Source organism: Mytilus californianus, unplaced genomic scaffold (assembly GCF_021869535.1).
Source record: "Mytilus californianus isolate M0D057914Y unplaced genomic scaffold, xbMytCali1.0.p SCAF_6, whole genome shotgun sequence".
NCBI classification, from domain to species: domain Eukaryota; kingdom Metazoa; phylum Mollusca; class Bivalvia; order Mytilida; family Mytilidae; genus Mytilus; species Mytilus californianus.
In genome coordinates this window covers 78,649,764-78,719,310 of record NW_026262712.1, presented here as the reverse complement: position 1 = coordinate 78,719,310, position 69,547 = coordinate 78,649,764, and the positions used below count along the sequence as shown (strand labels likewise).

General features: G+C 32.0%; 1 protein-coding gene across 1 annotated transcript; it reads left to right on the top strand.

The window, feature by feature from the left end:
• Window positions 1-22,318: 22,318 nt before the first annotated feature.
• LOC127705302 (ethanolamine kinase 1-like) lies at window positions 22,319-50,833 on the top strand. Its single transcript, XM_052209622.1, has 8 exons — window positions 22,319-22,441; window positions 26,655-26,914; window positions 33,925-34,065; window positions 35,301-35,443; window positions 37,655-37,738; window positions 38,268-38,428; window positions 40,283-40,356; window positions 42,756-50,833. The coding sequence occupies exons 1-8, from the start codon at window positions 22,322-22,324 to the stop codon at window positions 42,814-42,816; spliced, it is 1,044 nt and encodes a 347-aa protein (XP_052065582.1). The 5' UTR covers window positions 22,319-22,321; the 3' UTR covers window positions 42,817-50,833.
• Window positions 50,834-69,547: the final 18,714 nt, after the last annotated feature.

The following is a 69,547-nucleotide window of genomic DNA, read 5'->3' as shown; positions in this document are numbered from 1 at the left end:
GTGGAGAGAACTTTGTTAAAAGAACAAAAGAAGACAGCAAAACTTATAGAAACTGTTGAGCGTTTAACATTCATGTGCAACATATACCAAAAGAACAGAAGCACTAACCATTCTGATTTTTTCCGCACTAAAATGCTTCAACAATTTGAATCTGATGCCATTTTTGGACACTCCAATCTTAGAAACCAAAGCAAAGAGGGCGACAAACTCAGTAATGTTGAAGCGGGAGAAAACATAATGATTGTTAACAATCATAAGCGAGAAGAAAATGATGATACGGGTAAATAGAAATAAGGTTCTGCCTTTTTATATTCTTTACATTGACGTTTTTTTCTTCTTCACATGTATGGCATTGAACTTGAAGTATTTTATGACAACATCAACCAAAGCTTTAATTTTGAGAGAAATTTTGAGTAGTAAAGAATATGTACATCAACCAGGTTGTGTCAACACTCGAATAATTCAATTTTTACATTTTATGTAAGCTGAAGGGGATTGTTTTAGATAATATATTGTACAAATGGATAATATGCAGCCATAATGCAGGTCCTTTTATAACTGGTTATACAGTATGTGTTCGGCTTCTTATTGAATGCCGTATAATGACCATTAGTTGCTCAAATCCACCGTCATTTGGACTTTGGTTGATAGTTGTCTTTTGCCAATCATACCACATCTTCTCATTTTTAGATAAGTATAATAAGTTAATTCCTCCATCGAAATCAGCGAAGTAAGTCATATGATGAGATATTTTCTTGCATCTTTCCTATTGATCATCGAACAGTTACGAGAGTAAACTAAACCACTACAAAAACGGTTTAAGTTTTTGAACAATAATTTTTATTTTTTATTTCAGTGTATTTGCAACAACGTTTCTAAAAGTATTTGGCTTTTTTATTATTGTTTAGTGGTAAGGCTTTCTCTTCATTTAAGGAAAAAATGCAACCTATGAAACATTACTTAAAACACATTTGATCTAAATTGACCAGATCTGGTTTACTGATTTATATTCTGGAACAAAATGATAGTTTTTAATCATATCTCATTCTTGAGCAAAAGAGAGAGAATAAATCCCATTATTTTGATATCTTTTCCACTTAATTTGGGACTAGCACTTAAACCAAAACAGTCCTTTTATGTATTGTATTATTCTAAAGTGAGACTGAATGACCATGAAAGGGATTAATTTTAATGTAACAATGGAATTTTCAAAGCAATATGTGACAATACTTGATGGTTAATATGGAAACAGGTGTCGTCTTCACTAAAAATGTTAAATACGTTTATTGTATTAATCCAAAAAGTACAAACGATGTATGTGAACGTGAATACATTATATGTCTGATAAGTAATCTTAAAGCCATATCAAAAAGATGAAACTTATCACTTGAGCTTGGACAATAATAAAAATCTGATTGAAATACCCATACCAAATTAAACTGTATTTGTGAATTCAAATGGCAAAATCCGAAATTTAGATAAAGTTTGTTATGAAAGTGGTGAACAAATATTTAATCATTCAAATCACGAAAAGGTTTTCTGTTGTAGAAAAACTTATACTTGGAGCTGCGGCATCATCTACAGAATCAACCGTAGCTTTTTACGCCTTTCTGACTCATAACGAAAAAAATATTGGGCCGCATCATAGTCTTATCTTTGATCATGTGGAAACTAATATGGGTAGTAGCTACAATCGATATACTGGAGCGTTCTTAGTGCCTATCACAGGCGTATACCTTCTAACATATACCGTATTTATGGAAACTCACAGCTATGGCTCTTTCGAAATCGCTGTCAACAATGTAGCCCGCGGAACCGTATTTGTTGATAACAACACAGATGCTCAAAATGCTTACACTGGGTCAACAGGCGTTGCCATTTTAGTGTTAAACCAGGGTGATGTTTGTATTGTACGTACTCATTCAAATTATCCAAATGTCAGAGGATCAGTTCGTAGTGACTATCTAATGCGTACTTCATTTGGTGGAGCGAAAATTGGGTCCACATAGTCTACTGCTTTACTCATAGATTTCCGAAGCAATAACAAGATAAATTGAAAGTGATTCTTTATTTGCCCAAATATGGAGTGTTGTTCAATGAATTACACGGCAATCATTGTCCAGATGTTCTTGATACCAAATTGCGCACCTTATAATTGATGTTAACGACCAAAATAGTTAGTACAGTAAATTTAAGCATAATAAACTAAAGGCCCAAGAACTGACATTTTTATTTTCACATGTGGATATAATCCAAGATGCATAAATTAATAACTCGTAACATGCGTCGATATATTTTGTTAAGCTTTGTTTCACTTGCAAATAATAAAATATCAAGTCTGTGGGATTCCTATGTTTAAGGTATATATACTTCACACCCTATTACCAGTTTATCGGTGAGGCAGATACAATATCCTATGTTTAAGGTATATATACTTCACACCCTATTACCAGTTTATCGGTGAGGCGGATACAATATCCTTTGTTTAAGGTATATATACTTCACACCCTATTACCAGTTTATCAATGAGGCGGATACAATAGGTAACACAGATCAAAATCTACAATAGACGCTTAGGGAACTACCATTTGATTTTTAAGGGGGGAGAGGGGCTAGAATGAAAAAAAGGCAGGACAGGAGTTTTGAGTTCAAAAAAAAGGGCAGGATGAGCAACTTGGAAAAAAAAGGCAGGACGACAATTTATGCAAAAAAGGTCAGAATAAACAAATAAAAAGAAAAGCAGGACCGAATAGAGTGAAAAATAAAAAGGCAGGACAGAGATTATTACTTAAAACAAATGCTTTTTTCATCCTAGCCCCCTCCCCCCCCTAAAAATCAAATGGCAGCTTCCTTACAATTCTATTGTATTGCAATGTCATTCGGGAACGCAGACACAATTAATTATGCTGTACACGATTGCAGCAGACCTTATTATTATATCTGCCGTACCGATGGCAAGTAATTGCTTTTACATTGTACATGAATGAACCCTTGTGAGGTAAACGTAAAAAAACTCATACCTGGCTTATTTCTTTTAACGCCAGACGCGAAATGGACATTCATCCACTGTTTAGGCCCACTGACTGGTGTCTTTTTTCCTTCTTTTCTTGTGCTTATGGGCTGTTTGTTTCAGCTGACATTTACTTCTATTAAACATTGTTTGAGAATAAAAGTCGCCCGTTCGTCATATAAAGTTATAAAGATTTTTCTAAAAATTGTTACTCCAAAGTCTAGAATAAGACAACAATTTTATCACATTTTGAATTATCAAAACGCAATTTATTCATTTATTAAGAATACTGAAAACTTGGAAACATTTAGAGAAAATATATTGTTTAAATAGTTCCATAGCAGAAACATATATTAATACTTAGATATAAGAAGATGTGGTATGAGACAACTTTCCATCCAAGTAAACCATTATAGGTCAAAGTACGGCCTTCAACACGGAGCCTTGGCTCACACCGAACAGCAAGCTATAAAGGGCCCTAAAAATGACTAATGAAAAACCATTCAAACAGGAAAACGGTCTAATCTATATAAAAAACGAGAAACGAGAAACACTTATGAACCACATCAACAAACGAGAACCCCTGAACATCAGGTTCCTGGCTTAGGACAGGAGCAAACAAATGCAGCGGGTTTAAACGTTTTAATAGGCGCCAACCTTCACCTTACCCGAAACAATAGTGTAACAAACATCACAACATAGAAAGACACATTATAAAATATCAATTGAAATGGCTTAACTCAATCAAAAGACGTATTAACAAAAACAAGTGAACATACACTGAACGAATAAATTTGATTTTTGACACAATGTAAATATGAAATTAATATAACAAGGGGGTTAGCTTTAAAACAATATCAGAAAGGCAACCATAACCTTGGACAAAATGCCGCCAAATAAAATAACATACACAGGTAAATAAAAATAATTTTGTTGTAAGGTATACATGGAGTACGGAAATAATTTTTACAAAATAAAAAATTTAGTATCGCTTTGTTATGATTGATCTCGTATATATGTTAGTTTAATTGCATTTTGTTGATTGATAATATTCATTACTGTGGAATTTATAAAACGAATACCAATGTGAACGCTGGTTTATTTTTTTTTTTTTTTTCATTATCAACGGTCTAATGAGTGAAAAGCGATTAGCTACTCGGTCTCGTGCGAAAAGTCGATTGTTTTCGAGTTGTCAGATTATGTACATGACTGTGTTGCTTGTGTTAAGTGTGTGCTAAGGTGGAATTTAAACGAAAGAAGACGACCGCATTATCATATGCTTAGGAGAAATTATAGAACGTTTATTGCCAAAATGCAATCAAACTTCTTTTGGTATTTTTTCAATAAAGCACCATATAAATGTGGTTTTTAAAAAAAGATATTTACAAGTAAAAAATTAAGTTTACTGGAAACTAGACAAACAGATAAACAACTGAAAAAAACCTAAAGTCGACCATACAACCATCCTAGCTCTGATTCATATTCAGCAAATATTCATGGCAGTATGAAAGATAAAGCTAAATAAAAACTGACAGGTGTAATGTACAGACAAATACACAAGAGGGACCATGTCAATGTAGATAATATGTTTACCTAGAAGTATTTATCAACACATTGTAATACACAGAAAACAAAAATATGCGACCCCCCCCCCCCCCCCTTCCCAAAAAAAAATCGAATAGGATAGCTGTAATGAAAAAAACGTTTCTTTAGAGGTGAATACAAAAAATTGATTACAGGAAGTCCAAAATAATATTGGACAGTACAACATATCACACCAACCTCAAATACCGACCGGCATGTAAACAAAGACAAAAATAAGTAGCCCGACTTGATTTATGTCATGTAGTATGTAATAATTATGTAAGGCGCTTTTGTTAGCGTGCGACTGCATTATCGAGATTTTAATCAGAATCTAACTGCTATTATATGAACAAAATGTATATATTATAAACATTTGTGATGTTATTTAGGATTAGTTGTTGGTGAACCACCTCCAATCATGCATGACCTCTGCTGTTAGTAAAATAGATAATAATATGACAAGATAAGAAATTGGTCTTTTTCATGGCTTTAAATATTTAAGTATAGGCCTATAATGTGAAAACCACATGAAAATGGAAATGTTGCTTCTCCGTAATTAGCATCTTTACAGCTTCTGAACTGGAATGGTGTATATATGAAAGCGTCCAATCTATGTCCAGCCTCAAATATGTGCCCCATCCTCAGATATGTGTCCCGTGACGTCATGCTAGTAAAATCTGTGGCGCTTTGTTTATTCAAATCGGTGTCATTTAATAAGGCAGCCACTTTTAGTAATTTGACGTAATTTGGGGTATAATTATAAGCATAACAACATTGGGACGTCACAAAAAAGGCGATTGTGTCTGATGACGTAACATCTTTTTGCAGATCGTTGGAAAAGAAGGATCAAGTCGTCTGCATATCGCCTAAAAATCATTAGAGAAACAGATTTTACAACCAAATCTCGTGCAATACGACATTTCTCCACTCTCGACATTTGAATGTTAACTATCTGAAACACTCGGCGAGCCTTGCGTTTTAAATTTGAAAATTTAACTGTCTCGAGTGAAAAAATATCGTTTCACACTCGATGCAGTGGTAGAATCTAGTTGTATTGATGTCTCAAAAATTCGACGTTTTGATAATTCTGACGTCAACACAAATATAGGGCATGACTTGTTGAAACGGATACAGATTTGAGAAAAGAAATGACATACTAGATTAGTGACGTCCATGACACAATATAGAATAGAACATATCCAGTAATCAACGCCACTTTGCTTATTTGAATATTATACTAAAGAAATCGGATACTGGTCACGGAAATTATATTGAAATGATAGGGAATTTTTGAAAAAAAATGTCTGTTTTAACTTTAATTTAAGTGATAGACTGGTTGCCGGGACAGAAAATAAATAAACACAACAATATACACCATTTAAACGAAACATAATGACAGTCTTTGCAAAAATCAAGGTTCCTGAGCTATTTTAAAAATCGAAGCGAGAGGCTTTTAACATTGCAGTATAAAATATAGGCTAAAATGGCTGAAACGTCAAATTTGCAAACTCCGTGTTGAAAATTGGCTAACAAGGTCATTACAAAAACAGGTTGCCGGGATGAAACTTGAAGCTGGAATGTCCAAAGAATAAGCAAGTCCAAACCTTGTATGTGTAGTCGTTGAACTCTAGGTTCCCACGTAAAGTTAAAATGCCCCTATTTCAAGAAGAATAAAATCACGAAAACACGAAAAATTCACAAAATTAGCGTCCATTGTTTTGATTTTGACCGCCTGACAACTTTACGGAAATATCAGAGTGATTATAAACAAGGACTCTGTGACGGGCAACTTATAATATCCGTGTTTTAAAGATTTTAATGTCTCTATTGTTGGCTGTTTTTGTAGTGATCAATGGGTGTATTTTCCCAATAGAATATTGACTATTTATATACTGAAGAGTTGAGTACATCTTTGAGTCATCAAGAATTTTATTGGTCCAGTAGCTTTGCACTTTATTGTTTATAAAATGGAAATCCTTTATAAACAATAAAGTGCAAAGCTACTGAACCAATAAAATTCTTGATGACTCAAAGATGTACTCAACTCTTCGGTATATAAATAGTCAATATTCTATTGGGAAAATACACCCATTGATCACTACAAAAACAGCCAACAATAGAGACATTGTAAGGATTCCTACAAGAACCAAAATTGCTACAGGAATATATATATTTCAATCGAATCGAGCATCATTCAATAAAAACAAAGTCAGTCCAACATGTAAACTTTGTAATAAGAGTCCTGAAATCTTGTCACATTTTTTACTAACATGTGAGTCACTTGAAACCGACAGGAAAAGACTGATGGAGATAATAATTGATATGGGAAGTGAACTTTTAGCAAAATCTTGCTTTGTAGAGGAAGTAGACTTAGTTCAGCTAATAGTTAATCCTTTCTACTATACTGTGGATAAATGTAACAATGAAATTGTTCAAAATATTACTGGACAACTAGAGAGTGTGTGTAGACAGCTTATTAACAATCTGCATATGAAGCGGTATGAACTGCTAACCAAACAACAAAAATGTGAAAAGAAAAACAATCTTTCATGAGGAGTAAATATAAAGTAAACTATATATGACATTAAGCTGATGATCAGGGTGGGAATCTCCACAGGTATCATCAGTTGATATCGAATCAAATAGACGGTTATCAACCAATAATAAATTTGGTTATTATATGGGTGCATACAGCTGGTGATCATTAAAAATATGTAAACAAAGACAAAAATGACGAATTTTGACGTTTTCTCGCATAAAAAATGGAAGGAAACAGTTGAGTTGTTTCTTATGGGTTCATAGGCAAAACATTACAAATGTGACCCTCTAAACTGTTTCAGTAAGCGTAACAAAAAAGTGCTCATTTTTAGAAAATCTAGAACTGAAAAAATAAAACAAAAATGCTCCTGGAGTCCGCTTTCTATACACAAATCCACACGACAAAATTATTTTGTGAAAAACCTGTCCAATTTATTAAAATTGTGCATTTTCTCAGTTTAGACATGTCCTGATTCTGTGCTGGTGGGTCCTGTCATTGTGCTGGTGGGTCCTGATACGGTGCTGGTGATATTGGGTAAACAGTTGGTTATATTTGAAACAAACGTTACAGAATCAATAAAATTGGGCAGATAATTGTATCCAATCGGATTTGTGACTCCTTTTTTAACTTTTGTACATCCATTTAGCTGTTTAATAAGCGTTTTCAAATAATCGTAACTTATATTACATAAAAGGGCAACATCTTCCGTCCAATATCAGATGAAAATATATCTAATTAGAATAGTTTTATTTAAGATATTAAATGCCCTTAAATTGATGATTCTCTACATAATAAAATCACTAAAACAGTTTTAAAAGGTGCTTAAGGTTAAGCGACATGTATATTATGACGACAATAAACGTTTGACTGGTTTATTTCAGTTAAGTATACGAGGTTAGATGATCTTACTACTGGTGCCTCCAATTTCTTCCTTAATATATATACACTGTCTCCAATACATTTCGACTGGATAAAAAAAACGACCTAGACTTGCTTTTCATACATGACTGATAAAAACTTACTAGAATGGAACAAGATGTGAACAATTGCAAGTCAAAGTATCACCTTCAACAACTTGAGGAGCAAAAACCATAACGAATACTAGCTATAAAAATCACGGTAAACGATTAAAAAATGAAGACCTTCGGCCAGATTTAAAATACAACTTTGAACAAAAAACAAACATGACAGATAGCAAGCATCTACAACCACTGGTTTTGGGCACTCGTTACAGGGCTTAACATGTTTGTTTGCGCCCCACACCCCACCCAACCCCTCCTCCTTTCCTCCTTCATTGGTACAGTGGTGTAACAACACAACACTTAGCACACAAAATAATAACATAAAGACACAAATTATTGAACCACGAGTACTCGCAGCTACTGAAAGCTAGTTCAACTAATAGATAAACCATGTTCTCTTAGATTAAAATCTCAATCTGTACACATCAAACAAATTTCGCAAAACTTAAGTTTACGTTTTAATTTTTGTTTTAGCAGAATTTAAAACTGTGCAGTGAATCTTGTGCTCACAACAGTTATTGTCATAAATATGTATACATCAGACATTATAAAGGCATGTGGAAGATACTAAGTAGTATTTTACAGTTCAATTTATTGATCATAAAGGGATGGAGATTGCATGGAGGTTAACATAGGATAAGAAGAAATTGATAGTAGTTTTGGCGAAAGACTTTAAACCTTCTTTGCATTAAATTCTGAAAGTTTTCTTGTTGCCGTAAATGGTAAAATCCTCAACAAAATCTCAATAATTTGTTGAAATGAATAAAGGTTTTAAATCAAATTTTCATGGACTTTGATCCACTTTTTAGCTCCCACCCTGACGAGCCATGTGAGCTGTCGGTATCCTATTGCACCTACCGCCCGTAAACTTTCACATTTCCATCTTTTTACCCAATTCATACGTGACAGGATTATTATCCTAGTAACCGGTGTTACCAATGTATCGAACATTTTAAGTTAAAAAATTCCACAATACTATATTCATTTTGTGTATCAATTTGTTTAGACAAAACAAAACTGCAAAAACTTCGAATACAATTAAGAGAGTATTTTTTTTAAATGTCATTATTTTCTGTCGATTTCTAGATCTATGCATAGTATTTATTTCAGATGACATGGATTTCACACCCTGGTGACCCTGCTTCCCTTCATATATTCATATTTATCGTCCTTCCCTACGCCTATATCACCCTGCTCAGTCGCTCCGTAATTCTCGTATCACGGCTTTGAGACGAGAGCAGGCATTATCAGCGACGTCACAATGTCTGAGGAGAAGTTATCAGCGACGTCACAATGTGAGAGGAGACGTTATCAAGCTTGCTTTCGTCAAGCGTTAAACTGTCTTAAGGAGGGTGAAAAGACCAGTTATAGAACGATAAACAGATAATCGGGTTTTCTTCGTATAGATATCGTAAAATATCTGCCGCTCGACACAATGTGAAGCCTTTTCTCTCGTTCGCTGCGCTCACTCGCCAAAAAGGTTCACATTGTGGCTCGCGGTTGATATTTTACGATATCAATGTGTAGAAACCCGATAATCTATACACATATATAAATAAATAAACTAAAGGCTGCTACTGGTATTTTTGCATTTAAAATGATTCATTGCAACAAGAATATTTGTATTGAATGGAATCTGTGTGGGTCAAAATCTTGTATTGCTGATAAATGTTGCTGGACAAAGTTTCGGCATCTGATCTGAATGTTCTGAAAAGTGCAAGGTAGATAGACATTGGCCTGTTGAATATTTTTACTTGGTAAGTTTTGCTCTAACCATGCTTGAACTTTTGCGATATAAACTAAAAACTCGAATATATTTTAACAAACAGTGGTCATGTTTGTTGATGAATATTGTTTTCCTAGATTCTCTCAGAAAATTCAGTTGGTAACATTTGGTCAAGCAATTTCAGAGAAGATTTATTTTAATTACGGACGCCGTCAATAGCTCACACGGTCCCTTGATACAGGTGAGCTCAGAGCGAAACGGGTGGATAATCAGTTGAAATTAAACCAAGTTTTGTAAAGTTTGTATATTTGGATTGTTTAAAACTGTTTTTATGGCTTTTAAAAGTTAAATGTAGGTGTATAATTTAAGATTTTTTGCATCTTATATACTTGTTTATACTCAATTGGTAGTATGAAGCTACAAGATATTGTAATTTTTGCACATTTAACAAAACAGCCGATTTCGGTAGGTGCAAATACTTCTGGATTTTTAAGATGCATAAGCATAAATTCGACTGAAAAAAAAACATGCACGAAAAGATAAAATATTGATCTCAAAAAGCATTAATTTGCATCTCTGCCCCCGGCAACAGTTTTTTTTTTTTTGGGGGGGGGGGGGGGAGGGGCGGTCTAAAAATGGGCAATTATCTTATCGTAAAGATACATTCGAGTACACATTTTACGTTCAAGGCGTGTTTGAGTTGTCTTTTCCTGAAAACGTATAAAATAAAAATAAAATGTTTGATATATCTGGCTTTAGATTCGATTTGTTCTTTATATTAAGGCTACATGTTAATATAATAATACTGAGAATTCACAGTACTTATCAAAAAATGAAATAAATGGATGAAGTGAAATACCTTTGTAACGAGTCATTACTACAGAGAAGGTGTGTTTGAAACACAAAAATTAAAAGCTTCGTGCTATTACAAATATTCAACTAAAAGTGTATTTCTAAGTCTGGTATTTTTTTTTTCGTTCACTCATTTTTCACTCATTTTCAATTAAAATTTAGGCATATTTTATTTTTATTCAGGAAATATATTTAAAAATAGAAAATTATGACACATCGTTCACTTACTCCCCCTTAATTCTTTATCAACTTTCATACAGACTTTACTTTTGGATCTTTAAAATGCATAACTTAAAAAATTCTTATTTTTGTGTGTGTTATCTAGGTTATCTAGTCTTCATTTTCTGACAAATTCTAGTCTGGCCTTCCATGAAATATTTAAATATTTGTTTAATGTTTTATTGAACTTTCGAAAATACCTCCTGACAACCGATCAGACAATAATTTTATGTTGATCAGAGGCTTAAAGGTGCAGCAAATGATGCTTAATAGCTAAAAGATACATTTTTCTTTTAAAGTACAACTTTTAAATCTTACGGGAACCTCCCTTCCCCTCTTGGAAAATGTTTTTATGGTAAAATTATCAACTGCAGTAATAAAATCATTCTTGATCATCTGCATCAAATTATTTTTTATCAACAATTTTAGAATTTCAAAACTATTCCAAGCTTTATAACTTTCACCGTGACCTCCCTCTTCCTTATTCCAAAAAAAAAAAACCGCAATATTATTGTCATCCTTTTAGTAAACACTAAATTGTTACAAAGAAATCTGATTTTAGCTGCTGAGGACACATGATTCTTACGAACAGAACAAGGCTGAGATTCATTTGGTTGAATAAAAAGAAAAGTATCTACAGTATCGTACAAATTTGTCAGAGAAACAATATCCAGGATGCTTTGGCTACTTTGAATGTATTATCTAAACTCATCCAAGAATGTTCAGACTCACCCTGATAGTTTGCCGTGATCAACTTAGGTTGTGCTTGATTTTCATATGATGAAGACATAATCTTTCAATCAGTTTCATTGAGGTCTGGAGCTGGCATGGGAGTAACTGTTTGTAGTCACATGTTAATTTATGTATCATTGTCATTTTGCTTAATTTCTTTCCCATTCAATACAAATATTCTTGTTGCAATGAATCATTTTAAATGCAAAAATACCAGTAGCAGCCTTTAGTTTATTTATTTATATATGTGTATAGATTATCGGGTTTCTACACATTGATATCGTAAAATATCAACCGCGAGCCACAATGTGAACCTTTTTGGCGAGTGAGCGCAGCCCCCCCCCCCCCCCCCCCCCCCCCCCCCCCCAAAAAAAAAAAAATAAATACGCCCCGTTTTTTATTCATCATGTTCATTTAATGCTAAATAATTCTGTTGAAAATATTTTTTTCTAATAGTAAAAAAGTGGACAAGATTATTGTTTTCAATCCAGATACGGCCAGAATTTTTGTTTAAGGCAAAAATCAGGGTCAGAATTTTTTCTCTAAAATATCTCAGACTGCCCCCTCAGATCAAATGGTCCGTACCTTAGACTTTAAATCTATATCTAGAGCTTACTGACTGGGGATCACTATTCAGCAATGTTATTAATGGGCTAGGGCGTGTGGGGTTAAACATGTTTTCGTAGGTGAATAATATTGCTGTGGAACTTTTTTTTTCATGAGAGTGTAATAGAGTATTACTTTCTTTTCTGTTGGGTGGAATTGTGAAATAGAAGTCAATACGTTCTTGCTCAATACTTTGTCGCTTTGAAGGCGTCATGCTTGTCATCCTCAACCTAAGCAATGTGTTACTGTAATTTGAATTTCAAAATGACTGAGTGACGTTTTTTTCGACGAACTGGTCAACGCCACCGTAGAGAATCACATGACTTTGACATAATCAATAATATATTACAGTAAATACGAGCGAAAAATATCTTTATAAGTAAAGAATTGTCGCATAAAATTAAATACACGGGAAATGGCAAAGTTCACGAAGTCTAGTCTGATTAATCATTTTACAAAAAAAAAATTAAAAAAAAAATGCAAGCAAAGGGGGGGGCGTACGCCTCTACGCCCCCCCTCTGGATCCGCCACTGGGAGCCTCTTGCCTTTGTTAGTCTTGTATGTTTTTTAATTTTAGTTCATTTATATGCTATGGAGTTTAGTGTGACGTCCATTTTCATTGAAGTGGTACACATTTTATTTAGGGACCAGCTGAAGCCCGCCTTCGGATGCGGGATTTTCTCGCTGTGTTGAAGGACCCATTGGTGTCCGTCGGCTGTTTTCTGCTCTTTGGTCGGGTTGTTGTCTCTGACACATTCCCCATTTCCATTCTCAATTTTATTAGAAAAAAGTCCTTTATTCTATATTTATGCTCTCCATTTTTATGCAAAACCTTTTACATTTTGATTTTTCAGGTCATTGTTGAAGGTCGTACGGTGACGTATAGTTGTTAACACCTAGCTCATTTGGTTTCTGATGGAAATTTGTCCATTGCATGGCAAACATACCAGATAATCTTTTTTATATAGGTATTGGATATTTTACACGGTATTTTGATGGTCATGGAAAAGGATCGTAATCCCGCAAATCGTATGCATATTTTCTTATCTCAAAAGGGGGCAAGAGGGGTTCAATTAACAGGTCAATATTTTTTTTTATTTTGCTCAAATCAGATTACTGTAACAGTAAATTTAAATATTGATAACCGATAACAGCATTTTAAATCATCTTAAATGAGAAAACAGTGAATTCAAAAATCAAAAAAACAGTAAACAGGGGTATTTTTTTCATAATAACAGTTCACAACAATGTCAATTTTAAGAAAACAGATAACAGCTAATTAGTCAATAACAGTTAACAGCACATATATCTTCAAAATAACAGTTAACAAAAGTTTAAAAATGCCAAAACACCTCAAAAGAAAGATCTTGCACCCCTCTCAAAAATCAAATAAAAAAAAACAGACTCAACTTGGCTCATATGAAATATCCACCAAATATATGCTAGGTATATTTCTATCAATTATACAAATTTTCTGCATCAATGATCTTGAATATTTGCCACTTTTAACTAAAATATAAAGGCACAGAACCAGGACATAGGTGCACAGAACCAGGACCGTTTTTCTAATCACCAGCACATCGTCAGGACAATTTCGTTTGGCGAATTTGCACGACTTTTTCAATAAAATATCGTTGTAACATTCCTCGCATGGTACTTAGGAAGTATCAGAGAAAAATTAAGCAACAGAACGGTTGTTTTATTGCCGTTCTGGTACAATGTAAACAAACCCACCAGCACAGAATCAGGACCCACCAGCACCAGTCAGGACCGAAATCACCAGCACAGAACGTTCTCTCGCAGGACAACCTTACCCACCGTGTACAATGCACTTTTAATCTAATGACGAAAGGAAGACTGATAAATTCAAATAAAAGTGTCATTTTTCTGCCTTCGTAATTCCATATGAATTAAACTAAATATTGCATAATTACTTCATAATACGTGCAGCTGTTCACCTACAATTTGTTTCTTTAATGGATTTATTTTAAGGTTTGCTATAGCAAACTAGACTTTAACTGCTAAACTCAAAGGTGCGTGGGGACATGACCCTGTGTTGAGCCCCAATAGTCCCTCAATAGTAATATACCAATATGCCATATTTTCACTCTGAATGTGCATGTTTACTATCAATGCGCTATTCGACTATAGAGCGCTTTGCTCTATAGTGGAGTGGCATATTTATAGTTAACATGTATATGCAAGGTTTAAATATGGCATCTTTGTATATTGTATATATATATATATATATATATATGGTACCAGAAGTCCATTAATAGACGTCTAGTAATGGACTTCTGGTGGTACAAATAACTGATATATGTTGGAAAATCTAGGATTTATGATAATGAAGGACAGGGACTATGGGGGTCTCAACACAGGGTCCTGTTACTCGCGAACCTATGGCCAAACTGCTACAAAAGAGCTAAAAGCTAGAATATATCAAATTGCCATTCTACAATATGGATAAGTTTAACCATATAAAATATCTTGTAGTGAACATTAAAATAGAGCGAAATTTTATGGAAGAAATGTGGGACAAAGTGTCATATCATGCGCCACTATGCATTCATATTTCGACCGAATAGCTTCTTGTTATAAGAAATGGATGAAAAAAATGAATATAGTTGAAACAGCGCCACTATGCATTCATATTTCGACCGAATAGCTTCTTGTTATAAGAAATGGATGAAAAAAAATGAATATAGTTGAAACATGTTAAGACCTGATGGTAACCTATTAATAAGACAAAGGTGCTGATTTTCAACAAGGCAGGCAGACATGTAAAACAGATATTCACATTTCAGAATATAAATCTGGAATGTGTTTCAAAATACAAATACCTAGGTTTATATTTAAGCTCATCTGGTTCATTCAGTTATGCTCAAAATGAACTATACAAAAAATCCCTGAAAGCTCATTTCAAATTAAGGAAAGATCTTTTATCACTTAATCCTGATGTAAAAACAAGTATTCATGTTTTTGACCACACTGTAAAACCTATTTTATTATATGGTAGCGAAATATGGGGATGTTAATTCTCTTTCCTCTAAATGTAAGAAGGAAGATATATCTTTTGAAAAATTATATTCAGGTTTACCCTGTGAGAAACTTCATATAAAATTTTGTAAATTTATACTTGGGGTACACAAGAAAACAACAAATGCTGCAGTGTTATCTGAACTTGGAAGATTTCCAATATATTTTAATATTATAAAAGGAATGTTATTGTACTGGTATAGATTAGAGAATTTAGGTAATAATTTTCCTCTATTAAAAAGAGGCATATACACAATCAAAGACACTACATCACAGGAATATAACATCATGGTATGGTTCAATAAATGTTGTTTTTAAAATACTTGGTATTGACTATACAAATGCCATAAATGCTCCATTTTTGTGAATCCTTATACAAATTTAAGAATATATACAAACCAAGCTATCAATATTGTTTATTAGCTGTTGGAAAAACAAATAGATAAATTTTCAGACAGTAAACTGAAAACCTACCTTTTATATAAAACAAATTTTGGTTTTGAAAAATATCTAACATTGATCAAGAATTTTGAACTTAGAAGAAGTTTTACTAAATTACGTGTATCTTCTCATAGATTACAAATAGAATTAGGTAGATATCAGGGTATTCCCCGAATTAACAGAATATGTAATAAATGTTCTTCCAATACTGTCGAAGATGAGGCTCATTTTCTATTTAATTGTAACAAATTTGAGGATGATAGAAATTGTATGTTAGCTAGTATTGCACAATACAATTCTTATTTTAATCATATGAGCAGTCAAAGCAAAATTATCTGGTTATTTAGTGTAGAAAATGTTGAGTTACTTAAAATAATATGTAATTTTATATACAAACATCTTCCTTAGTGAAGATTAGTTAAAGGAAATCTATGTGTGTATATACATTTGATTGGACATAGAAAATTATATTCATCTGAATATCACAAACATACTAGCCGATTAAAAAAAAAATAATTGTTAAGATATATTATTTATTCAAATGTTCTCTTATATCCTTGAGGCATCGTCCCCTGGTATCAACTGCATTCAAGTTACCTATGATGCTTCCTTGTTTGCTTTTGATACAGGTAGGAAAGAGACATTTACACACATTTTACATGCCTATGGCCCATAAGGTATCGCCCCCTGGTGTCAGCTGCCTTTAGGAAACCATAATGCTTTCCTATTTGCTGCTGACACAGGATGAGTCATGGACATGTTTAATTTCTACTTTCTTTTTGGCTAATTATTATATATTTAATTGATCCAACTTTTTGTGTACTATACATATGTGGATATCTATTTTTCTTTTTTTCTTTTTGGGCTGCTTGTTTGTTATCTATATCAACCACACTTGCAATAAAATGCATTAGTATTAAAAAAAAACAACATACTATAGATTCTTTATCTACGTATTCTTTAAGAACTTAAATAGTTCTCGTTTAACTTTTTTTTTTTATCTCATTGTTTGTATTGTATTATGAAAAATTATTGATGTTGTAATGTTTATGCCCTTTGGGGCCCATAATTGGAAATAAAATATCTTTAAAAAAAAAAAATATACTGTTGCGTACGTCTACGTCGTTTGATCTATAATGGAGTTATTTCACTGGCAATCATCACACGTCTTCTTATTTTGATATAAATATGTATGTGACATTTATTTTTCCTTCAGCACGTTGAGCTGTCCACTTTGTATTTCCAGCATCTCCCTCTTCTTGTTCTATCACTACAGCATTCCTGAGTGTTTGTCTATGTAAGCCCAAGCATATGGTTTCACTGTTTGTTGGTATCTGTATTCAGCAGAGTCATAACTGAATAGCTTGTTTTCTATTTTGCGGCGTCATTGAAAACTGATGAATGCTTAATGTGTGTGTTAGATACTCATGATAAAATGGTGTGCATTATCAACATAAAAGAATTGAAAATATTATTTTTTCAGATTTATCCTCGTCTCATGAGTTTCGTACTATTAAGAATGCATTGTGACGTCACAATTTCAATTGAAAAAAGCATGCATAGTACGAATTCATATGACGTACGAAAACATATGATCTGACCTTATATAAATAACTTGCACAATTCATAAAACACACACCACATATTAAAAAATAGCCATTGCCTTTAAGATACGTATATAAGATGACCCTGACGTTAAATTTTTATAAAATATATAAAATTCTGGACGAATAGACGAGGCCCCTCATGGGGTGTCCAAGTAATCACATAATCACAATATTTTTGCCAATATAATCACCGTATATATCATTAATTATTTTTTTAAACAAGATAATCAGTCCTAGATTATCAAATAATCAAATAAGGCCTTATGGTAACCTAGTATACTGCCCCGGGGGAGGGGTAACTTCCTATATTTTTAGTGGTACGAGTGTGCCGCAAAACAGGGTTGCTTTTTCATGCCCTGCTGGTTAGAACAGGGTCCCTTTTTCATGTCCTGCTGGTTAGAACAGGGTCGCTTTTTCATGACCTGCTGGTGAGAACAGGGTTTTTTTTTTAAACAAAGTATTTGTCTAGAACAGTTTCGCTTATTTAACTGTTTAAGATACAGTCTAGAACCCGGGTTTATAACAGCACCTATTTTATACGGTCTAGAACAGGGTATACATTTTCTGAGCGTGTCTAGAACAGGGTATGTTTTTCAATATTTCTGTTTAGAACAGGGTATGTTTGTTAATGTTTTCTGGTTAGAACAGGGTATGATTTGGCAAGTGCTGTCGGCACAGTTATACCCGAAAGGATAGTCAGTACCCCCCCCCCCCCCCCCCCCCCCCCCCCCGGGTATACTGTTACGTACGTCTACGTAATTTGATCTATAATGGATAGTTATGTCACTGGCAATCATCACACGTCTTCTTATTTTGATATACATATGTATGTGACATGGGAAGTAACTCGATCGTATCTATAATGATCGGAATTAATTTCTTTCATTGATCGGTAAAAATATATAAAACTCATTATAACAAATAAATTAAGGTATAGATTACAGTATCTGATAAAGGTGGCCACGTCTGATTTTCTAATTCAACTAATTATAAAATAGTACACGTAGAAAACAAAAGAGAATGACTACTGATTTAAATCTGTGACATATAGTCTACACAAGTCAGTGGCTTAATTGTGGATAAGTATGATATAGTTAAAGTCATTGTATTTCAGGACCTTCACAATTCGAGTGGATGATATCCTGATATCGAATTGTGGATGTCCTTAAATAATGTTGGACCTCCATCAAAACTTATGGGTACCCGGAAATTTAAATGTGGAGGTCCTGAAATATAAAATTTTGAAGCTCAATCAACATTAAGGATATCCTGAAACATTTAAGGACTCCCTGAAATAAAGCAATATTTTAACTGATTATTTGTAGAGGTCCTGAAATATTTCAGGGTATCCTGAAAACGAATTATGGAGGCCCAGTAAATATTTCAGGATATCCTGCAATCGAGTTAAAATAATCGTGGTCATCTATGACACAATAAAAAAAAACATAGTCAGAAGAAAGACGGACAGCATCAATCATAAATGTAATTGTAAAAGAAAGCTTCCACTTTGGACTTCCTTTAATTTACATTTATTTAACAACCTATGCAAACATTGCAATTATTAATTGCGAGCTCGAGTCTGGTGCTAATACCTCCTGTATATATATTCAGTACACGTTCATGTCTGTCTTATTTGTTTTTCTTAAATCGTTTTGTTATGAATTAGACCGTTGTTTTTCTCGTTTGAATTGTTTCAGATTTTTTCATGTTGGGGCCTTTTATAGCCGATTATACGGAATGGTTTTTTTTCTCATTGTTAAAGGCCGTTTTGACTCTGGTGGACAATTGTCTCATTGGCAATCATATCTTTTTATATCGTATATTATTGAATCGCACGGATATTTTTAGATGTTTTCAAACTTTTTATAGTAAATGCTGACATTTAATCAAAATCAAGAAATATGAAACCCGAAGGTTATGATATAAATATTTCTTTAATGTCTATGTTTGTTTATTAACATCCATTTATAGTTTATGATTTGGACCAGATAAGCGGTGTTTTGGTTTTTTTTTTTTGTAAATCCAGTTACTACAATCAAACAGTTCGATAACTACTAGCTTCGATAGTTAAATCTCTTATAAAGAAATTATGCAATACACTTCTAGGTAAATATTAATCTAAAATGAAATGATTTTTTTCTATTACAAAATTGGTTTCATTTGAGTTACAAGATCTTATATATTAAACATATATCATGAGAGCGTTTTACTTTACCTTTACAATTGTCCCATGTTTCCTCACAATAACAAGTAAGAAGTTAATACAACATCTGTTGCCATACATAATGATTGATCTCGTAAAAAATGAAAATATACAATCAAAAGTGATTAGTTTTAGCAGGTTTTTTTTTATGTTGTTTACCGTTCACGTATACTGTCTCATAAAGTTAAGTAAAAAATAAATTCTGTAATTTTCTAATAAAAATAAGATGTGGTTTGATTGTCAATGAGAGAACTTTCAAGACATAGAAGTCTATTCAGTCCATTCTTTTATTTTCTATCTTGAATAAAATTTTAATTAAGAAGCATTACTTGGCCTAGACTATAAACAGCCCTTGTAGTTCAAAGACACGGACCACATCATGGACAAAAGACTAAAAATGAACCGACAAACAGCAATCAATAATTGCCATGGGATTGTCAATTTGTTTTCGATTTATTAATTTGAATATCCCTTTGGTATCTTTCGCCTTTCTTCAATAAAACACTTCACAGAAAAATATCTTCTTTCTTTTATATTTCAAAGATTAACTAGATATAAGGGAATTAACTTACTATTAGGAGCCCCATGAGAGTAAGAAGTTCCCACTTCACTTATGGCACATGTTGTGTTTCTCATATTATAAAATTGAGAATGGAAATGGGGAATGTGTCAAAGAGACAACAACCCGACCATAGAGCAGACAACATGTATAGGTCAAGTGAAAGTCGCTTCGGTGATAACCAAGATAATTGGAACATATCCGTGGTCATCTGGACAAATATTTCAGAAAATTCAGGGGCAGGACTGTGGTAAATTTAAAGACAACTGGAACATATCCGTGGTCATCTAGAAAGATATTTAAAAAGTCAGGAGCGTGATTTCGGCTAATACGACTGGGACATATCCGTAGTCATATGTTACAGATATTCAATAAAAGTTAGTTGCGAGATTGTGGCTTTGACAACTGTACTATATATCCGTGGTCATCTGTGACAGATGTCCATAATGTCAAGGCGGTATTGTGGCTAAGATAACTGGAGCATACATGTTTCCGTGGTTATCTGTCACTAGTATCCCATAAAAGCTAATAGTCAATCAAATATATTAAACTATCTAAAAGAGGCGCCCCAGATTCTGCTTTGTTGGACAGTACCATTAAAGCATGGTACTTAGAGAGACTTTGGCCAAACATTCGTATTCAAAATTACAGGATAGGGGATATTTTATTATTTTTTTCAATGTTTTTGCCTTGCATCAATGTAGTCTGGGTGGTCATACAGAATACAGGATAATGGATAAAAACGAAGAGAAAAATGAGAAAGGTAGAGATAAAGTATAAAGAGAATAATGGAGTGATTTGTAAAATATAGGGAATAGAAAGTAATAGACAAAAAAAAAGAGGAAAACATTACTTATTAGGAATACATGCGTGAAAACATCTCCATCCCAGACCCTCATGCGTCCACATCATATCCTTTCTTTTCCTTTATGTCGTATCTCCCATACAGGGACCCGGTTAGCGGATATACATTTTTGTAAGGCGGTGGCTATTTTGCCGGCGCTGGCAAAATAGAAAATATGCTATTCTAATAAAAAATTGATGAATCCTGAATTTGTCTTTTGAATACTGTAAAATAGTTGTGCAGATACTGTAAAATTTTATGCTAATTAACATTATCGACATAAAAGGATTGAAATATTAATACAGACTACTGTATTTCAATTCAATATAAATAAACTACACAATACATGAAATACATGAAATACATGAAATACACACAATTTAAAAATGGTTTTACACTAGTAATTTGTTGGGCCCTTTATAGCTTGCTGTTCGGTGTGAGCCAAGGCCAAGGCTCCGTGTTGAAGACCGTACTTTGACCTATAATGGTTTACTTTTATAAATTTTGACTTGGATGGAGAGCTGTCTCATTGACACTCATACCACATCTTCTTATATCTATCTTAAACTAGTTTTGAAATATATATATATATATATATATAGCCTAGTTGCAACTTTTACACCTAAAAAGTCAATGTGATGTTTTAACTGTACTTATCTTCCATCTTTCTGATATTGCTTCAGCAGACTTGAAATAGATCTTCTTGTTTAACCTCTATACATTAATCGTAGCATATGCAAACATGGGAGAAGCATACACTGATGAAAACTGACATGAACAATATTGTTCATATCAGCATTTATTTTTCCTTCAGCACGTTGGCATGGTTGAGTTGCGCTATCAACTTTGTATTTCCAGCATCTCCCTCTTCTTGTACTACAGCAGTCCTGCGTGTTTACGGTCTGTGTAAACGCAAGCATATGGTTTAATTCACTGTTTGTTGGTATTTCAGTGTATTCAGCAGAGTCGTAAAATAGCTTGTTTTCTATTTTGCCGGCGCCAATAAAAATTGATGAATGCTAAATGTGTCTTTTAGATACTCAGGATAAAATGGTGTGCATTATCAACATAAAAGAATTGAAAATATTATTATTTCAGATTTACATAAATAACATGCACAATCCATAAAATACACACCACATATTAAAAAATAGCCATTGCCTTTAAGGTATTAAAGTATTAGATGACCTGAGACAAGGATTTGTATAGTAAGACTATACAAATCCTCGCCTGAGATCATCTAATACTGACGTCAAAAGGTATAAAATTCTGGACGAATAGATACTTTTATATTCGGATATTCATGTTTGAACCAATTTGACTTTGTGGTTTACAATCATGGCACGACAACATGAACAGCTGAATATCAGTCTTGATGAAAACAATATAGAAAAGAGTGCAACATCTATTTTAGATGTAATACGACCACAATGGAAAGCAGACAACATCAAATTTAAGGTTTGTAAGCAGTTGTCACCATTTATTTTGTCGCTTTTATGCAGCTAGTTTGCACTCATCTGAAGTTCGTTGACCTTTCTCTTTATCAGGTTTCGGGACACCGGCTCTCATATCATAGATATTTTTGGGGTTGAAAATGTGTGCCAGCCGACTAGTTTGCGTTCTTTATTGTGTATTTGATACTTAACACACAATTTAATTCTAATAACAGTCTTCTGGCACATGTTTCTAACACAAAAACATCTATGGTACAGCTGTAGGTTGTGACGACTCTCCATTGGGTTGATCTGATCATGTTCATGATGTTCTTGATATGGAACGTTGACACATCGGATGGACATTTGTACACCATACGTCCATCACAAAACGATCAGTCCAAATACCCCCTCCCTAACAATATCTGCGAATGATCTGACTTGGTCTGTTGAAGATCTATCTTGTTGAAAATGCATACCTGACAACTTTTGAAAATTCCCATAGGGTTTTTAGTGTGACAACAATTTCAAAGGTTACAATTTCTTGAGACGATTTTTGTGCACGATGTTTTGTATTCTGGATTAAGTATCATATATTTTTTTCAAATATGGTATACTGATGATGATGGAGCTTATATTTTTATTTGCATGATTCAGACTTCTTGTACTTATATTATTGTGTAGAAAAGATGAACATGTAACTAGAATACCAGGAAATATTAAAGTGACTGTTGACTTTTCCAATTTAAAAATATTGACAATAAACAGGATTTAGAAGAACATTTATCTGATTCCAATTATTGTGAAAAATAAAAGACAGTACACTGTACTTTAAATGATTTGATAATTTAATAACACAAATAACAACACTGTATGATCTGTTACAATAAGTGTTATGTCCATAAGCTAACTATTTATTATGTTTATGGTAGCGCTTTTTGCCAATCAGCCATGCATTTCTTCTTAAGCTACATGTATAAGAACCTGCTTGCAGATGAAAATTCATCTGCCATAATCATGATTTTTTTATAATTCTGACATACAGACTGAGGTATACAACTAAAAAGTACCAAACAATTCCAATTTTTGCTTGTTTGCAATTCCCAATAATCATGAGAAACAACAATTTCGATTGGCTCATCAAATTATCTTGATCATGAGAAACAAAGATTTTGATAGACTGACCACTACTTTCTCCCTTGGGAAAAGTTCAAAATCGGGAACAATCAGTGTTTTCGTGTAGAATTTCATAAAATCGTGTTTTAGACTTTTTTCACGATCATGATCGTTCAATCGTGACAAGGGGTCTAAATCGTGAGAGTTGGCAGGTATGACAATGTCCGGTGGTATTGAGTTCTAGTCCTTATTGGTATTCGGATAAAGCTGAATTTGAGTGAGTCTGGTTGGTTTGCAGTCTGAGGAAATGATGTTCATGCATGGATTTGGTGATTCTTCTAGGTTTTTTCAATTGCTCTGTTGGTCAGTCAGGGGTACTACTTGTACAATTAATCTTTATTTACTTGAAGAAGTAAAAAAAATATACTTATATAAGTTAATTATAATGTTTGAATAATCTCCCCTTAATTTTCTACAAAATTCACTTGTATAAGTAAATTTTTTATACAATCCCACAAAAATTCTCAAGTTTTGAAATGTAACAAATTCACCACAACTTCCACCATGCCCTACATGTGCGACTATCATACATCTTACAACATTCCCGACGCAATTGGAAGTAGTACCTCTTTCCGAGTGAAGCCTTTTGGAATGGTAAGGAATGTCCTGTGAGGTGTTGTCCATTTTGGAAAAGACACTGACAATTCATTATTAACTTTTACTTTCACTTTCATTTTTAACGTTGTCAAATCAATTATTGTGACGTTACGTCTTGTTAACCTTTGTAACCCCATATGCACCGCATTTTATGTACTTCAGTATTTGTTTTCTATGTTTAAATTGTCCTGAAGACACCACCGTAAGTGGAGAAACATGTAGACCATTATAAAGATTTTCCTTGCAGTATTAAACTACGATGTTGTTGTCTTTGTGTAGCATTATTTTCCTGAGGTTTTAAGACAACCGCAGCATACCTCCGGGTATCCATCCTGATTGCTCTCTACCAGCCTGTACCGTTACAAGGTGTTGGTTCACTTGATGCAACCTTAAAGAAACTGATTGGGCAAAGATCTTAAGTATTTGCCAAAGGCCTTCAAAAATTGCTCCTTGGGGGCTTGTAAATGAGCAGTGTTCTGAAGATAACAGACAAATGAGATTTTCATTGTCCATGAAATTACACTTAAATGATTAGTTAAGACATCTGCAAAGGACAGACAATTTAAAATTCAATTAGAGCAAAGAAGTCCTAAGAATTCAAGAAAAGAAGATAGGATGACTTTTTTCACTTATATAAGTAAAAAAATCTGAATGTCTAAGGGACATTAATAAGCCAATTTTTTTTTTTACCTATACAACATGTACAAGTAAATAAAATACACTTGTATAAGTATCCTACAAATTTACTTATATAAGTATATTAATATTACTTCTTCAAGTAAATAAAAATTACTTGTACAAGTAGTACCCCTGACTGTTGGTATATGAGCTTTATTGTTTAGTCCTATATGCAGAAGTACTAACCTTCTCTGTGTTCTTCTAGCAAACACAGTCATTGGCAAATAGTCTGGTATCTGATGTAATATTCATTAAGATATCGTTGATGTGTACAGGAAATAATATCGGACCCAAAACAGTGCCTTGCAGGACACTTGAGAGGACTGGTGTTGTTTTTGAATTGCAACCATTCATACTACACATTGTGTCCACTGTATTAAGAATGAGTCCATCCAATTTAATATGTTTGTTTTTACTATTATCAAGCCAGACAACTTCTTGCATGGCCTAAAATATGTAAAATATAGTTCCCATTTTGTAATTTTTTTATTTTTCAAGTGAGTACTCAAGTATTCCATGTATACTCAAGTTGTTCAGTAAAAATAATGAGTACTTGATTAGCAATTATTCACTGAGTTAATATCCCTACTAATTTTAGATAAAACAGGTGTGAATATTTTATTGAAAAATACATATGAAATATAATATAATCTAGAACTATCCATTATAAAATTGTCATTACAACTGTACTGGTATCAGTTATCTCAAAATAATGATAGGAGATTTAAACCCCTTGAATTTCAAAATTGTTAAGTGGTTTAACATACTTTTTACCCAATGTATTAGTTTAAAAAAATATTTAAAAATTCTTTTCAGTTAATTTAAGACATAACTGTTTTTTAATTATGCCCCCTGACTGATTATTCAACATTACTGTGTCAACATATTGTAGTTGTATCATGCTGGACTGACTGTAACACTATTTTATAATCCTGATAGATTCTCAGCTAATTAATCAAAATTCTATCTGCTGAATTACACATATTTAATTTTCATTATTGATCTAACTGTGGATTACCAGTATTTTTTTATAAAATTTTAGTAGAATATATGCCATCTATTATATTTATTGTCGATTTTTAAAAAGTTTTCCCTGTTTTTATAAAGCAGCTGCAGACTTTACAGAAAGAATTATTGTGTGATCAGGTACATTGTATAACATTTACCTCTTGAATCTCATTTTCATAAACACTTGCGATGACTTGATTATGAATAAAAGGAGATGTGAGATATGCTTCAGTGTTACAGCTTGTAAAGGCAAAAGACACTTGCAGATGTGGTCGTGGTAGTAGGTGCTACAATGTAAATGGCTATTGCATTTTGAGATGAAACAAGTTTAATTCTTCTTTTAATATTATTTTCTGCATCAGAAAAATGCACATTTTTAAGAAAGTTTTAACTCAAGTCAAAGTAAAGATTCCAACAAGTTTTGAAACATTTCAATTATGTGCAACTTTTGGTGTCCGTATGGGCTTGATGGAGAAAAAATATCAACTCGTGGTGTTCTTATATTGCGCAATACTTTTTTCCAAATTTCTACATTATTTATTTTTTAGTTACATATATAGGGTCAGGTGTAGCTACTGGCAATTTCTCTGCCTAAAACGTAGACGTATATTTTACATGCTTTACAAATGAAAATATCAACACAGTACAAACATTTTACTCCTTTAAACTTTTACACTTCTGTGGCTTCAAGCTATTTGTGAAATATAAAAAAAAAATGAAATAATTTGATTGACCTTGTAAATCACCTTTATAGAATAACTGTGTTCATGTAATTTCAGCATTTCACTGAAGGTATAACTAACAAATTGATTGGATGTTATGAAGCAGACAAGGGATTTGGAAGCGATGTGGTGCTAATAAGAATATATGGTGCTAATACAGATCTGATTATAGATAGAGATACAGAGAAAAATAATATTATATTTCTGTCAGAGCATGGGCTGTGTCCACCTCTTTATGCTGTGTTTAATAATGGTGTGGCTTATGGATTCTCTCCAGGAGAAACATTAGACCCAGAATCAGTTAGAAGATACAGGGTGTGAGTAGTCGGAGACTTTGTACATGTTGTATGTTTTAAAGCTTTCACAATTCCCACTATATCACTTTTTTTTTAATCATTTGAACTTCCAATATATGTCCAAAACATGCATGCAACATATATATATCTATTTTCCGAAATTATGAAAAACATATATGCAGTAAACAGGTATAATAATTATCAGTCAGGGGTACTACTTGTACAAGTAATTTTTACATCACGCTGACCGTGATGGCAATCGCCTAGATTTCCATTACGTAACTTTTTGGGTTTTTTTTGGGTTTGTAATCGATCTATAAACATGATAAATACGCGGATATTAACGAGTGCAAAATAACATTCCTTATCGTTTGTTATAAATACATCTCTTCAATGAATACTGATAACAATATTTTTGTTTAGAACATAAATTGATAATATGAAAATGTTTTGTAGTTAGATATATATATATAAGTAAAAAATCATCGATATGGTAAAGCATGCGGAAGAATATCTCAAGAACATTTTGCAACAATCCCGGCAAGGACTGGTAACTCTGCATGGAAGATTGTTTTTGCGGGAAAATATGAATGCCTACTCATATCCAATCTTTTAGAAAAATCAAATTTTTACAGAAGAGTGTCCACCTTGCACTGCACTCTTATTAGAATAGTAGAATAGAATGATATACAAATGGATGAAAATTATATATACATATAACTGTTATATTAATATAATATATAACAACAAACTAGTGTATACTGATTTGTATCACTACAATATAATAGTTATTACGGTGAGGTTGAATTTCCTGTCATTTATTCATCATCCACGCACAAAATTGTCTCAGAAAAAAAATACATCTCTGTACATTAACCTCAGTTTCAGGTATAGAGATGTGATTTTTTTCTGTGACAAGTGCTTTTGACAATCCACAAGAACTTGCGGTCATCCGATGTTCAGTACTTCAGTACTTTGATTATTTACTTGAAGAAGTAATATTAATATACTTATATAAGTAAATTTGTAGGATACTTATACAAGTGTATTTTATTTACTTGTATAGGTAAAAAAAATGGGCTTAGTTATGTCCCTTAGACATTCAGACTTTTTTACTTATATAAGTGAAAAAGTCATCCTATCTTCTTTTCTTAAATTCTTAGGACTTCTTTGCTCTAATAGAATTTTAAATTGTCTGTCCTTTGCAGATGTCTTAACTAATCATTTAAGTGTAATTTCATGGACAATGAAAATCTCATTTGTCTGTTATCTTCAGAACACTGCTCATTTACAAGCCCCAAGGAGCAATTTTTGAAGGCCTTGCGCAAATACTTAAAGATCTTTGCGCAATCAGTTTCTTTGTTGAATTAATGAGATGAAAAATTGAACTCTAATAAAAAATTATGAGCTAACCTGGCCACCGTTTCACAAAGCCTTCTTAACTTACGATCATCGTATCATTTTACGATCTGTTTATGTGTGGTTCTACGTTCCCGTTACGTGTGTTTCACAAAGGCATCGTAAAGGACTACTTAGTTGATCGCAAGTTACGCACTGTGTATCATCGTAAGTGTATCGTAAAACGGAACTCTAGCTGTAAACAGGAGGTGTGAATCGTAGTTTATTTACATCGGAATATGGCACACTCTTCTTTCACAGATCGATGAGTCGAGCATGCCGATGAGAGCGGACGTGAAAATGTTTGCAGAGAGAATCCTTCAACATCATTGAAATTGTTTTGCATAATTGGTTTCATGGATAAGTATTGTTATCCTTACATCTTATATTTTATGTTTTGGATTATATTTTTTTGTTGAGGAAAGTTTCTGCAGATATTTTCAGGTTTGTTTGAGACATGTGGTCAGATGGAATCCATTAGTAGTTTCCATGTGGGAAACTATCAGACCAATCTATTTGATGTCTGAGGGTTTTAGCTGTTGTTCCCCTAATGGATCGGTAGTTTCTTTCCGAGATGCTTTATTGTAGGATTTTCGGCTTTCCTATACCAGGAATACAGCTGGGCATTTGGCGGTATCGGTTTGGAATCCAAGTATGTCCTTTCCGGGTTCTCGTTCATTGCCTTGGCATTTGTGCGGTATCTGGGGTGACCTTATTATAATATCCTTTATTTTGTATATAATTGTTTTTATATTTTGAACTTTTATATTTGTGAGGACAAGCGAATCAGGTGAGTGGGTGTGTTAGTATGTTTTTCATTTGTAGTCGAAACACAAGCCTTGTATCTTTGATGGGTTACTTCCTTTGATATTCAATAATACTTTTTTTCTTTGGATCGGAAATTTGAAATAATAGGAGAGTGACGAGACGTGTTTATATCTGATCAAAGGATTAAACGAATTTTTTAACAATTATTTGATAATGTCTAAAGTTATTATAGTACTGCAATTTTAGAGGAGATATGATTGATTGATTGCTGTTTTCTGAACCTACAGTGGCAAATATTTCATGCAGATTTATGACCAAGAGAAGAATTTTCAAACAAGAAATAAGAAGTTGCATGCGTTGTCGTTGAAAAAGAATTAAAAGAAAGTCCAATAAAAATAAACAAAACCAGTGTATATAATGTGTGACTCCTGAAATTCCATTTTCACTGTATCCGTTATGAATTTCTAATGTAGAATGATAAATAAACAGACGACAAATTCATGATTTTTGAATAGAATAAGAAATAAGATATAATGTGTACTGTTTTTATAAATTCATGATATAGGTATGAGATGTGGACGGGTTTTCATCGCGCCTACAGCCATCCAGGTGTAAAATTGATACACAAATAGATAGATATTAAGAATAGTTTACGAACAGAGCGTGCAAGAGATTTAAAAGCAGCAGTTAAGTTTCATTTGCAGAAAAGTGTACCTTTTAACATAATTACTAATGTTGTATAACTTAAAACAGGTTTTGTTATTCAGCTTGTTGATATTGAATTAAATTCCACTATGCTGTTTTTGTTATGTGATTCATGTTTACTGTCAATTATGATACTAGACTTTCATTTTTACTGTAGGAGCGATTCATTTCTATTGTACATGCGATGCATTTTCACGGAAGGAAATTAATTGATTTTCATCATATAACGTCTTAATTCAGCCGACTCTCTAACAAAATTTATGAAGTCAGAAGGATTGATTATATGTGACCCACCACAACATTTCCAGGCTTATGGAGGTAGAACATCATTGTGAGAAAAACGTCGTTAACTATATGTGACTAGCCACTTCCAGGCTTATGAGGGTACATTGTCCAAACTTTGCTTTTTGTATATTTATCTAGAACATTCTGAAGCAAAAAAAACTCTGTCATGTTATTATGACCTATTTTTTGTAATAACAATGAAACGAGTCATTTCGAATACCGACATGATAATGAGACTGTTCGATGACGAATTTTTCATTATCGAAGACACTAATTTATAAAATACAAAATTATTGTATTCTATTGGCACTTAGTAATCTTCAACAGCATATTTGAATTAAAATTTCAAACGAATTAAATTTACAACATTACAAACAGTTCTTAGCTCTATTTTAGAAAATGTAATTTAAACTTGTTAAAATGAAGTTAGTATAAAATTTGTCAAAAAAAGCTTTTTTTTAATTTGTCTTATAACTTAGATTTATGATGCATGTCTCTATACATAGTATGCGATGCGTAGCAGTTTATAAGTAGTTGTTCTCATATATGCATTTGATACAGTGCATTTATTATGGATATATTTTAGACTCCATTTATGAAAATCTATAGATCAGAGAATTTTGATTTTTTGTATCAATTTAAAATGTAGATTCAAATATTTATATGTCGTTGATACAGACATAAAGATCTTATCATGTCAAAATCATGATACAACAGGAAATTTTCATATGCACGGTCTGAACACAAGAATTTACAGAATAAGCATATTTCTTACTGAATAGAGAAAAATGGCCTAAAGAATTACAGAATACAGAAATGTAAAACCCACCCACACCCCATTCAAAGTATTTAAAAGCTTCTCTCCCTGTGCATATGGTTTATTAAACTCATAAGGCAGAGCAATTTTTATGACTACTTGCATAATTGTTTGATCGTATTAAATTCTGTATCAAATTTATATTAATATTAAAAGTTTCAGATCTTTAATATTGAAAAAGAAAACAGGTTAAAATTATTTACTTGCATTAATATTGATATAAAAACATCCAGTTAGTTTTTTTGTGTTTTTTTGTAGATCTAAGAAAAAAAGCAAATCTGTTACACTAAAACAATTCAAATTAAAATAACTTGGAAGTCGTTAGTTTTGCTTTGTTACGGTGGGACAAATCAGCTTCATAAAATGGGCGCTTTACCGGAGAACCAGTGAGTAGTGCAAAGCTAACAAAACCTGCGTTTCAGGAGTAAGTGCATGGGACATATTTGTATCATGTTTTATATCTGGTTCTATTGCCAATGTTATTTCATTGATACTGTGTCTATCCAGTCTGTATCTGGATTTAATATCCATTTCATTTTCAAAATGTTCAAACGAAGAAAGTGTGGTTCTAATATTGAAGATTCTTCTTCGTCTTCTAACATTTGCGGCATCTTTATCGAGAATAAAGCCATCTTAGATATGGTTTAATTCATATTCGCGGAAAAACTACGATCGAGATACGACTGGGTATAGCTGTAGTAAGTTACCCCAGGATTTACATATTATTTACGCTCATTTTAACTTACGACGGCTTTGTGAAACGGCTGTATAACCTACAATTTATTTACGATGAACGTACGATGACACGTAGACTTACGAAGGCTTTGTGAAACGGTACCCGGGGAAAAACCATTAAAGGCATGTTTTTACATCTCAAAACTTGAGAATTTTTGTGGGATTGTAAAAAAAATTTACTTATACAAGTGAATTTTTGAGAAAATTAAGGGGAGATTATTCAAACATTATAATAAAGATTACTTGTACAAGTAGCTATATATATAGTAACCCTGACTGATTATAGGTTTCATAACAAGTGAGAATTGGATATCGCTTGATTTCAACTCAAGTTATTTAATTTCAATATAATAATGAAACGAGCCTATTACAAGTTTATTATTACTATTTGAATTAAATAACGAGAGTTAATAACAAGCGATATCAGATACTTACGAGTTGTTAAACATGTTAAACCTAATTATTTTATGGTTAACATTCTCTTTGTGTTAAACATGTTAAACCTAATTATCTTATGGTAAACATTCTCTTTGTGTTAAACATGTTAAACCTAATTATCTTATGGTTAACATTCTCTTTGTGTTAAACATGTTAAACCTAATTATCTTATGGTGACATTCTCTTTGTGTTAAACATGTTAAACCTAATTATCTTATGGTAAACATTCTCTTTGTGTTAAACATGTTAAACCTAATTATTTTATGGTGACATTCTCTTTGTGTTAAACATGTTAAACCTAATTATCTTATGGTAAACATTCTCTTTGTGTTAAACATGTTAAACCTAATTATCTTATGGTAAACATTCTCTTTGTGTTAAACATGTTAAACCTAATTATTTTATGGTGACATTCTCTTTGTGTTAAACATGTTAAACCTAATTATCTTATGGTGACATTCTCTTTGTGTTAAACATGTTAAACCTAATTATCTTATGGTAAACATTCTCTTTGTGTTAAACATGTTAAACCTAATTATCTTATGGTAAACATTCTCTTTGTGTTAAACATGTTAAACCTAATTATCTTATGGTAAACATTCTCTTTGTGTTAAACATGTTAAACCTAATTATCATATGGTGACATTCTCTTTGTGTTAAACATGTTAAACCTAATTATCTTATGGTAAACATTCTCTTTGTGTTAAACATGTTAAACCTAATTATCTTATGGTGACATTCTCTTTGTGTTAAACATGTTAAACCTAATTATCTTATGGTAAACATTCTCTTTGTGTTAAACATGTTAAACCTAATTATCTTATGGTAAACATTCTCTTTGTGTTAAACATGTTAAACCTAATTATCTTATGGTGACATTCTCTTTGTGTTAAACATGTTAAACCTAATTATCTTATGGTAAACATTCTCTTTGTGTTAAACATGTTAAACCTAATTATCTTATGGTAAACATTCTCTTTGTGTTAAACCTTTTGAACCTAATTATCTTATGGTAAACATTCTCTTTGTGTTAAACATGTTAAACCTAATTATCTTATGGTAAACATTCTCTTTGTGTTAAACATGTTAAACCTAATTATCTTATGGTAAACATTCTCTTTGTGTTAAACATGTTAAATACAAAAGTCAATGACCCTTTGATCTAGTCTTTTGCACATACCAGTAATACATAATATTTCCTGGTCCAGCATCAAACTTCAACATCAGACATTTTAAAACTTTTTGTACACTTCAGAATGTAATAAAATTTATCAATAAATAAATTCTCAGGTAAATAGTTGACCTTTGAAAATTATCCATGAACTAACGATTAATCAATTGAAATTTCACAATATAGTTTCATGATGCTGACTAAGCCAATCAAATTAAGGTATTTTTCGTATCACTTTTTCGTATCACACACTTTCCCGTGTGATATGAGAATTCTGTTCATGCAAGAAATAGATAACTGGCCTCAACCATGAGAATATAAAGATTATCAATAGTTCTTCAAATAAGAGGGAGTGTCTCTAGTACTTTCTCTAAAACTGATGAAGGTTACATGTATATTCTTTAAACATGTGTTGTGCAAATTCAAATTGCACCATCAATCAGGCTGTTTGTTTTCTCTTTTGAATTGTATTACTTTTGTCATTTCGAGGTTTTTTTATAGCTTACTATGTGGTATGGGTTTTGAACATTGTTGAAGGCTGTACTATGACCTATAGTTGTTAACTTCTACATCATTTGGTCTCTGGTGGAGAGTAGTGTCTCATTGGCAATTTTATTCTTATATAAAATAGAATTATATGTCTATGTCTTCTGTTAGTTTACTTTTTTTTTTACATATTTGTACTTCGGTCTTCATCCTGTTTTTATTTTACAGACAAATTGCAAAGGAGATGGTAAAATTACACTCTTTGAAACCAAAATCTGGGGCTAGGCCAGCTGCAGGTTTGTTTCCAAAACTTGAAAAGTGGTTATCGATTGCACCAACTGGGTATGACCAACCTGAAAAAAATGAAAGGTATTCTGTCAAATATGAATATTATATCACTTCTATACATACGTTATACAACCTTACATAAACTTATATGCTTCCATGACTTTGAAGAAGGTGTCAGTCTACCACCATTTAATTATCTCTCTTGTATTAAAAGTCGTCTTAAACCTGAGAAGCCTGAAAGCCAAAGATATATAATTTTTCATCATTAAAGCATCTTTGCTGAAGTGAAGAACATTATATGAGGAATCTTAAGTCAGAAGTCTTCAAGAGGTAAAGACCCTACCTATGGTACCCATGACAATTGGTTTGCTGAGCCAACTCCTTATTGCTTATCATTTATAGTCAGGATTGTTTTGAAAGAAGGATAACTGTAAAATAGGCAAATGCTGCAGAAAAAGTAGTAAATATTCATCTTTTACACTCCAAAGTCTTCTGGCTTCCTTATAACATGCCCCTCTTACATGTCATTAGAGATGCTTGCACGAGGATAAGTTTTTTTTAGAAAAACACTTTTTTTGTTATATTGATTTGTTATTGAAGACTTTACATCATGATGACCTCTAGATGTCTTTTGGGTTTTAGCAGAGTTGAAATAATTTAGAACTCATTTATAATATGTATAATATGAATAATGACTAAGAAATAAGGCCATTTTTCATGTCTGGACAAACAATTTTGAGTAATAAACACTATATTTAACAAATATGGTGTCAAGTTCACAGAAGCTATAGATAGAATAAAATTTTGGTAAAATTTTGGTGTCCAGATATCATCATTTGATCAAATTTTCAACTTTAGCTAGCTTGGTTTGATAATGCACCATGAGATAAGGAGTTCCTATAGTTTTTGGTCAATAAGTCATAGGTTAAGGTCACAACAGCCATTGATACACTGAAATTAGGGCAAATCTTTGGTCATACTCAAAAACCTGATTTGTCTACTACAAATTCATAAAGATTTCAACTTGACTCATTATCCCATGATGCTTTTGGAAATTTTATGTAGCTGGGTAGCTGTCTCATTGATAAATTGATAACTAGTCAAACACATCTACTTCTATTTATAGAGTTTAATGGATTTGCAGAAGGCTGTGACAGTACCCAGTAGCATTTTCATTGTTGACCGGTATTGATTTTTAATCCCAATAGATTTTTGGGGCTTTCCATAATAGAACCTATATATTGCCTTCTCTATGCAAATGATGGGGATACAGTTATTCTTGTTATAATGTGCATTAATTTGTTATTTTTTAATAGATTTATAAAAGAGGTTGGATCTATAGATAGGCTAAGGAAGGAATATGAAGAACTGAAGAAGACAATAGAATCTTTGAATGCTCCTGCTGTCATGAGCCACAATGATCTCTTGTTGAAGAATTTAGTTTATGATGAAGCTACAGGTATGAATGCAGATATATGAATTACTACTTAAAATTACATACAATGAGTTTTTTATTATGTAAATACAAATAATTATTTGTGTAGATAAAATAGTTGTTTGATCATGCTTTGGAGGGTCCTTTTATTTAGTAGATACTGTTAATTTTTAGCTGATCGTGAATGTAATAGATTAAAATAGCTGGTTAGATTTAGCACATTAGATTGACAGTGATACTGAATTCAACCTTTCATGGATTGAGAAAAAAATATATTATACATACAGTTCACAACTTTTCTAGTGTTATTAAAAGCTTGTCATATATGTGACAGACACTATTGTCTATTGTTTATGACTGTATATAGAAATAATGAGATGTGGTATGATTGCCACTACTATCCACCACAGACTAAAGAATGAGGATTTTAACATTTGTACACAACTGTATGAAGATTTTTGTGAAGTTGTGAAGCCTTCTCTTTGATTTATACCCCATATATCCTTTTATAAAAATTACGCAAGCTAAATCGTATTTCACATTGAATTTTAAAGTTTGAATAAATATGGGAAAAGTAAAATAACAAAAATACCGAACTCCAAGGAAAATTCAAATCGGAAAGTCCCTTATCAAATGGCAAAATCAACGAATGGGAAACAACTGTCATATTCCCGAATTGGTTCAGGCATATCCTTATGTTGAAAATGGTGGATTAAACCTGGTTTTATAGCTAGCTAAACCTCTCACTTGTATGACAGTCGCATAAAAGTCCGTTATATTGACAACAATGTGTGAGCAAAACAAACAGACATAGGTAAAAATGTTAAAAATTGGGGTACAGCAGTCAACTTTGTGCTATAATCTTAATCACTATAAAAACAACAACTATGCCAACAAAGAAAAACAATATGGCATATAGACAAAGTACACACGCAAAAATGAAAGTAGAGAAAAAAAAAAGACCATAGCACAATAACACAATGGTGGGATGTATAAATACCGAGCCACACCAAAAGGATATTACCAAAAAATGGACTAAACAGTAAAGGTTAATAATAAACAAAGACAAATAAAAAAACACTATAACATGTAATTAAGATGATAAACAATGTCAGTACCTAGAATCTATACTTTAAGACCATCATGTATTATTTGTGAAGTTGATATGGAATATTTATCAACAAGGTCTTGGTATCTTCCGATGAACTTTTTTAGTTCTTTGACATAACCCTGGTTCATCAACTTTCTGCTCAGACACTGGTGACATTTTATAAAGTCTGAGTAGCAGCTGCAAGCTCTTGAATACCGAATGAGTTGGGAAATGTATATCCCATATGCAGGTGAAGTTGGTATATTGCTGCTAAGGTGGGGGAAATTTGATAATTTCAAAATTAAATACATCTTTGATATGCCTCGAAACCCTGCCATTTACATGATTAACTCAAAATAACCGCAAGAAATATTTGTGATAATATAAGCCAAATTTGGTTATATAGATTCCTTAACTTCATCAAATGAGATACAATATTTCTTCTCCAGAGACAGTTGAGATCGTGTGGCTTGTGCAGCATTTTTAATATTTAAAACTTAACTATTGTGAGTGAAGAAATACAGTATCGCAGAAGAGGAGTAATCTGTTTTTAAAATGATTTTTAGACAAAAGAAGACAACCTTTATATTTCTTTTTTAATGATTTGCAAAAAGATTGTGTTCCTTTTAAATGACAACAACAGGCATAGTCACCTTTTTAGTAAAATTGAAGAAAAGCAAGAAGATTTAAAGTCATAAATTTGACCAATGAAGAACTGAGCTCATGCAAACTACACGTATATATGAAAAATAATCAACCGGTCAGAGAAAGTTTTGAGTGACTAAGAATCAGAAAAAAAAGGTTCTAAAATCAAATACAGACAAAACAATCATTTGTGTGAATAAGAGTTCTAGAGTTTTGTCCCTTTGAGCAGTATTTTATGTGTATGGAGATATCTGAAAACTGTAAATGGAAAAAGATATGGGATGGTAAAATACATTTACATATTTAAGGCTTATCTGTGTTGAGAGAAAATTATGGAATGTTCAACTTTTATTGATTTGATAGTGTCCACATTGCTTCAAGTAACTTCAATACTTAGGTTTAAAATGCAGAAATTTGGAAAGAATTGATTTTTTATCCTTAAACAAAACCTTTGAAAACAAAACTAAATAAGTATTTTATATGTATTTCTTCTTTTTCAGACAAAATTAGCCTTATAGATCATGAGTATGCAATGTTTAATTACCAGCCTTATGATATAGGAAACCATTTCTGTGAATATGCAGGTATTGTAACAGATAAAAGATATTTTTTAATGAAGCAAAGTTATGGTTAAGCAAATGTTAGCACAGACCAGATTCAGAATTTTCAAAAGGTCTGGGTACTTTTTGTTTTGCCTATATTGCAAAGAGGGATAGATCAAACATAGATTCTATTTTTGTACACAACATTTTTGTTCAATATGTGGTTAAAAAAAATTACTCGGAAAAGTTTTGGATTAAAAGAGGGAAGGTAATCATCTTTTCCTTTATTTGGAAAACAATAGATAGAATAAATAATATGACCATTTCCTGAACAAAATTATATTTCTACTCTATCATGACATAAGTAAATCCAAAATATTGAAATTATGACTTATTACAATGTAAGAGGTGTGTTTTTTATATTCATCGCTTATACCTCATGATATGTTAAGTTTCAAACTAAAGTACATTCAGCTACCCAGTGTCAGACATTTTATTTCATGATATAGCCCTTGAAATAAGTATTTATTCTGAAAATCGTAAGCTAAAGAATAATTTATTTATATTTAAGGTGTAGATGAAGTAGATTTCAGCAGGTATCCAGACAAAGAGTACCAGTTACAATGGTTACGTACATATTTAGAAGAATGGAATAAACAAAATGAGATAAACTCCCCTGTGACTGATGATGATGTGTATAAGCTTTACACACAAGTTAATAAGTGTGCTTTGGTAAGCTTTAATTCCTGACCAATCTAGAAATATAACAATTGAATATTAATGTAATGGATTACAGTGCAGTTGGACACTTAGAAAAAACACCATTATGTTATCCCCCTTCCAACAGGCCACAATTGTAGTTCTATCTCACCTATGTCATTTCGGAATTATGCTTCAGTATAAAATTTGAATAGCCAGCCTTTACGGTACCAGTGTCAGCTCAATTCATAGAGTATTCTTAATTGAAATCCCTCAAAAATTAGCACAGTATTAGTATGTGAAGTCAAGTTTTGATGCATTTCTCATCTTCAAATAAAACTTATAACTGTAGTAAACAGTGAAGGGGGAAAAAGGAGGAATAGGAATTTTGTGTATTATTTGAGCTAAAATCGAAAGTGTCTATTGTTACAGTATATGTCTTTACATGATTATATGCAATGGGAGAGACCTAGTGCAGCAATTCTTTCATTAGAAATATCCAGTGCAGCTCATTCTTACTAAATCCAATGTAAATAGTGTACATTTTAAGGCAGCAATTCCTTCATTAGAACTATCCAGTGCAGATCATTCTTACTAAATCCCATGTAAATAGTGTACATTTTAAGACTTTAGTATTATAATTATTCATGGAATTGTTTATACCAAAATATATGATAAAGAGAACAACTTTTCAAAGACTAATTAGTTTCCTTTCCTTGTTCTATTTTCGATTTCGTTAGGAGTGTAATTTTCTTGTTTTATTGTTTGTAAATTTGCTCATGCATAAACAATGATAAGAAGGCATCTTAGATTTCAATGAACTTAATATTTTAATTTTTAAAAATGGTTAAAACAAGCATATAGATATAGCTAATTGGTAAACTAGCTCTATCAAATTTAATGGAAAGTATAGAGATTTATTTGAAAGAAAGAAATTGATAGAAAGGGGTGTTTCACACCCAGCTTTACAGTAATACGATTCATAAAGCTAGCAAGCTTAGGAATTGTTCTTTAAATCTTTCTTTTAAGCTTGGAAAACTAATTGATAAAGGTTATAATTATTCTGTTGTTGTCCAATAATTGCCTCTTGCAATCATTGCATATTGTTTTTTTTTGGAATGAAGATCAATTTGTTTTTGCATTGACACTCTATACAGTAGGGTTTGTTCTATGCATTTGCCAACTATTACCTCTTCCTGTACTGTTCATGATACTGTAGTTTGAGGTCTACCCTAAAGTACTGCTGCTGATAAAAAGTGTATGACAGCATAATTTCATAATTAGCATGTAAATTCTATACACCAAGCTAAATGTTGTGAATAAATGTAACAGAGGCTATCAAAGATTTGCCATCAACAATTAATTCCCTTAAAGACAAAACACATATAGAAAAAGCAAAAGACATTCCTTAAATGCTAGAAGCACATGAACATGGATCTAAATCCTCCCACTTTAAATCTAGATCTTGAGCAGTGGAATATCTGAATGTACAATAGAAATTAGTACAGGAAAACCACTATAAAACTGATATACACTATAAAAAGAACCACTTGCAATCAGAACAATGATACACTTAATTTTATCACAGAATCTTAGCTTTTACTGAAATAAAGCTCAAAATTCTTAATCTGCTGATTTTAAATGATGCCTTCTTTTTAAAAAAAAAAAAAATGTGATATGATTGCCAATGAGACAACTCTCCACCAGAGACCGAATGAAGTAGAAGTTAGCAACTAAACGTCATCATACGTCCTTCATTAATGAGCAAAACCCTGCAATTCAGGTGGATGTACTTGATTTCAGATAGAAATATCATAATCAGGACAAGTAGACGTCATCTTGTGCAGTGCCCAAATAAAAAGATCCTTTTTTGATGTTATATTTCAGGCAGCACATTTTTTCTGGGGAGTTTGGGCTTTGATACAGTCAAAATATTCCACTATAGATTTTGACTATTTAGAGTAAGTAGATACATTAACTTGTCTATGGTCAATGACTAATTTTAAAAGCTTCTAAAAGATAGGTTTCATAGCTTACATAAACTTAAATGAAATTTTTGATTAGGCCATTAAAAATGATTTTCTCAAGCATTCTTGTAATTTGGATATCAATGGTTGTTTTTGTATTTATTTGTATTTAAATATTTTTTCTAAACATATCTTAAACCATTACTACAGGAGATCATGTCTCATACTTGCAACCTTTAAGACGCTCTTATTTATGTGAAGTTATCTCAGAACTATAAAAGTTATATCATTGTAAAAGACATTGATAAATGAAGAGGACAAATCTAGGTCAAGGTGGTATCAGTCAGATCTCAAGGAGACAGGGATTAAAATAAGTAGAGTTTGGAGAACCCTTTATGAGATATAAATAAAGAACACATTAGTTTTTCTCCCCCCAAAAAATCACAATAAAGCATGTAATGGATGATATAATTAATTATCTCAACATAATAAAAACATTACCTAAACAAAGGAAAACAAAATTTCTCACTCAAACACTAAGGTATGTGCACATAGTAAAATCAGACTCTAATGCCATGATAGTATATTTTGTTAGGTTTAATTCCTAGTGGTTAAATTAATTTTTAATGCCCCCGCCGTAGCGGTTGGGGCATTTAATAAGTTTTACCCTTGTCCGTCTGTACGTACGTACGTTCTACGTGCGTACATCCCAAAATTGGTTTCCATTCTCTAACTTGAGTTTGCCTCAACCAAATGTTATGAAACTTATACACAATGCTTATTACCACAAAACACAGATCAAGTTTGAATTTTGAAGACGTCACTTAAACCGTTCTAGAGTTATGCCTCTTTATAAATGGAAAAATTGCAAAATTTTTAGTTTCCCTTCTCTAACTTAAGTTTGCCTCAACCAAATGTTATGAAACTTATACACAATGCTAATTACCACAAAACACAGATCAAGTTTGAATTTTGGTGGCGTCACTTTAACCGTTCTAGAGTTATGCCCCTTTATATAAATGGAAAAAATTGCAAAATTTTTAGTTTCGGTTCTCTAACTTTAGTTTGCCTCAACCAAATGTTATGAAACTTATACAAAATGCTTATTACCACAAAACACAGATCAAGTTTAAATTTTGGTGGCGTCACTTTAACCGTTCTAGAGTTATGCCCCTTTATAAATGGAAAAATTGCAAAATTTTTATTTTCTTCTAAATATCAAGTAATTTTTAAAATTGGAGTTATCTTCCTTTGTCCATGATTATAGTTGAATCAACTACAATCAATGCTCTATACAATGCAATGTTTAATTTTGACTTCCACTGATAAAACACAGATCAAGTTGAATTTGGGTAGTGTCACTTTAACAATTATTGAGTTATGCCCCTTTATAAATCGAAAGATTGCAAAATCTTTAGTTTCCATTCTGTAACTTAAGTTTGCCCCAACCAAACATTATGAAACCTATACACAATATTCATTACCACAAAACTTAGATCAATTATAAATTTTTTGTTTCCGTTCACTAACTTTAGTTTGCCTCAACCAAATGTTATGAAACTTATACACAATGCTTTTTACTACATAATACAGATTAAGTATGAAATTTGGTGGCGACACTTTTACCATTCTTGAGTTATGTCCCTTTATAAACATAAAAATTGCTGAATTTTTCGTTTCCGTTCTCTAACTTAAGTTTGTCTTAACCAAATGTTCTAAAACTAATACACAAGCGTTCTAGAGTTATGTGTGTTTACAAATAGAAAAATTGCTGAATTTTTAATTTCTGTTCTCTACCTAAGTTAGCCTCAACCAAATGTTATGAGACTTACACACAATGCTAATTTCCACAAAACTCAGATCAAGTTCAAATTTGGGTAGCGTCACTTTTACCGTTCTTCAGTTATGTCCCTTTATAACTATATGATATGCAAGTGGCGGCATCATCTGTGTCCACATGTGGACACTATCCACATTTTTTATATGATTATTTACTGTACTATAGCTGGAGCCATGACTCCTTTTAAATACTATACATTCATACATTATTATGATGTTTTTATTAATGCGAAAATGCAGGTTGCAAAAATATTAACTCACATTCATAATCTCAATAGTGACTTTCTGCATGTGCATTTATAAGATCTCCCGTTATTGCCTGTATTAATCAGTGATTCACAATAATAAATGCTCACATTAATTTCTGAATTCACAGTATGTGATTTTATATTATACATTTCTTATTTTTGACTATTGACAGCAACCCATGAACACAAAAAAAAAAACAACAGGCATTGCTTGCATTCAGGTATATGGTCTTAGATATTATTGTAAGAACAGAAAGATATAGTGCATGTTTTCTTTCTATGATAATTTTGTATTTATTTTTTCAGCTACGCCATAATGAAATTGAATGAGTACTTTGCAAGGAAGGGAGAATTTTTAGCACTTTGAGATATTGAAGGATTTGATATTATTTTTATGGCAAGGGATTTAACTTATATTTTTAATATCAAATATTTTATTTTGATATACATTCTTTTAAAGGAGATTTTCACCTATGTTTGTTATACATGTTTACATAGTGACATTTTATGAATACAAAATGTATTTGTCTAAATTTAAAAAGCTAATTCTACTATTGTGACTATTCTCAGGTATTTTAAAATTCTACGATTACTACAGCACTCTGGTATTATCAGGGTATTCATTGTATTTAAATATCTTTGTTGCATTTACAAAAACTTTTCAAACTTTCATACAATTTCCAAAAACATGTTTTATTAAAATATTACACCATGTTTGACCACGGAAATCAAATGAAAAGGAATAACAACGATTAATTAGCATGTATTAATGACCTGCAGAGCTCTGTACTAAAGTCATATGATTTATGCAATTATTGTCTCAGCCGCAAGACCCCTTTGGTTACTATCCATGATACCGCTGTTGTAAAATGATCAGGAATTTCTTATCAATCACATGATTTTAACGTGTCTGGTTAATACAGCACACCTGTGGGAAATCCCTTGTTAATTGATAACAAGGTGGCGCTGTATCTTGTACAACTCCTACCTTTAGAAAGAAATAGAAAAGTGTAAAAAACTTGAAAATCGGACGAGAATTGCGTAAACTACAACAGTTTAACATTGAAAGTTGTATTTATTTTTGTAAATTTTTGGTTTTTAATCTTTTTAGCTCACCTGGCCCAAAGGGCCAAGTGAGCTTTTCTCATCACTTGGCGTCCGTCGTCCGTCGTCGTCATCGTCGTCCTCGTTAGCTTTTTACAAAAATCTTCTCCTCTGAAACCACTGGGCCAAATTATACCAAACTTGGCCAGAATCATCATTAGGGTATCTAGTTTAAAAAATGTGTCCGATGACCCCGCCAACCAACCAAGATGGCCGCCATGGCTAAAAATAGAACATAGGGGTAAAATGTAGATTTTGGCTTATATCTCTGAAACCAAAGCATTTAGAGTAAATCTGACATAGGGTAAAACTGATTATCAGGTCAAGATCTATCTGCCCTGAAATTTGCAGAAAAATTTGACAACCTGTTGTTGGGTTGCTGCCCCTGAATTGGTAATTTTAAGGAAATTTTGCAGTTTTGGTTATTATCTTGAATATTATTATAGATAGAGATAAACTGTAAACAGCAATAATGTTCAGCAAAGTAAGATCTACAAATAAGTTGTCATGACCAAAATTGTCAGTCAACCCCTTTAGGAGTTATTGCCCTTAATAGTCAATTTTTAACAATTTTTTGTAAATTTTTGTAATCTTTTACAAAAATCTTCTTCTCTGAAACTACTGAGACAAATTTAACCATACTTAACCATAATCATTATTAGGGTATCTAGTTTAAAAAATTTGTCCGATGACCCCGCCTTCCAACCATCATGGCCGACTTGGTTAAAAATAGAACATAGGGGTAAAATGCAGTTTTTGGTTTATATCTCTGAAACTAAAGCATTTAGAGCAAATCTGACAGGTGGCAAAAATGTTCATCAGATTTAGATTTATCTGCCCTGAAATTTTCAGACGAATCCGACAACCCGTTGTTGGGTTGCTGCCCCTGAGTTAGTAATTTTACAAAAATTTCGCAGTTTTTTGTTATTATCTTGGATATCATTTTAATATCTAATATCTAATACTATTAATTATGATTTTAACCTTATTTTACATGATTTCCAAAGCATCAGTAAATACAGGTGAGCGACACAGGCTCTTGAGAGCCTCTAGTTTTTTTACTGATCTAAAAGTATTTTCCGCATGAAAGAGGATCTCGAGTAAAACAGGTAATAACGATGAAGCGATCATGTTACACATGATGTTTAACACAATTATGTAGACATATTTAGACATAAAATATTTTTCTGTTGAAAAGTTTATCGAGCATTATAAAAATATTAACCTTCAAATATTTTAGATTAAAAGAATTATAATAGAAGTCATTGATTTGTTTATCGAAACTGGGCAAATTAAATGGGGATAATAAAGACGTAAAATTTATATCTATATTCAAAAAGTGCTTTTATAACAATTGAATATTAATTAACACGTTACAACTAAAAGATAAACAACCAAACAAAATGAGAATGATGCTATCTTTCTAACCACAAATTTATTTCAGTGGGTTATTTTAAATTTCATATGAATTAGTTTATGTACAAATTAAAGAATAGAAATGTTTGAAATTGTGCATTTTCAAATTGACTAGAAAAAACAGAAGACTTTGTTTATTTTTATTAAAAAAGAATGTCAAAACATTTTTGTACATTTTATATCTTCTTTACCCTTACCATGTGGAGGTGTAATATTATGGCCTCTACCCAAAATACCATTTTTTGGCTTCAATGGCTCTCCATACTTTTAGAAGTCAACTGTGTGACATTAATTTCGAAGTTGATGCATGTTCCCTCAACCTAAGGCTATTTATTGTCATGTTTCTCAGATTTAAGGTGCATTTTGAGCCCAAATACGAACATGGAAAATTGAAATCGGATAAAACAGGTTTTTCTGGAGGGGTGGGCTTCCTTTCGTTTTCTGACACATGCAGTTCAGAGGCCAAAAACTTCCAAAAATAGTGTATACCTGCGGGAATTTTAACTACTGATTTTAGTATTTAATATTGAAATTCACTTAGTGAACAACTACTTCCGGTTGCAGGTCCAGTTGAAGCCAAAAATGTACCAAGATCAGTTTCACTCCGACCTAAGCTTTGTTGTGGTTAATGTGATTACTGGGGTCCACTCAACATGCAGACTGCAGTGGGATACATCTATCAGCATCCCACGGTCTTCCAGGTCAAGAAATAGGACGAAAAATCGCCAAAATTGACGCGTTTTTGCACCTGATGACCAACTTTGGGGCAGATAACCGAACACCCACCCCACCTCCTCACCCCAACCACCCACCCCGTGATCCCTATCTTATCTTTAATGGAATCAATATTCAACAGCAGCAGGGGAGGATCTTAACATGATTTATGCAAGGGACATTATACTATCTTTAAACAATGAAATTGAAAATGATCCACCATATTTCCCCAATTTCATATGTAATAACTATTGGCTTAACAATAGACATATATACATGTATATATGTGTCTCTGGCTTAAATTTTCAAAATCGAAAAAAGACATAAATTAGAAAAATAAAATTAAAACAACATTGAACGAGTAACTAGATAACTTCAGAACATGCAAATTTTTACTTCGTCAGTAACTGGAGTAAACCAAGCCTTCTTCTATTCACAAGTGTAGAGCAGTGGAATATAATGAGTGAATTATTTTGGTTACTTCGTAAGAATATCTGACAACAACTGGTCTATTCGTATATTTCCTTGAACATGACAATGACTGGAAAGTGTCAGTGATTTGATTGATTACATGCTGAGAGTCAATTACCATTCCATATCTTGAACCAATTAACGAGTAATCGAAAGACAGGAGGTAACGCAGATGAAGCCTTTTAACTGGCGTTGTTGTTATTCCTGTCAATATAGTATTTCCATGGTTTGACCAAATGCCATATTTTAATACTCGTGTAAGATTTTTTTGTTTTGGGTTAAACATACTAGTTTATGAAATAGTATTTGTATTGTCAGTGTTACATGTCTGCTTTAGAATTTGCCCTTTGAAAAACATTGGTTATTGTTATAATAGTTCCGTTGCCGTTCTAAGTATATTTCCTGTAGGTTGGTTGTGTGTAGATACAAATAGCCTTTTAAATTTGGTAAGCATATTTTAATGTAATTTTCATAGTCCTTTTTTATATATAGTCAGATTATCATTTAGATAGTACAAGTTTTGGTGTTAAACTTTTTTTTATATCTTTTAGTATATGCATCCCACAATGAAGTCAGTATTTACAAAAAATATATAAGTGTAACCATACACATGTTTGCAATATAAATATATAGCCAGTACCTCTTTAATCTGCAATTGTTGCAGCAGAGTAATTTGCATGCTTTTAACTATTTGTAATCTTGTCCAGCCATATGGACCAATTTCAAAAAGACTTTGTAAGTTCCAAAACTGGTGTCTGATCATTTGATTATAAAAAAAAATAAAGACTTTTTAGAATGAGATTTATTTGGTTTTACTTTCATGACAAATTTTATTCATGGGATGAATAAAATTACAATTAATAAAAAAAAACATTTGTTTTGCAGCTCACATGAATATTTTTTAATGTTAAAACATTTTTTATGTAAAGCTTTTTTATCATGAACTTGCTCTCAAAGAAAAAGTCATTCCTTAATAATTCCATCAAAATCCATGGCTTGGCAGACCCTTAAAAAATTGCCTACCCATGCCTTGTAGGGTTGAGTAGGTAGGTAGGTTTTTTTTTTCAGCCTACAACATAAGTTACATGATTTAGACAAGAAAACAACGTTTGACATGTTAAAGTGGGAACAAATCTTTAAAAAAATAATCTGAAACAGTTTGTGTCATAACATTTTTTGGATAAGCTGCTTTTTAGGTGGGTAGGTAAGCAACATTTAACAATTTAAATTTTATTCTTGGCCTTGTCTTCCATAAACATTTTTTATTTATACGAAAGGATTGAAAACCATGCAACTTTTCCAACTGTCATGGGCTGGATAGTTTTACTCATCTTGCTTCAAAAGTCTCATTTTTGTAGCCTCAATATTTATGGGTTTATTTTCACCACCCAATTATGGTTATTATAACAATTAGATCAGAAGGACCTACATCATCATATGTGACATTAATGATTATGTAAAAAGCATTTGTGATATTAAATCCTTCATATGAATATACATTAAAATAATGAACTTATGAAAAGGAGTATCTTTTAAAACACTGTTGTTTTACTTGTTTAAACCAGTATATTGACCAATTGTGATAAGAGTGTTAGTTCTCCAAACTATTTTTATGTTGTGTTGTAACAGAATAACTTTTTTGCTTACTTCACTTATCGTTTTCACATGTTTTCCAATTTCTGTATTCATGGTTTTGTTGTATTTTATTATTTCTATGCAAAATGTTTTGAAATCCATGTATTATATCTACCATGTTTGTCTATTGACCTATGCAATAGTTCATGAATACAATAATTGCTTAATTAATGATATTTACAGATAATTTTAACAACTGGTATCTCGAACTATGGTTAAAAATGCAAAATACTAAACTGCAACTAACCTCCATAAAATTTACATATTTTCATGTTTCTGTTTTGTCATACTTTTTCTCTAGTTTAAAACTAAATCATGTTGAACTTAGTTTTTGTTGAGCCTGCGACATCTGTCTCAGAAAGCTAAAACAAAGGGATAGTGATCTGGCAGCAGCGTTAACTAACTACTTTAAAGCTTAATATTTTAGAAGGGGGAAGACCTGGATGCTTCATACTTTGTATATAGATGCCTTATGTTATGAAGATCCTGTCTGTCATATGTCCATTGTCCATGACCCATTTTCATGGTTCAGTGACTACTTGAAAAAAAGTTCAGATTTTTTGTAATGTTAATTTCTCTCTTATTATGAGCAATAGGATAACTTTATTTAGTATGTGCATACCTTGCAAGGTCCTCATGCCTGTCAGACAGTTTTCATCTGACCTCGACCTCATTTCATGGATCAGTGGTTAAAGTTAAGTTTTTAATGTTTTGTCTTTTTTTCTAATACTATATGCAATAGGTCAGCTATATTTGGTGGAATAGAAATATTTTATGATGTACATGTCAGTCTGGCAGGTTTTATTTGACCTTGACCTCATTTTCACTGTTCATTGCTCAGTGTTAAGGTTTTGTGTTTTGATCTGTTTTTCTTAAACTATAAGCAATAGGTCAACTATATTTGGTGAATGGAATGATTTTGTGTTGTATATGTCTGTCTGGCAGGTATCATCTGACCTGGACCTCATTTTCATGAATCATTGGTCAATGTTTAAGGTTTTTTACTTGTTAAGTGTGTTTCTTAGATACTTTAAGCAATACATCAACAATATTAAATGCTTAGATTGATTGTTAAGGTGTACATGTCTGTCTGGCATGGTTCATCTGCCCTTGACCTCATTTTTATGGTTCATTGGTCAATGTTAAGTTTTCCTGCAGGTTAAGTTTGTTTTTTTAAAAACTATAAGCAATAGGTCAAATATATTTGGTGTATGGAATGATTGTAAGGTGTACATTTATTTCCAGTTTGGTTTATCTGACTTTGACCTCATTTTCTTGGATCATGTTAAGTTTAAGTGATACTTGTAGTAAAGCTTTATATTGAGGACTATAATCATAAAATCAATGGTCAGTAAAGTAGGCGAGATATTTCAGCATGTGCACTCTTGTTAAAACTTTGGCAGAACATCTGTTCAATTTCAATTATTAATACATATATTATTAAGCAATTTTGTTATGTTTCTCATTTTATCCAGAAAAGTTTCACAAGTTTGTACAGTTCATTTTAGCTTCAGATATTGTTTTACTGTTTTACAAAGGTCACATGTTACCTAGACACATGCTCAAATACCAGTATTTACATTATTGTTAATATTTTATTTTGAATAACATGACAACTATATCATTGAATATAGATATATTGTTATATTAAGTGGTGATAACACCATGGGAAATCATAGCTGACACTCCTAAGTGATTTTTGTATTTGTAAATTAAAGCTACTAATAACTGTCATAAATGTAAGAGTTTATGTATGAATGAAATCCAAATTTTATAGCAGCAATATAAGGAGTTAGAAAAGGAGAAATGCAAGCAAAGAACTGCTACATAGATAATAAAAATCATATGTAAAAAAGATTAATACTTTAAACCAAATTATCCTATGTCTTGATAGTTTTCATATGTATGATTGAGCCTGTCATGCCTGAACTAATATACATCTTTTAAGGAAATTTGGTGTTATTGGCAATTCTTTGATTGTCTATTTAGTTTATTTTTTTACCATTGCCTACTCCATGCATTTAGACATGACATTTTGTATAACCACTTGTTCATTGGTGAACTTAAGTGCATTTTGATTTGTGTTAGGTTATTGTCTTATTGAAATATATATACCTCACATCTCCTTTTATTCATATTCATTATTGAAAAATGTATTAACAAAAATTCCGATCTCCAATGTGGAAGTCCAAAAAAACCTGACAAAACTAAATGCTGGACAATATCAACCAAAAGGAAACTGAAAAACAACTGTAATATTCCTGCCTTGTTTCCCAAAGAAAACGGTGTGTCAAATCCTAGTTTAATAGTTAGCTAAATATTCCACTTGTATGGTAGTTGTATTTAAAGTTCAGTTATAGAACTTAATATTAATGTCTTTAAAACTGTAATAATCTGCCAACCATCCTTCTATAAACAAGTAAGTGTCATGCATGGAAACCTATTCCCTAGAACTAATCGATGCACTCACTATGGTTATCGATAATGAATTGTATAAATTCTCATATTTTCATTCCAAAAGTTAATCTTCTAACTGTAACATCAACTATCCCTGAACAAAATAGATATATTATGCATGATTTCAAGAAATTTTGAAAATAAATATGAATATCTATGGAGAAAATTGGATTTATTGATTTAAAAAAATAATCATATACATGTATGTAATCCTGTGATCTTTTTGACTGCAAATCTCATTCATAACAATGAAAAAAAAAATCAAGTACGTCCAACATATTATTGTAAATAAATACTTGAAGTTCTTTTACTGTTTTGTTAATGATTATAACGTAGTTTAGAGAAATTAGGAACACATTAAGGAATGCACCTCAATCTTATTGTGGTCTAGCTACTCATATAAAGCATCAAGCATGTTAAATAAGAAGTCATAAACTGTTAAATGTGATTTGCTCAATTCTAAGGAAGGATTAAACTCCACAAAACTTCCAAGCCAAGGTTATAGAGGATATGGTTTAGGGCACAGCTGTTTTAATTTTAATTTTTGTTATTTTATCACTTATGAATAAATTATCAATATCAAAGTATTTGATTGTAGTTGAGTCTTATTTTATGCCATATCAGTGTGCGTGACTATAATGAATTTAATAAACGAATTTACTGACTTTGAAAACGAATTTTGTTTTGTCTTGAGGGATGCTAATGCTGACACAAACAGCGGTGGCGGCCTGAATCAGATTTGGATAGGGGCGGGGTGGCTTGAATCAGACGTGGATACTTAAAAATTCCAAAGATCTGTTTGAGGACATCCAATCTAAGCCTCTTTCGTCTTGCAATAGCATTACAGCATTTAACTGTTCTCACTTTACACAAGTATTTCCTATTCCAAACTAAAATACAAATTGAAAGAATTGGTCCTGCTTTGTTTCATAAAAAAAGAATTGCCAACTTAAATAGAAGTATCTTGTCTTAGGGAGGAATATATCGTACTTTGTAAAATTTACTCTGATGCAAACAAAAAATTCTCTGAAACTGACACTGTCTCTTTATTTATACCAGGCTGACATCATACAGGAGCTTCTTGGGAAGACTGAGGAGAAGCTAGCATTATCCTTTAACTTCACGTTTCGCTATAAACATAATGTTCGCTCATTAAAAAAATTTAAAGATTTGTCACTGTGTTGAACTCATCTATCCAATCGAACATACAACAGACAGAGTTAGGACTGCCTCATATCATGACTTGTATTTAGAAATTGACAATGAGGGTCGGTTGAGAACAAAACTTTACGACAAAAGAGATGGTTTCAACTTCCAAACTGTGAACTTTCCATTTCCAACATTACAGCATATGGAGTATATATGTTCCAGTTTATACATTATTCAAGAGCTTTCATTATGATTTCCTAGAAAGAGATACAAGAAAGCTATTAAAACCACGACTTTCAAGTTGTGAAGTTGAAATCGCCCCTTCGATAATTTTACGGATGCAATCATGACTTGGTTGACCGTTATGGCATATCTGTTTCCCAGATGACGACGGATATGTTCAAATTGCAGTAACCACGATCCCGTCCTCTTTTCTTCGACTGTGGCCTACCGAATTATGCTTATCACCGGGGTTGTACTTACATGATCAGCACGACGGGTGCCACTGGTGTTGCAGGATCTGCTTACCGTTTCACAGAAACCCCCGGCTGGTTTCGTGTTGCTGTGTCTTTAGTTTTCTGTGTTGTGTTTTGTTTACTTTTGTTTGTCTTTTGGTCGTTGTTTATTTCGTTGAATGTTCATAGGCGATATCAATGTCTTTTAGTTGGATTTTAATCTATTGATATCAAAATTAATATTAATCTATTGATATCAAAATCAATATAAATCTATTGAAATCAAAATCAATATTAATCTATTGATATCAAAATCAATATTTATATCGATAAACAATATTCATAGATATAATTACAGTACTAAATTGATAACCTTTTAGAACAAGTTTTTCAAAGGATCTATCACTTTAACCGGATCATATGTAAATTGACGGGCTCCATAAACATCACCGTAAAAATTAGAATGTGCTTTCCTGTTTCTAAAATGTTTTCAACAGGTTGAATCAAACTTCCAAACCAAATTTATGAATCAATGAAATAATTCAGTAAAGATTTCAAGTAAATTGTGGTAACGAAATCCTTGACTTAATAATTTACGAGTAATACATAGATTACCTTCATTGAAATCCAAAACTTCACTACAAACACGGGCATAGCGATCGAGTTGGGATATGTAAACACCATAAGATAAGGCCAAAGGAACATCACCGTTTGAAAGTTGAAGATGTCTATCAGGTTTTATCTGACGTTTGACCTAATCTTTATTGTCATTGATAAATGTTACATTTTATGGTTTTGTCTTTTTCTCTGATACTATAAGCAACAGGTCAACTACATGTGTGTATGGAATTATTGTAACTGTGCTTGTCTGTATGGCAGGGTTCTTACTAACATCTTCTCATTTTAGTTGTGTCGTTGTCATTGGTCAGATTTATGTTTTCGTTGTATGATCGTTTTTTCAGAAACTATAAGTTAAAGAGGGGCGAAGATACCAAAGGGACATTCAAACTCATAATTCGAAAATAAACTGACAACGCCATGACTAAAAAAGAAAAAGACAAACAGACAAACAACAGTACACAAAACAACATACAAAACCAAAGACACTAACCCACCAAAAACTGGGGGTGATCTCAGGTGCTCCGGAAGGGTAAGCAGATCCTGCTCCACCTATGGTAATCACATTCGGGGGAAAGGGGACGAGATTGTAGACGACAATTGGAACATATCCGTCGTCATCTGTGAAACAGATATTCCATAACGGTCAACCGACTCGTGATGGCGTCCGTAAAATTTACAAAGGGATGATTTCCACTTCACCACTTGGAACTCTTGGTTTGATAGCTTCCTTGTGAGCTGCAACCCTCTATCAAGGAAATCATGATAGGAAACACAAGCCCTGGAATATCGTATCAATTGGGAGATATATACTCCGTAAGCAGGCGCTGCTGGAATGTTGCTACATAGAAATGGATAGTTCACAATTGAGAAGCTGAAATTATTTCTTTTATAGTAAAGTTTTGTTTTCAACCGACCGTCATTGTCAATTTCTAGATGTAAGTCAAGATATGAGGCAGACTTGACTTGACTGTATCTGTTGTATCCTTTATCTCAAGTTCGATCGGATAGATGCGTTCAACATAGTCACCGAATTTTGAATCATTTTGTGAGAGAACATCATCTTTACAGCGGAAAGTGAAGTTAATGGTTACTGCTAACTTCTTTTCTTTCTTCCTTAGAAGTTCCTGTATGAAGTCACCATATTATGAATAAAGGCACAAGCCGGCAAGAAGAGTGGCACTGTTGGTTCTCATGGGAATGCCGATTGTTTGTCATTTTCAGCAATATGTAAAATATGTATTTGGTGTATAGAACGATTGTACGGTGTACATTTCCGTCTGGCAGGGTTCATTTGATCGAGACCTCATTTTTACGATTCATTTGTTAATGTTAAGTTTTACCAGTTAAGTCTGTTTTTTGGATATTAAAAATTAATAGTTCTATATTTGGTCCATTTTTCAGACCATTCAGGCAGCAGGTCAACTGTATTTGGTGTTTTGAATGATTGTATGGTGTACGTGTTTGTCTGATAGGGTTAATCTGACCTAGACCACATGTTTATGGTTCATTCGTCAGTGTTAAAAGTTTTTTTCGTGAAACCCATTTCTCAGATCCTATACCTATTGTGTCTGTTTGTTTTGTTCACGCATCATTATCAATATTATTAAATTTGATGCGACTGTCGTACAAGTGAGAGGTTTAGCGCTATAAAACCAGGTTCAATCCATCATTTCCTATATTTGGAAATGCCTGTACCAAGTCAGGAATATGACAGTTGTTGTCCATTCGTTTGATGTGTTTTGTCATTTGATTTTGCCATGTGATTAGGGACTTTCCGATTGAATTTTCCTCGGAGCTCAGTATTTTTGTGATTTTACTTTTTATAGCAATATGTCAACTATATTTGACGCATTAATGATTGTTTGGCCTACATGTGTGTCTGACAGGATTATCTTACATTTTCAGCTTTATCATGGTTCATTGGTAAACGTTATTTTTTTAGGATTAAGTTTGTTTCTTTCAAAGCTATAAGCAATAATCTTGTTTCATATAAGAACAAAAACTCTTCAAAGATCTAAAACTGATAATTTGGTTCGCCAGACGCGCGTTTCGTCTACATGACCCAGCCTTTGTGTACGTATCAAAAAGCTGAAAGGCTAAATTGAAAATGAAGTTGGAAAGCATTAAAAATTGAAAATCCTGAAAAATTGTGCCAAATACAGCTTAGGCAATAGATTTCCAGTGTTGAACAGCCTTACTGTTTTGAATCTTTGAACTTTTTATAAATAATAAATAATAGAAAATTAACAGTGGCGAACATATCAATGATATTTCATGCCAACTCTAAAGTGCTGACTACTGTACTAGAGATACTCTCGGGAACAATTTTTGTCAAACATCAACCAGCAGTGACATTGACCCAGTGATTATAAAAACTCATCAAAGATCCCATGCTAATTATTTGGTTCGCCAGACACACGTTTCGTTTACATAAGAATTATCAGTGGTGTTCTAATCAACAAATGTGAAGGACAAATCGAAGATGAAGCTTAAGACCATCAAAAACCAAAAATTCAGAAAAAAGTGTGCCAAATACGAACAAGGCAAATCTATTTCTTGGGGTACATAAACCTTACTTTTTCGAATATTTCAACATTTTCTAAAGAGAAAATTGACAGAAAAGGAACATATCAATGATATTTCATGTAAACACAAAATGGTTAAATACCAGGATGGGGATACCCTCGGGTACGAAACCACCAGCAGTTGCATCGACCAAATAGTTGTAAAAATTGAGATCACAGGCTTATAATTGTGCACGCCAGACGCGCGGTTTGTCTTCATCACTCATTAATGATTGTATTGTCTATATATCTGTATGGAAGGGTTTTCTAATTTTTAGCTCATTATCGTGATTCTTTAATCAACGTTATTTTTTTACGATTAGGTCTGTTTCTCGGATACTATAAGCAAAATTTCAACTTTATTTGATATTAAAATGATAATATGGCGAACCTGTCTGTTTGGCTGGGTTATCTCACCTTCACCTCATTTTAGTAGTTCATTGGGCAGTGTTACGTTTTCAAGGTAAGGTCTGTTTCTCAGATACTTTAAGCAATAGGTTAACTATAATAATCGTTATATCTACATGTCCGTCTTGTTGGGTTCATCTACCCTTGATATCATTTACATGGATCATTGACAATGTTGAGTTTATGTGACGTTCGTAGTGAAACCTTTACTTAATGTTCCAAAATCAATTTAATCATGATAAGTAAAGTAGGTGGGAATTTTCAGTTTGTACCATGAGACTACAGGATGTAGAAAAAAGATAGGCTTATAGATAGTCGCACAGTGCAAACATTTCCCATTAAATTACTTTCATCCTATTCGATTACCACTGAACTTACTGCACATAAAACCGTAGAGGGTCGACACATTCCAAGAAGGTTCCCAAGAGGTTTTTTTTTTTATTTGATCTTGTTGCTTTTAACTTTCACATTTCCGTTACGTGTATACAAAGACTTCTTATCAAAAGAAGGCGATATATGCCACAAATCTTTATTTCTATATATTCATTGATGTGAACAATTACAATTGCTATTTGGTAGCACTACAGTAGGTTTAAACCTATCTTAAAACCATGTTCATCCCATCATATGTTTGTGTCTTGTTCAGTTCGAACATTTAGACAATTTAATACATGTACGAAAATGTTACTTTTATATCAGTAAAAACCTAAATCTGCCATAAGTCGTTACTGTAGATAGCAAGTGCATTGTAATAAACAATTTCTTTTTTATACGATTAATTCAATCAAAAGGCTTTATGTTAGCCTCATATTCCAATCTTGGTTTGGTTTTTATTGTTCAGAAAGATATGATGCATACTATTTCAGAGCCTGTCATGCATTAAATTGGGCTGATTCATACAAATGACCATGCCTTTTTTGTAGTTGTATAGGTAACAAAATGCGGAAATTTTCCATAAAAGAAATATAGAGAAGTTGGAGCCCAACTTTGTCGGCATGGAGATGCTTCTTAGACGTAGAAAACCAAAAAAAGCTGTGATATGAAAATCAGACGTCATATTTAACCATTCGATCAAAAAACTGAAATGAAATCTTTTGAAAACGATTACACAAATTGGCAGGCGTCTGTATATAAGTTTTGAGGGACATTCTGCGAATAATATTACTGAAAAACTCAATTGAAGCATTAATTGATTTGGAACCATTTGAGTTCTAATCAGAAATGAAAAATCACTTTATTGAACCTCATTTAGAAAAGGCTGATTGCATAACCTAAAATGAGGTCATGATTTGGTTATTCAAACCGACCCTTACGAACAATCTTCAAATTCAAATAAGATAAGTAATGAAGAATCAGTATGTGTTATGAGGGTTGAAAACCAAGTAGAACAGTCTGTCGTCTCTTGAAATTATCTAAATCAAATAGTATGTAGGTCAAAAGTATATTAACCGGAACTTGATTCATATTATCTCTGTAAATACTCATTTTGCAATTTTGCAAATGTCACAAATATTACCTCTAATATCTGAAACAAAGAAGAAATGTTATCAATCCCATTATCAAACTAAGTCAATGTAATACTGCTTTGGTTTAACCAATTGTCTATTCAATAAAAAAAAAGCATGCTTGTTAAGTTATACATAATATTATCAACAGAAGTCCAGGATACAGAAGCAAGCATCATGATTTATTTCAATCTGTTTCCCAAAAATGATGAGTATTAATTTTCAATAGAAATACGAGAAAGTACTTTTACTTTACAATTAAACACACAATATCATACAGTATCCTAAAGGGTAATTTTCATAGTAGAACTGACATCGGACCAGGAGAATTTTATTTATCATATTTGAATGGTATTTTCTAATTTCATTATTTGGGATTAAATTAGGACAAAAATACATGAACCGTAACGACATGAAAGACAATCTGTTGCTACATATAAAACAAATGCAAAACCTAACTGAAACCTATACGGAGAAAGTTATTTAACTTACAGTTTGTTTTTTTTTTACGCTGAAAATCTGTTTTTAAACATTTCAATAGAAACATCGGACAAAACATAAGGAAGTGTCACATCCCAAAATGAACGTAAATTCGTAGTCACATGCTCATGGGATGTTATACATGTACCCTCTCCATATTAAAACAATGCTTATCCTCATTATTTCCTGATGATTGTTTGAATGTTTTACAACAGTTAAACAGAATAATATTTTTAACCATTTTCCTGAATTTTTTATCGACAAATACGTATATAAAAGGATTGGCCATGTGGTTCAAAATATAAAACCGCTCCACTATTTTCAAGATAAATGCATTAACAAAATATTGTTGAATAGTACATCTCCCTAGCAAAGCTTCTAAAATACTTAATGTAAGGATTGGCGAATAACTTAGCACAAAAACTAGACTTATGATGCACGATATTTTTGTGATTTTGCTTGAAATTATATGATTTGATCGGATGCCTAAAATAGATCCTGGTTGATTGTTTTGTTTGTTCTCTTTTTTCTGCATATTTATGAAATAGTTCCTGTATTTTATGTGAGAAAACACATGAACTCCAATCCTAGAATAACACAGAATTAAAATGACAAAGAAGCTGAGAAAGAGGACTCCCAAAATCACGCTGTAAACTCGTGTATAGACAGTTACTTCAAATTTTTTAGCAGTTGTGCAGTCAAACGCAGTAAAGTTGTTTGCTGAAGCTGAGATACGAACGCCATAAAAGAATAAGTTTGGCCACGAGAACACTATAGAAACACAAACATTAATCACTGCTATGTGTTTAGCAATTTTTGTACTTATTTGTCTACACAGTGGTTTACAAGTTCGTAAGAACCGATCAAGAGATATTGACATTAACATTAGTACTGAAGTACATATAAACAGATAATTCAAAGATCGAAATAGTTTACATGCCGCATCCGAATAAAAATTGTACTGGTATTCCAAATCAAATATTTCAAACGGTACTGTAACACCACAGACAAGTAAATCAAAAGCTGCCAGTCCTAGTAGCAGTATTCGGTGCGTAGATCGCTTTTTCTTCACAATGTATCCGAACAGTAAACAGTTTCCTAAGCTTCCGGTTGACGATAGAATTGCTAAATACGTAACGAGAATCTGTTTTCCTTCATTGATATGTATTCCGTTCGAATTTGATATCGAGATGTTTGTAAAATTTGAACCCTGTTTAATTTCACACATCCTTCTTTGTCTGGTATTTTAATGTCAAATAAGATATATAATTTGTCAGTATAATCAGTAAAATTGATATCGTTAATGTTGTAATCGTTTATGAAATATATATCATATATAAAATCATGATGTACCTAGTCATCACTAATTTGCCATATCCTCTATGAAATATATCATACATATAATCATGATGCATCTAATCATCATTAATTTGTCATATCCTCTATGTTTATAAAATTCACCAATACACATTAGTAACATATGAATGATTTACAATGTTACTATGCATAGGTAGGTTGAATTTCAGGATTGTACATAAACTGCTTGAGTTTAAATATACATATGCCTACGGAAGGAAACTTTATATAAATAATACATAGCTGAGAGGGTGATAGAGCAGATTGTTACCCCGAGAAAACATTGTCAACTGAGGCGAAGCCAAGGTTGACAATGTCTTTTCGAGGGTAACAATCTGCTCTATCATCCTCTCAGATATGTGTTATTTAATTTATTATACTGAATGTTCTGTTATTATTGCCGATTAAATTTCAAATTCAAAGTAATAAACTGTGACGTCTTGTACATAACAACCATCCGTATTTAATAAAGCGCACATTTGATCAAGCGTCTCCGTGAAGGGTAATAGAGTATTTGCCATTAGACAGAGTCGTATTTAATAAAGCGCACACTTCATCAAGCGTCTCCGTGAAGGGTAATAGAGTATTTACCATAGAATAGAGGAAATTAACACCCTCGTATAAGCCAACCAAAATATTGCATTTTTACGTGAAGTATAATAAATGTTATTGTTATATAGCTATTAAAATAAAATATTCGACGGTCATAGACAAATAATCAATAGATAAAAATATATTATGTAGTGGTCACTGATCAACATTTTACGTAAGCTTATGCTAGCGCCCCTTGGTCAATGTTTTGAATACACTTGCGTTATTTCGCCAATTTTTGGTTAATGTTGCAATTTTTGTTCGAACTTTGAATAATTTCCAAAAATTTCCAAAAATTTCAATTTACCCATATTTTGCATAATTTCGCAAACTTTGTCTTTTCGATTTTTTTGGTTTAAAACTTTCAACCTTCCTGCTATGACGGTGAAATGATTTGAAACATGCCTTCTAGAACTTATACACTCAGTTAAGTTAGGAATGAATATTGAAAAGTCATTCCAAAAGTTAATTTTCATAATTATAACGTCAAAAGATTTACCTCGATCTATATATAAAATTATTATATATCATGAATGATTTAAAAGGATTTTAAAATATATATATGTAGGTTAATATGTAGGTTAATATGATATCATTGTTATGAAGTGTATGGAGACAATTAAATTTAATATGATTTTTTTTAAGAATTTTCATATTAATGTAGACCAGTTTTCTTATTGACTACAGGGCTTATTTCAATCACTTCATTACAAACATCAAGTACATTTAACATATTATTGAAAATGAACATTCGCAGTTCATGAACTGTTTTGTTATTGATTATAACGCAGTTAAGAGATACCTTAGGACACATTAAGGAACTTTTCTTAATCTCTTTGTGATCTTTTGTTGAAACATAAAACATTAAGCATTGTTTATTAGTAAACCTAAACTGTTCAATGAGATTTTTTCAATTCTGAGGATCACTAACACCTCACATAATTTATAGGTTTAGAAATAGAAAATATTGTTTTGGGAACAGCTGATTTAATTGTTGTTTTATGTTAGTTTATCACTTTTCAACAACATAATGACTAATGTAAATTTCGGAATTTACATTGGTCTTTTTGTAAAAAAAAATAAATGGTGAATTGGTTATTGGTTGATGGCGCTTAAATTTATTGAAAAATTTTGTTGTTTTCATACTGACTTGAACAGGTCGGGCTGATATTCGTTTTGATGGAGGCCCTTTTAAAAAATAAAATGCTGTAATTCTGTTTGTCTTACTTTGACCTTTTTCTAATTGTTTAAGTCCATTTCTTTCTTAGATACTATAATACAGGTCAACTATTTTTTATTGTTGGAATGATCTATTGTTAAGTTGTACAGGCAAAGTTGTACAGACAAAGTCGACCTTAGATGAATTTGGCTATATTTTTAGGTCCTTTTTGATATATAGCTCTTCAACTGTTTCGGTTCTCATACATCCTCGGCTTTTAAATGTTCGGCTTTAAACGTTCCTGATGAAGATAAATCCTGAAGAGCGCTTCGGATGCATGAAATTAATAACTTGATTTTTTTTTATTTTGACTTTCAGGTTTCATTTCACCTTGATGTCATTTTCATGGATCATTGATTATGTAAAGTGTATATGAAACTTGTATTTAAACTTTTATCTTGCGGACTTTCAACATGAATTCAATCCCTATCAGTAAAGCAGACTAGACATTTCAGCGTATTCCTTTTTTTGTTAATTTGAAGAAAAAAAATATATACTATATTTGTAATTAATTTGATTAGCACCCTTGTTGATTGAATGTCAAATAGTGAATTTACTAAATTGTTCGATTTTTTCAAAAACTTGAACGCCGCGCCAGATGATGAAGAAAATACAAATATTCCAACTCTAAACCCGAATGATACTGACAGGCTTAATGAAAATTTAAACAAGATAATTTCAAAAGACGAAATTCTTAAGGGCATAAAAAACAGATAAAGCATTTGGGGATGATCATATAATAAATGAATATATCAAGTCGACATCTGGCTTATTCATTGAATTATACGAAAAATTATTTAACGTTATATTTCGCACTGGTATTATTCCTGATAGTTGGTTAATTGGTTACATTAAGCCTGTTTAAAAAAATAAAGGTAGCAAGTTGGACCCCAAAAATGTTAGACCTATTACCATTTTGAGTTGTATGGGGAAACTTTTTAACGCAACTTTTATGCGAGCGACTGAATCTTTTCTCTGAGGAATTTGTGATTTTAAACGAAAACCAATGTGGTTTAGAAAGGGTTATTCAACAATTGATAATTTATTTGTAATTCATTCATTGTTTGAAATTTTAAAATTTTAAAAGAAAAAAATATTTTGTGCATTTGTCGACTTTGAAAAAGCGTTTGACACGATTTGGCGAGACGCACTGTGGTATAAAATGCTTTTGAATAATATGAATGGATGTATGTATAATGTTATTGTAAATATGTATCAAGGTACTAAGTCATGTATTTCATATAACAATTCCATGTCTGATTTTTTCCCATGTAATAACGGGGTTAGACAAGGCGAAAATTTATCGCCTTTTCTTTTTTCTCTATTTTTGAATGATCTTGATTCATTTTTGCAAACCTGTAATTTAGAGGGCCTAAAATCAGTCTCAACAGAGCTTGAAAAAAAAACTTGACACATTTTTAAAACTTTTTATTATTCTGTATGCTGATGATACTGTGTTGATGGCCGAATCCGCAACTGAACTCCAAAAACTATTAGATTGTTTTCTAGATTACACAGATATATGGAGGCTAAAAGTAAATGTTGATAAAACAAAGGTCGTGGTTTTTACAAGGAGACGACCATCATGTAATTTTCAATTTTTCTATAATGAAAAAAAACTGGATATCGTTGATGAATTTAACTATTTAAGGAATGACTGTATAATTTTTTCTGTCTATGAAGAAATAACATCAAAAATGTGGTGCACACTGAATAACCCGCGTAGCGGGTTATTTTAAAGTGTGCACCACATTTTTTATATTATTTCGAATAGACAGAAAAAATATACAGTTATTTCTTATAATTTAATTCTAAATTCCATTTTAAATCGTACTAAACCATGAAAAAACGTTGATGACGTCACGGTCACATGACAAAATTATGTCTATGAGCTGATAAACAAAACAACGTCAGCCAATCAGAAGACACGTTACATCCAAAATTAAATTATTTGGGCATAATTTCAACAAGAACAGGTAATTTTAATAAAACGAAGCAATTTAATGTAGAAAAGGCTACTAAGGCTCTTTACGAAGTGTTAAGACTAGGTCGTCTACATAATCTCTCTATATGTAGTAAGTTGGACTTATTTGATAAAATGGTGAAACCAATATTACTGTACGGTTGTGAAGTATGGGGTATTGGAAATAATGAGATAATTGAAAGGGTACAACTAAAATTTTGTAAATTATTATTATGTCTGAAAACATCAACACCCTCTTACATGATTTATGGGGAGCTTGGAAGATATCCTATAGACTTGGACATAAAAACTAGATTGATCTCATTTTGGAGGAAATTAAATTCTGGTAAAGAGACAAAACTATCATATACTTTATATAAATTGTGTTATCACATGTCTATTAATGACAATGTGCATTTTTCATGGTTAAACAGAGTAAAGACTATTTTAAATGAATGTGGTATCCCCAATATGTTGGAAACGCCATCTTTTATGAATTGTAAATGGTTAGTTTCATTCATCAAGCTCAGACTTAAAGATCAGTTTGTACAAGTCTGGCATTCTTTGCTTGAAAACTCACCAAAAGCACTTAATTATAAACTTTTTAAAGATTTTTTTGGAAAAGAAGATTATTTTGAAATTCTTGGGAACAAACTGTCTATTGATTTTTGTAGATTTAGGACCACAAATCACAAGCTCCCTATTGAACAGGGTAGATGGAATAATATAGTTAGAAATAATAGACTGTGTCTTCTATGTAGTAAAATTGACATTGGTGATGAATTTCATTACATATTAGAATGCAAATACTTTGAAGAAAACAGGAAACATTGTATGTCACATTATTATTTTAAAAATGCAAATACTGTTAAATACAAGCAGATTATGTCTTCAAAACACAAATCAGAACTGATTAAACTTAGTAAATTTATAAAGATTATCAACACAGGTATATGTGCTCCTGGCTAAAATGTACTTAGTATATGTAAGAGAATGATAATCCCTTTCTTCATGAATTAGTACGAGCGTTAGCGAGTACTTATCATGAAGTAAGGGATTATCATTCTCTTACAAACTTAGAAATTTGTAAAGTGCTCAAGGCTCAAATGATCTATTCAAGAATTAGTTTCATTGTCAGTGCAATGTTTATAATTGATGCATGAATTCCTTTTTCGGCATGTCATTTATGGATAAGTTTTAGTGATGTGAGGACTTTCTTATCATTTGGGAAATATTTTTTTTTTTAAATGCGTTATAGATATTAGGTGACACAACAGTAGAAAGAAAAGGTAGGAATTGTATGTTTCCTGATTGTGAGTATGAATGTAAATCATGTAATATTTTAGTGAGGAATTATCCTTTTTTTATTTACAGTTTAAATCAATTAATACATTTGAGTTACAACTAAATTTTATTTCACAGCCAATAATTTGGTCCGGCTTTTTACATCAAATACTGTTTCATTATGTCAGGGAAATGTTCAAAAATAATGCCCTTAAAAGTTTTTAATATGTTAAAAATTAAATTCCTGTTTTTTTTCGGAATACATGTATTGGAAATAACTATTCTCCCCAACCGCTGACCAAGTAATCAAAGTTTTGGAAAGCTAAAGATTTAGGTTATTTCTTTCTTTTTTTGCATTGCTTTGGTATTGTTTAATTTTATAGTAATTTGAAGTTATTAATATTTTCATAATAAAATTCACGGTATCAATTTTACTGCACCAGTAAACTTATATATCTTTTATTCTCATCACCAAATACATAGGTACAGAGAAGACATGCATGTAATACAATACATTAGATACATAAACATAAATATACAATATATACAACAACAACAAAGACAAAAAGAAATTATTCAGGAGGACACACTCGCTTGTTTAAAATTCGTATAAACTTACATAAATTTATGAGATCTGTCCTATTTGTAGACGACATAATTTCAGTAAATAATATAATATTTGGCCTTATACTAAAATTTCGATTTATAAATTTATTTCTCTCTTCTCTAAAATGTGAGCAATTAATAATGTAATGGAATTCATCTCCAATATCTAGCTTACATAAATTACACTTTCTTTTTTCCCTTTCTATATTGTACCATCTTCCAAGTTCGACTGGAAGTTTATGGTTACATATTCTAAATTTACATAATGTTAAAAAATCTTTTTCGTCTAAAATATTAAAATATTCTTCAAAACACAATAAATTCTTAAAAATACGATAATTCAAGGCTTTGGAACAGTTTTGAATAGTCTCGTTCCATGTTTGTTTGAATTGATCACACAATCTTACTTTGATATTATATTTCAACCATACATCATTTAAAAAGAGCTGTGTGTTCCAGATATAAGAAAATCCACATTCATCAAATATATTTTTAACACATATTAACCATCTAAAATCTATGTTTTTAGTACAATACAAGTGGTACAGTAGCTTATAAATAATACAAGAATACTTTGACTGCTTTCCAATAATTAATTTAGACCAGTAGGATATCATCCTTAATTTTACATCAATAGCAAGTGGAAAACGTCCTAGCTCACCGTATATCATACAGTTGGGAGTGGAAGATTTCAGATTTAGGAGCAACTTACAAAATTTTAGATGAACCTTTTCGATAATATCACAGTTACTGAATCCCCATATTTCTGATCCATATAACAGAACAGGTTTGACTACTCTATCAAAAAGATCTAACTGACAAGAAACTGATAGGCTATGAAATTTCCCCCTTTTTAGTATCTCATACATCGCTTTTGTCCCTTTTTCAACTTGTGATTTAATTGCCTTTTTATGATTTCCCGTTTTTGTCAATAAAATACCCAAATAACTAAACTCTTGAACGATTTCTATTTCTTGATCATCTAAAACAAAGTGTAAATTGTCTGGTAATCTTCCATATGAAAAACATAATATTTTGGTTTTGAATACATTTACTTTTAATTTCCAGTAGTTACAGTATTCATTAAAAAAATCTAACTGTATTTGAAGATCTTGTGGTGTTTCAGCCATCAAAACAGTATCATCTGCATATAATAATAAAATGATATTGAGAAATACATCAAGTTCATGTTCTATTTCTTCTGTAACTGTGAAAAGGCCCTTACAGTTTTTTGTTTGTAAAAAAATTTCCAAGTCATTTAAAAAAACTGCAAACAAAAAAGGGGACATATTTTCCCCTTGCCTTACCCCATTATTACACGGAAAATAATCAGACTTGCTGTTATTAAAAATAATATTTGATTTAATATTTTTGTACATATTTTGAATCACATTTAACATTTTCCCATTTACATTGTTTAACAGTAGTTTATGCCAAAGCCCATCCCTCCAAATTTTGTCAAAAGCCTTTTCAAAGTCTATAAATGCACAATAAAGTTTTTTCTTTCTTTTCTTCAGAAGTTCAAACAGAGAATGTAATATAAATAAATTATCCATAGTGCTATAACCTTGCCTAAAGCCACATTGTGTTTCATGTAAAATCAGGAAATCGTCAGAATATTTGTTCAAACGCGCGGTTAAAACAGCCGTAAACAGTTTACCCAAACAACTGACAATGGTAATTGGCCGAAAATTTTTAGGATTATTTCGATCTCCTTTATTCTTGAATATTGGTATAATATTACCAACTAGCCAACTCTCTGGTACAAATCCGGTATCAAATATCAAATTGAATAATTTTTCATAAATATCGATAAGCTGGTTTGAAGTTGCTTTTATGTATTCATTTATAACAGCATCTTCACCACCAGACTTATCATTTTTCAAATTTTTTATACATTTCAAAATTTCTCCTTTTTCTATATACAAATTCAAATCATAATTAAGATGATTAACCTGGTCTTCATCGAGAGGTGGTAAATCAACTCCATTATCATCCGTCGGAGAAGCATTTAGATCCATAAAGAAATCAAATAATTTCTCTATTGGGATATCCGGTTGTTTTTTACGCTTTCCCTGGTTAAGTACTTTCCAATAGTCTCTAGAATTTTTGGTTCTCAATTCTTTTAATTTTTTTGAAAGATTTTGCCGGTATAATCTATGATTTTTGTCGAGAGTTTTCTTGTATATGTTTTCTGATCCAGCCAAATTGGATCTATTGACTGTAGTTCGATTTTTTTTAAATTTTCGTCTAAATTTACGATAATTTTGTCTCGCAAATGTACATTCTCGATTAAACCAGGGTTTATTCATAAACGATTTCTGACGTGTTTTCCCGTTTTTACTATGAGAAATGCCAAATGTAGCTTTTGCACTTTCTATAAGAATTTCACATAGTTTCTCAACATGTATATTAACATTTACATCTACCCTTGGTTCTTTCAAATTATACAAAAGATCTTTTATTTTACCTTGGTTTATATTTTGTTGAAATTCTATCAATTTATCACTGTCCCACTTTCTTATCCTTTCTACACTTTCTTCTATATAATCAGGTACCTCACATTCGTCTACATTTGTTGCATACACACTAATAGATAATGGGCAATGTACATCAGAAAATAATTTTGAAAAATCTACTACTTCCAAAGTACAAAATCTATTTATAAAATTCACATTACTAATGCAATAATCTACAACACTTGCATTCCTGCAAGTCAAGTTTCCTTCCTTGTCACCATTTATCCTCCCATTAAGTATAAAACAGTTATTCCCCTTGCAAAAGTCCAATAATAAAGAACCATACCTATTTTTTCCAATATCTCTATTTTTTCTTTCCCTCGGAATATCTAAAAAGTCCAAAATGGACACACTATTTTCTATTAAATCAGAGAAATTATTTGAAGGATCATGAGAATCAAAAATAAGAAAATCTTTCTCTGATGCTGTTCGACCATTAAAATCGCCAACCAAACTGACAAATTTATACCGTGATGACAAGTCCAGAAACTCATTTTCAATCTGACTAAAAGCATCCCAAGATGCATAAGACGTGTACTCAGGTGGAATATACACAATTCCAAACACTGCATCTGTATCAGTGTTCATCAATTTAGAACTTATCTTGAACCAAAAAACAAACTTGCTACCTGTATCAATAACTTCAATGAAGTGTTCATATTTCTGTTTGTAACCAAGTAGAATTCCACCAGATTTCACTTTTGCAATTTGTTTTCTGTTTTTAAATTTTAATATATAACCTGGTAGTTTTATTTCATCTCTATCATCAAGTTTTGTTTCAACTAAGCATATAATGTCATGGTTTCTTAACAAAGTTTCAAATTCAGGATATTGTAGTTTTTTTATAATTCCACAACAATTAAGAGATAAAATATTTAGCATATCAGGATATGTACTTTTAAAACCACTATTTGACATATCTAAATTTTCTGTATCAAAAGAAGCATTTGTATCATGAAAACTGTCTGTTGTCATATTTACATTTTTATCAATAACATTTTGATTATCAATGTTTTCGGTTTGAGCAACCTCATCAATTTTACTTTTTAATTTTGTTTTGTTAACATTCAAAACAGGTTTATTAATGTCATAATAATGAAAACAGTTTGAATTATCTACAATAAGACTTGTGCTTGTGGGTTCTCCCTGACATCCCTAACTCGGTGTTGTACCATTTTGTCGACGCCTTTTAGTTGGTCTTTTATCTGGTGTTATTCTATTGTTCGGCGGTGACCGCAATGGTGATGGAGGGGCTTCATTTACAGCACTGTCACTTTCCATATGTCTGTCAAAGTTGTCATCTTCCTGTAGATGGTGCAGTTGTCCGTCAATATACAAGCGGTCTCGGACTAGAACTACATCCCTTTGTTGTTGTTTAGCTTCTTTCATTATTGGGAATAGTTTTTTCCTTCGTTTAACAATTTCTGCAGGGAACTGTTCACTTATGCCAAATGGGGCACCTTTCAGCTTGAAGGCGTTATTTAGCACAAATAATAGGTCGCTGTGGTAAATAAATCGAGCGACGATCGGGCGAGCACCATTAAGACCAGGCTTACCAAAGCGATGAACGTTTCCAAACTCAATGAAGTGATTTATTTCTAATTCTTGACGTAAGAATCCTCTGAGTTTGTTTTCACAATTTTCAAATTTTGTATGACACAGGCCTGTGAAAATGAGGTTATTCTTCATACTACGACACTGAAGGTCTAATATTTTATCTTTAAGTTCATTTATTTCATCGTCTTGTACTTGTTTTGTAGACGACTGGCAGATATTTTTTTGGCTTTGTTCCAACTTTTTTTCAAGATAGTCAACTTTTTTGCTGAGAGCGCTTATTTGGTCAGACGAAGTTTTATATTCTGTTTTACATTGATCATACATATCACTCATAGCTTGTACGCTAGTTTCCAGAGTATTACTTTTTTCCTCTAAGTCTTTCAAATTTTTCGTAAGTGTACGCAGATCAGCAGATAGCAGTGTGACAGTTGTTTTTATTTTCTCTATACTTTCCATGCCAGATTCAATCTTTTTTATACTTTTTTCAACAGATGTTACTACACTTAAGATTAATGTTAAGAGAGTTGCCGTATTATTTTCTTGGCCATCCTCTATGACCTTACGGCTTTCAGCAAGAATTTTTGTTGTTTCGGCAAAAGACATTTTGTTCTCCCCTTGGATGCCTCTTTATTTACAGTGTTCATGAATATTTATAAAGTTCAAAGGTTAAATTTCATACCTTTTGGCGTAACTCCTTTGTACATTACATTTATCGAGTCTTACATAATTTGTGAGTAGATTTTGGTTGTGTAATGTGATTACTATTTAGACGGTAAACAAAGAGAATTATATAGTTATCAAGTCTATCTTTTTGGAAAAAGTTATATTTCAAAACTCAAAACTCACAGTATGATGAAAGTCGGAAAGTCGCACATTATCGCAAAATCCAAATGAAAAAACATCGTAAATTGTCCTATTTCCTCATTTTTGACGGAGCCGAATTTTCAAGACACCTTCCATAAGGGGACGTTACTCTCTCTCTTCAAATTGTTTTGAGATTTTTGTTTGTTTCACAATTCAACTT

Excerpts from the sequence above, each read along its gene's own strand:
- LOC127705302 (XM_052209622.1), top strand. The coding sequence starts at position 22,322 with ATGGCACGACAACATGAACAGCTGAATATCAGTCTTGATGAAAACAAT. Across the intron at positions 34,066-35,300 it reads CAACCTGAAAAAAATGAAAG|ATTTATAAAAGAGGTTGGAT; the intron begins GTATTCTGTCAA and ends ATTTTTTAATAG. Across the intron at positions 40,357-42,755 it reads ATAGATTTTGACTATTTAGA|CTACGCCATAATGAAATTGA; the intron begins GTAAGTAGATAC and ends TTATTTTTTCAG.